Here is a 72,089-nt window from a genome sequence, read left to right on the forward strand (position 1 = left end):
CGTGTTGTCATTGCTCACCTAGAGACACACACACTCACCCTTCTCATCCCTAACCCAGTGAGGGGACCTTCTAATTCCTCACAAGCAGTCAGGGGATTCCAGGCCAACACAGAATCTTTTCTTTTTTTTTTCTTTTTTTTTTTTTTTTTGAGACACCTAGGCTGCAGTGCAGTGGTGTGCAATCTCAGCTTACTGCAACCTCTGCCTCCTGGGTTCAAGCGATTCTCCTGCATCAGCCTCCTGAGTAACTGGTATTACAAGCGCATGCCACTACAGCTGGCTAATTTTTGTACTTTTGGTAGAGATGGGGTTTCACCATATTGGCCAGGCTGGTCTTGAACTCCTGACCTCAAGTGATCCACCTGCTTCAGCCTCCCAAAGTGCTAGGATTACAGACGTGAGCCAATACACCTGGTCCAGCACATAATCTTAACTTGACTAATAAAAACATGACCTCTCATGTGTAGAATGCTTAGTATGAATGAGTCACTTTGAAATTCTACAAACATTTTAGTTTTCAATAATTTAAAAACTTTTATTAAAAGTAAGACTGAATGGAGCTTGTGATTATAATATAGTGTGGACTAGAGTACACTGCAACAATTACTCATTGAAATAACAAAGTAAATAATGGCGATTGTTATTAATTTGAAAGCTTTGTGTGAACACTTTCCAAAATAAAAAGCAAATGCTTTACAGATCACTTCCCAAAACTGTTGCTAAAGCTGATTCCATTTTTAGAAGCCCTTAGATGAGCATGGTGTGTGTGATTTAGACATTTTACTATCTGGAGGAATGCAAAACAATCCAAATCCTTTATAAAAAAGATTGTTTGTTCTTAAAATATAAAATGTATTAGAACGATATGTGCAGTAATAAAGATCACAAATATATAAGCTTTTCCTTATTCATTCTTTAAGGCTGCTTTAAATATTTCTGCTGTTGAATTTTCTTAAAGTTTAAAGCCACAGCAGCAATTGTTAACTTCAGCATACTAGTTGTTCTTCCCTTCTACCTTTCTATAATACGCAAACTTCTTTAGCAGACTTTCACCACCACCACCGGCCCCACCCCCCATTCCCCACCTCCTCTGCTGGCTCTTTCTTTACAGGAGAACAAGTGAGATTACCTGCCTTCCCTGGAGTCCCACGTGGAATGTTCTCTGTCCTGACACTCCTGTGAAATGAGAATATGATGAGACTGGAATCCAGCTGAGAATCTGGCACATGGGAGATAGGCAAGAAATCATCACTGCATAAATAAAACAGACAGCCCCCCTGGGACATCAGCGCACATCTCCTTTCTCCAATCTTGTAATGCTTTCCTTTCCTCCCTTCCTCCCTTCTTTTTCTTACTTTCTTTCTTTCTTTCTTTCTTTCTTTTTCTTTCTTTCTTTCTTTCTTTCTTTCTTTCTTTCTTTCTTTCTTCTTTCTTTCTTTCTTTTTCTTTCTTTCTTTCTTTTTTTCTTCCTTCCTTCCTTCCTCCCTCCCTTCTTTCATCTGTTCCTCCCTCCCTCCCTCTCTCCCTCCTTCCTTAGTTTCTTTCTTTTTCTCTTTCTTTCTTTTTCTTTCTTTTCTTTCTTCTTTCTTTCTTTCTCTCTCTCTTTCTTTCTTTCTCTCTCTTTCTTTCTTTCTCTTTCTTTCTTTCTTTTTTCTTTCTTTCTTTCTCCCCTCCCCTCCCCCCCCCCCTCCCCTCCCCTTCCCTTCCTTCTTTTGAGATAGGATCTTGCTTTTTCACCCAGGCTGGACTAAAGTGCAGTGGTGTTATCTAGCTCACTGCAGCCTCTACACCTGGCCTCACCCTCCCAAGTAGTTGGGACCACAGGTGCCACCAAACCTGGCTAGTTTCTTTTTTGTATTTTTTACAGAGATGACGTTTCTCTATGTTGCCCAGGCTGGTCTCATCTCAAACTCCTCAGCTACAGTGATCCTCCCACCTCCACCTCCCAGCATACTGGGATTATAAGTGTGAGACACGTGATGGCCCATATTATTCTATTTTTGAATGTGTTTCTTAGGCCATCTGTGTTCATTTTCAAAGCTATGGTGACACTGCAGAATGACAGAAGAAAATATACGTTATTATCAGGTAAGCATAAACACAATATACATTTTATATGAATGGAGATAAATTGAAAAAAATATCATTTTTAAGATTGCATTTATCTCTAATGGAAGTCATGAATGAATTATGACCTAAAAAAAAAAAGGACATTTTAATTTAAAATTAGCAGCTGTCTGTAATTATTAACATTTAAGGATGTGAAAGAAAACTACCTACAAAACTTGATAATCTTTCTGAACTCCAACTTTTCCTACAATGTTTGAACTTGATTGCTTATGTATATTTAACTTCTAACCCTTCCTGATTTGAAATAACCTCACTATTTTACATGATTTTTGTTTCCAGAATCACTCACTTGCTCTCTCAGGTCATTGTGCTTTTTTCACACCAAAATTACCACCATAGCTTAACAGAAGCAGCTTGTTCCCAGACTTTGGGCAGAGAGACAGTGGCAGTTTTGCCCATAGGCAGTGTAAAGAAATGTTACTCTCTGCACCAGAAACAAAGCCCCAGAAGCCCTCATTGAAGAATGAGATTCCTAGCCCTCAACTCAGGACTGTGGGTGTGGGATTTCTGGAGAGGGAGCCCTGCTATCTGCACTTTCTCAAACTCCCCACATGAGTCTTAGACACATCAAATTGTGAGAATTTAAAGGCTGCAGATTTGCCACATTAAATTGCTGCTTGTTTGGACAGCAAACAAGGTGCTTATGGAGTTTTACACTGTTGTAATACACTTCTAGCCTTTCTCACTGCCTTACCATGTTTTAACTATTTAACATTAGAGAAGTCATTATTGCTATTTGAAGAAATATGAGGTATGCTTCACCCAAATGTTATGAATAATTAGAATGATTAGCTGGAGAGTGATTTGACTCTCTGAAATTGAACATGTTCTAGAATTTTGAAAAAGGAAAGCATATGGAATAGTGTTTAAAAAATGTTTCCAGAAAGAAAATACTTGTTCATTGATTTGGAATTAATAGGCCAGTTACAGATTTGTTAAACTTTTAAGTATGTGTAAGAGCAATTAATTCACCTCCACAGATCCCCAGTTTCTTATTCCAGTCCTACACTGCTCCGTTAAATGAGGCCTACCTCGCTTTCAATTCAAAACCTTACTTCTGTGGAGTCCAGAATTCAGGACCAATTGAGATCTTACATTCACCATCAAACAGACTCAAATATGCTCCTAACTCAGGGACTGCCATGAACACCTGTCAAACATATCAAGGTAAAAGGATGTCTTTTGTACAATAGAGAGAACAGTCTTCTTCCAGAATATTAAGCTGTATCAGCGGTAACAGAAAATAAGTGGATATGTGAAATCCATCTAAGATAAAAAAGAACAAAGTAAAATGATGAGTTTATGAGTTTTATCTGTCTTCCTTTTTCATGGTGAAATTTAGCTTGAAATCTGAAGATAAGCAGCTCTCTAAATATGCTTCTTAAGATTGAACAAATATTTTCAAAGGTAGTTTATTTGCAAATAAAATGTTAGTCATTCTTCCCTGAAAAAGAATTTTAAAACACTAACCTTTGTAGTGTATTGACATACAAATCATAGTTCCAATAACTTCGTTCATTAATTCAAAAACCTCTGCTAAGCATGAGAAAAGGATAAAATATTCATTAAGCTTAAATTTCAGTTGGCTGTTAATCAAATAATTACTAGAATACAAAGGATTTAATATATTTGGGGTTTATAATTTGGAGGCAAACAAACTCCAATACACCTAACTAAAAATAATTAAGCAAAACTTGTATGGTCTAACCCTCTTAGATAAAACTATAACAGAAATATGTTTTTTTCTGAATAAATGAAATAGATATTTGGTTATAATGAATTTAATTAAAAGGTATTTAAAAGTTGAGTAAAAGTTGTTTGAAGATGTATTAGAAACACATCATAAGCTTTTTTCTTAGCCTTTTGAGAACCAAGTGATTTGACTATAATGGAGAAAACTCTTCAGACCCCAGAACTGAAATACATTCTTTCTACATTATTGTGTAAGGGAGGTGATAGTGTAGCTCTCCCTTTTTCCTAGTCCTTTGATATAAAATTTTTCTAGAAATATAGTTTGTCAAAAAGAAACTAGAGACAAATCTTTAATAGCAATGCACTTACCCACTTGGTGTGAGGGGTAGAAAGGAAATGATAGGGTAGAACTTACCTTGTTAGTTTAGAGAATTATTTCAAGGACTGGAGACACCTGAGGGCATGCCCCACTGGACTTGGATTACTCTGTATGCATGCTACTGTACAGTGTTACTGGGGACAATTTATAGATCACCCTGAGGGACTTGAAGAAGAAAGGGCATAGTCCCCATACCCTGCCATTTCTCAGTGTGGGTGTAGTTGGAAACAAAAGCTGTTGACAATTTGACCTCCACATGGAAAATGCAAAATTCTTCCGAAGCCAAATTGACAGCAGTGTAACGAGAGACTATATACACAATGCAGAGCGCAGCAAGCCCCACTGGCTATTTTCTCTGCCCAGAGTACTTCTCACAAAACTGGTCACTTCTCCTCCTTCAGGACTCCACCCCAAAGCCAGCTTCTCACTGAGTCCTTTCCTAACTTCACCAATCAAAGTTGCCCTCCCTCTACCTCCACCCTATCTCATCACTCTCCCACAAAACACTTCATTTCCTTTACAGCACGTACCACTATTAGAAAACATTTTCTTCATTTCTTTATTGATTTAGTGTTTCCTCCTTCCCACTGAAAAGTAATGCTTCTTGAGGTTGTGACCAGTCCTGGCTAAAGAACTATTACCATTCCTTTGCAAATATTTATTGCATGTCAGAGGCTGGGTACACAATGTTCAGGAAAGCAGACATGACCCTTGATCTTACCTTCTTGTAGTTTATAGTGTAATGGATGAAACCTATATTAATCAAATAACTACACAAACAATTGTAAAATTATATCTGTGATCAGTGCTGGGAAGGAGAGAGACATGCACTAACTGAGTGGGTAATGGAAAATCTAATTGAGTCAGGGAGGTCGGAAAGTTTCTCAGTGGAAGTGACTTTAGAGCTAAAGTTTCAAAGATAAGTAGGCATTAAGTGAGGAGATTTTAAGCTGAGGGAAATGGAAAGACCCTGAGGCAACAGGGAAAATGATGTACATAAGGGACTGCAGGAAGGCAGATGCAGCTGAAACACAGGAAGCTGTGGGGAGCAGGCTGCAGGGATGGATCATAGGTGTCACCAGGGGCTGGACCAGAGCTAGGATTGATGAGCTGTGAATTTACCCCTAATTTATTAGGAGCGATTGAGTCTTCTATTATGCAAATGTGGGAGGGTGTGTGTGTGTGTGTGTGTGTGTGTGAATGTTCACAGGGGAGTATAATCAGGTTGTAAATTCTAAAGATGGTTATGGTTATTCTGTAGAGGACAGTTGGCTGGAGAGAGATAAAAATAGTGTAAGTGGACCACTTAGGAGGTCATCGCCCTACCCCAGGGACAAATGATGGACATTTGAATTCAGGTAGTGCACTTGGGAAAGAAAGTAAGTAGGTAGACCCCAGAAACATTAAAGATATGAAATTGAAAGGACTTGATGTTAGATTGGATAGGAAAGAAAACAGGACAACTTGCTACTTACTTGAGTTGATTAATGCTGCCATCATTATCTGAAAGCAAAGCTACTACAAGGAGATATGGTGGGGTATAGAGATCATGAACTTGGCTTTGACGTGTTAGGTTAGAAGATTTTATAGGGAGCTTGAATAAATTATGACTTGCTACACTTCTTGAATTTCTATGAGTTAGAGTTTTAGCCCTATTCAATTCAACCTGGCCACTTTCAACTTTCACTCTTTAAAATAATTTTGTTTATCATCCTTCTTTAATAGCCAAATGGAAGCCTGCAGTTTTGTTTTCTACAACTTTAAATTCTACATACTGTGTGAAGCACCAAGAAGGCCTAAACACCAACTCAAGAACTTTTACGGCAGTGAGAATTGAGGGATGGGCTGTTGGTGGTTTTATCTGTAAAGAATATAAAATTAGTAACTTGAAACCTGAGATCAAAACCATACATCAAAAAAAACATAGCGGAATACCAATACACAGTTTTATAGAACCTGAGCCTAAATTATCAAAATCTTACTGTGTTTAATACAGACATCCAAGTCCAGTCAAATGACATTTCATAATATCAGATTAGAATGTTCACAGCACATTGCAAGTCATCTGGAATGATGTCACCTCCCCAACACACTTGGCCTTCACTATTGATTGTCTACCCAACAAGCAACACAGCCAGACAGGAGATATTTTATCTAAAATAAAGCACAATTATGCTGAGATCTATTTGTGACGTAGTTTTTAAAGGCAGTGCAAAAATATCTTCTGATACATTGAGAAAGATTATCTAGAATTAACCAGAAGATATTTTGTTCCTTTTATTTCTATTATTTTAATTTTGTAGAAACTCTGGGATAGTATGCAGAAATTCTTTCCATTTTTAAATCATTTTGTGAGTTCAATTTAATGTTACTTTCTGGAAAGGTTTCTTCTATTTTTTTAACATATCTATCTGTTTCATCTATCTATCTTCACATATGTGTGTGTAACCACTCTAAAATATTTAATTGCTATATATGTTCATAGTTTTGTTTGACTTAAAATTTCATGTAAAATTCCATTACTTTAAATAGTAATAACTTTCAGAAAGAGCAACACTAGTCTAAACTAATATAAAAGCTGTAATTTTTACAAATGCATAAGCCCTCCCAAATAAGATAATTTAACAAATGGTATTTTTCTGAGTAAACAAAATAAATGCCAACTTGCTAGTCTATTTTGCAAAATTCATCAAGTAACCTAAACAAGCAATCTGTTCATACATATATAAGTAGTTAAGAAAAAAAATTATTTGCTGATGATACTAAAGTAGAAACAGAACCTTTCCACAGTTTACCATTTTGTTTCATAATATTTTTCTCTCACTTAAAAAACTCCATTTTTAATTACTGTGATTTAATTTGGACCAAAATCAAGTAAATATATATATACTCCTAAAATTTAATCCACTTCTAGAAATAGAGAAAATGTGTTCAGGCTGGCAGCCACCAGGAAAACCATCACATGTAGACAGTGGTGTGGATCAAAGGGATGTTTGAGTCCTTCCATTAACAGCTATGTGATAAGGGGACACAAGCTTGAAGAAATGCCTTTCCCATTCGGAACAGGTAGATGATCTGTCTGCAATGTCTGTCACTGCCAGTGACCAGCCTGGATGCTCTGTCATGGTTATGTAGTTGGGTAGGAAGACCATCCTACCAAGGGTTATGTGTGCTCCACTGGATTTTTAAGTCAGCATTGGCCCCATGACTGTAGTGATGTCTACCTCTAAGTGAGTGAGCATCCCTGATATCTAAGTGTTACATCTTACACTGAAAACTACTTGCAAGCAATATACAGAAACTTATCAATTGTAACTTATTAAGTATTATTTATGCAATATTCAAAGAAGAGAGAGCTATTCTACTCAATATAGGGAATACACTTATGCAGAAACTTTCAGTGCCTTTTTATATTAATATTTATTATTTTCTAATTATACACAATACTTGTCATATTAGAAAAATTTGCAGATACGGAAAAATGTATTAAAAAGAGAATGAAAAACGCCCATAATCCAATCTCCAGAAATAGCTCTGTCAGCATTTGGGTATAGTTCCTTCCAGTCTATCTTTATGCATATGTGACTTTTTAATACAACTACGATTGTACCATATATGGTGTATTATGCAAATTTTTAATGCCATAATATACTTTTCCATGTTATTAAATATTATTTAAAGTCATGAATTTTAAAGTCTATACAATGACCAATTGATTAGCTCTATGGTAATCTATTTAACAGGTAATGTACTTAATGATACATATGCTATTTCCAACCTTCATTATTTAAAAAAAATTGAATTCTTACAATTCTTTTCTAAAATTCCGAATTCAATGCCCTTTAAACCATTATGTGAAACATTGACACATCAGTTTTAAGGCATAATAAATAAATCACTCAACAGACATATAAACAGTCTAACTTAAGTTTTTTTAATAAAAATTATATAAGTAATGAAAGAGCTACTTTATCTAAATCACAACATTTGAAGACATATTACTTTAAAAGGGTGTCTTGTTTCTAAAGGCACACTTTTCAAAGATGCACCAGGTAGCAAGTGCCACTTGCAGTGATAGTCTGTGTTGAGAAAAATGCCTAAACTTTTGTTATATCAGTGGCTGCTGCTATCTTGTCTCATAAATGAGATCTCAGACACATTTTTGTCTTCTTACAATGGAGAAGAGTCCTGGAGTAGCTGGGGCGCTGAAGGGAAGCCGTTCATGTATGGACCACTGCAGCAGGCAGAGGATCTTGATTGTCAGAATCAACTGTTCATGCTACATAAGGCAGGCAACCGTTACCAACATGTTCATCAAATGGCAGTGCAAAGATGATCAGCTACAAAGTGCTCATCTGTAATCCGGGTTGACTTTATAGTAGTCAGAGAGGAGGGGATAAATAAATGAAACACTCTCCAGATAATTCAAATGAATAAACTTGATAAAGAGTGTCAAGAAAATATCTTTCCAACAATTCGCCTTGCATTGGCTTTTTAAAATATTTTAAATAATGATTCTAAATTTGTCTTAGATGGAAAATTCATCAAAATCACTATATTTCAACATTGGCATCTATGAATCCCTTTATTATAGATTATTTCTATTCCATTTACTTACTAGGTATTCAAATATCTAAAATCCAAAATAAGTAGTTTAAATATATTAAATAACAACTGTGCTAGTCAGTGTGTTTGAGCTCAAAATGTCTGAAAACAACTGCACACAAACTCCCAATTCAACCTGTCTAGTAATTTGCACCACACAGAAGCTAATCAAAATCAGCAGTGTTATCCTAAGGTTATCTAAGACAACAACTAGACAATGGTTATTCTTTTCCTGAAGGTATGAGCAAAACAAATTTAGACCCTTTCCTCTGATTCTCAGTCCATCCCCCGCCAAACAATGACACAGTTTGGCATATGACTTCTCCACCATTCTTGAGTGATTGAACTGGAAAGGATGCTATGATCTTCCTGACAGCGACCTGCAAGGAGGGAGCTGTGTTAGTGAAACCCTCATCCCTCAGGTGCGCTTCATAAGCAAGGCTCACTGCTCTCAAGAGACAACTGTGTACCCTAAGTGAGTAGCATAACACATACCATATGCATTATTTCATTCACTAAGTAAGAACTGCCCTTACCAGAGAAGGCTAAAACTCACCCAGTAGCAGACAGATCTTTTATTCTCATATTTGAAAGCACAGGTTCAGAATGGAAAAAGGATTTAAACCACCAGGTGGATTCTGCCACTTCAGGCAACCCTATCAAATAAAATTCATGTTACTCCTTATCAAACAAATTTGAGATTAAAAATAAAAAGAAATAAGAAGGATGACACTGAAAGAAATAACTAAGTACCTTGCTGTGGTTTGTCATCATCTATGAAGTTAACAGAATCAGAGCCAGTTAAAGAACTAACTGAAGAAACACTGGACTCTGTAGGAAACAAATGATATTAAACAAATAAATAACTGGCAACCAGACAAGCAAATTCGCATCATTTATATACAAACTGTCAAGTAGCATGGTTTGAAATCATTTATTCCTGGCTTGTGAATTCATGAATTGAAAAACTGATCAAATTACCCATCAACAGAAAGCTGCTATATTAAGAAATACTATGTTCTACTGATAAGATATACTCATTTCCAAGGCAGGAAACTCACTCTCTCCTTGGATATGAATGTTGAATTTAAAATGTATTATAAATGTTTTCAGATTCAAAAACTAAGAAAGAACAAGACCAATAATAAATATTGTTGTACTACATTAGAAATATTACATATGTATATATTTAAAGTTCTATAAAAGTCATCAAATCTAGAAATTGAGGAATTATTTTGAAAGAACAAACATTTTGTCTTATTAGGCTTGTATTTAAAACCTATGTCTCTTATAAGATCAGGATATGAAAGTAACTCCTGTGGATAAATAACACCAAGTAAATGAGCATAAACTTTTGTAAAATGAATAAATCAGTAGTTGTCTCTAACACTTATACTACGAACAACCCTTGGAAGAAGAGTTTTCTATGTGTTGTTGCCATAGATACTTTTAATAACTACTAATTTGGTTCTGAAATGCTTATTTTAAGAAATTTCTCAGTCTTCTCTAAGACGCTACAATTTTCTATTTGGCTATGAACATGAACAGATGGATAGATTAATAAAAATAAAACTGGCCAGATAGAAGTTGGCCTATTATCCATAGCAGAAGATGGAAATTAGAAAATGTTTTAAGCAAAGTCATGCTATCTTTTCTTTTATAAGGAGTTGAATAATACTTTATTTATGTAAAATTATCAGCTTTTAGTGAATCTTACAGAATGCAAGGTACATGAAATTAAAATGTAATAATGAAACATAAGCCGATGTTCACTGATTTTTAAGTGTCAATGGCTTCACTGATACAGCGTAGCTAGAACAAGAAGTGCCTGTCAGCACTGGATCAGAGAAGTCCCTGAGGCCTCCTGCTTTCTTCATTGTCACCAATAGTTAGTTTTCTCCCTTAAGTTAACATGATACCTGTGTTAACAATATCCCACAAACATCACCTCAAATCATATTAGCTAAGGATGTCTATATGATGATGCAACTTACTTCGATAATACTGATTTCTGGCCAGAAGGCAACCAATGGAAGGTACCGATGCCATGGCTTTACCCGTGAGAAAGCACCCAAGAAGCTGTGAGCATCAGTCTGAATCAGCGACAGAGAAAAGAGACATTGATATGAATAACAGGGAGTTTCCTTTTCTTTTTTTCCACGTGACTGTTACAAAGTATTATCATTTACCGTGTAGTAAATAGATTATAAAAGGAATTTAAATGTTTCCACGAAAGTTCAACCAAATATACTGCAATAAAAAGGTCAGAGAAGTGTTAACTCAGCCATGAGGTAGTCACTCACCTATTTGTTTTCTCCAGTTAGTTCTTTTAAAATAAACGTGGTTCTAAAGTTTCTTCAGAAAATACATGCTTTGAAAGAACCAGTTCTTAGTGATTGAAGATAGGCTGCACCACCCAGGCAGGGCCCGAGGTAGGTCTGTGATGGGGGACCCCTGAGCACACCTTATATTTAGAAGCCCTAGGCTGGCTGGAACCTGAGCTGTGGGTGACTCGGAGTGAGGTGGGCACACAGCCAGTCAGAGGCAGCAAGCAAGCACTCTCTGCACGTCTGCCCTCCAGCCGGCCAAAGGCCCTCAGAACGCAGCAGCCTGCCAAGTTCGGCTGCAGTCAGCAGGGAAGGACTTGGCCCAATGCTCTTTTGGACTCAGCCTCTTTAATATCACAACCGCTGGTGACTGCAGAGAGGGAGGCGATACACAAGTGTCTCCTCAGCCTTAGATACAATCACACACTCCACCTGCAGCTCCACGCTGGGCACGTGTGGGATGCACAAGCAGCCTGCTATCCGGCTGGGGAGACTGAACATACCTGCCCACAGTTTCAGCGAGGCAAGGCAGAGTCCCACGGTCAAAGCAGAGCAAGAAAGCACTCTAGGGGACATTGAAGTCTTCCTGGAAGTGGGAGGGAGTCAGTAGAACTTGATGGACAGTGAGTTAGAAATTCTAGCAGGAATGACAAGAGACAAATGGAAATCATGGGTAATAGGATATTTATGATGTATCAATATCATTTACTGATACAAAAGTTAAATTTTATTCTGATTGTAGTAACATTTCTCATATAGGTTGCTTTGTCCTTTTTTTTTTTTTTTTTTGAGACGGAGCGAGACTCACTCTGTCCCCCAGGCTGGAGTGCAGTGGCGCAATCTCGGCTCACTGCAAGCTCCGCCTCCCAGGTTCACGCCATTCTCCTGCCTCAGCCTCCCGAGTAGCTGGGACTACAGGCACGCGCTACCACGCCCAGCTAATTTCTGTATTTTTAGTAGAGATACGGTTTCACCGTGTTAGCCAGGATGGTCTCGATCTCCTGACCTCATGATCCACCCGCCTCGGCCTCCCAAAGTGCTGGGATTACAGGCGTGAGCCACTGCGCTTGGCCTGCTTTGCCCTTTCACAGACTCAGTTGATTTATGCATCAAATTGTGGCCCCCTTTACACTGAGGGGTGATTGTGTCCATTGCTGATTCAATTTGTTTGGTGGCTACTGGTTCTGCGTTCCTAACATAATTTTTGTAGTGTATACATTACTATAAAATTATTCATGTCAGCTAGGTTTTCAAATGTATTCAAAACATTTACTGTAGTATGCTATCATGGTTCCTCTCAAATATTACTCCAGACACAGGACGAAAAGACAGCTACATGATCCCACTTACATGTGGAATCTAAAAAAGTGAAACAGACAACAGAAGAGTGATTACCTGAGGCAGGGAGATGGGGGAGTCGGGAGATGTTGGCTAAGGGTACAAAAACTGCAGTTATGTGAGATGAATACATCTAGAGATCTAATGTACAGCAGGATTGTAGCTAATACTATTCCACTGCATACTGGAAATTTTCCAAGAGAGTAGATTTCAGGTGCTCTTAACACATACACGCACAAACATGCACACACACAAAATAAAAGAACCATATGATATGGGTATGTTAATTTGCCTGAGTGTAGTAATCATTTTAGCATGTATAGGTATTTCTAAATGTCGTGTCATGTTGTACATCTTAAATATACACGATTAAATAAAAACAAAATAAACAAACAATAAATATCTACTTCACCTGGCTGTCCTTCCTTTTCGTTGTTAATATCATTTATTTAGGCCTCTTCTCCCTCTTTGCTTTAATAATTAGTTTTGCTACAGCTTTCTCTACTAAAGCCAATTTTTTCAAAGAAATATTTAATCCTCTCTTGTCTCTTGGTTTTGTATTTCTTTATTTTCTGTTATGCTTTAATTCTTCTTCCTTTTAGTTACTCTGAAATTACACTTCTTGTCATTTATTTCAAAATATTTTATAACTACAATTATCAAATTTCTTGAGTGTTTAGGAATGCTTTCTGTTTTCCAAAAGTGTAAGATTTTCTTTAACTTTTAAGTTCAAGGGTACATGTGCAGGTTTGTTACACAGGTAATGTGTTGTGGCGTTTGCTGTACAGACTCTTTCATTACCCAGGTATTAAGCCTAGTACCCATTAGTTATTATCCTGATCCTCTCCCTCCTCCCACCCTTCACCCTCCAATAGACCCCAGTGTCTGTTGTGCCCCTCAGTGTGTCCATGTGTTCTCATCATTTAACTCCCACTTTTACGTGAGAACATGTGGTATTTGGTTTTCTGTTTCTGTGTCAGTTTGCTAAGGATAATGGCCTCCAGCCCCATTAGTGTTCCTGCAAAGGACATGATCTCATTCTTTCTTAGGGCTGCATAGTATTCCATGGTGTCTATGTACCACATTTTCTTTATCCAGTCTACCATTGATGGGCATGTAGGTTGATTCCATGTCACTGCTATTGTGAATAGTGCTGCAATGAACATACATGTGCACTAAGACGGAGTCTCGCTCTGTTACCCAGGCTGGAGTGCAGTGGTGCAATCTCGGCTCACTGCAAGCTCCACCTCCCGGGTTCATGTCATTCTCCTGCCTCAGCCTCCCGAGTAGCTGGGACTATAGGCAGACTCCACCATGCCTGGCTAATTTTTGTATTTTTAGTAGAGATGGGGTTTCACCATGTTAGCCAGGATGGTCTCGATCTCCTGACCTTGTGATCTGTCTGCCTCGGCCTCCCAAAGTGCTGGGATTACAGGCGTCTTTATGATACAATTTATATTCCTTTGGGCATATATCCAGTAACGGGGTTGCTTAGTCAAATGATAGTTCTGTTTTTAGGTCTTTAAGGAATTGCCACAGTTTTCCACAATGGTTGAACTAATTTACACTCCCACCAACTGCGTATAAGCGTTCCTTTTTCTCTGCAACCTCGCCAGCAGCTATTATTTTCTGACTAAGTACTATCTTTTAATTGATGATTTCTAAATCTTCTGCCTTGTCATGAGATAATTTCTGATTTTTACTCATTGTAGTAGTCTATAGAAGTAGCTTTCTATGCACTTGAGAATAATAAACATTATTTATTTGCTGTATACTGCCATTATTTTACATGTGTCTGCTAGATTGCATTACTTAACGTTTTAAGTAAATAATTCTTATACTTACCAATGTGTTACTGCTTGATATACCAGTTTCCTGTATATCATGCAATTATATCGATTTTTGTTTTATGAATTTTGAAGTTTTGGGATGGGGCACACAATAATCACAATTATAATATTGTCTGAGTGGATATTTGTCTTTTTCTTCTTTTATCATTACTAACATTTTACATTTGTGCAGTTTGTTTAATTAGTCTAATATTAATATTGTAGTACCAGCTTTTTCTCTGAGTAATCATAAAGTATATCTTTTTGTATCCCTTTTCAACTTGCTGTTCTCTCTGTTTCAACAATCACTTATAAGTATCCTTTACTGTATTTTTTCCTAATGATATCTGCTTTTTGAAATATTTTAGTTTAGCCCACTAATATGTATTGGAATTATTCACAATTTGAACTTTAGAGGTTGAGATCTTCCTACATAATTTTTTTTTTTTTTTTTTTTGAGACAGAGTCTTGCTGTTGCCTAGGCTGGAGTGCAGTGGCGAGATCTAGGCTCACTGCAGGCTCCGCCCCCCGGGGTTCACGCCATTCTCCTGCCTCAGCCTCCCGAGTAGCTGGGACTACAGGTGCCCGCCACCTCGCCCGGCTAATTTTTTGTACTTTTAGTAGAGACGGGGTTTCACTGTGTTATCCAGGAAGGTCTCGATCTCCTGACCTCGTGATCCACCCGCCTCAGCCTCCCAAAGTGCTGGGATTACAGGCGTGAGCCACTGCGCCCGGCCTTCCTACATAATTTTTATGTCTCAGCCACATATATGCATGTGTATACTTTAAAACCTTAATATAAATGTAAATTTAATTTATCCTTTATTGTCTGTACTGCATTTTGAGTGAGTACCACAGTGTTTCTTCCAATTTACTACTTCTCTTTTTAACTATGTCCTACCTAAAATTTAGCTTGTGTGTATGTATACACACACACAAACACATACCTATGTATGTATATGTATTTACCTATTTAAATTTTGTTGCTTTATTTCTGTCCTGTTTTTCATAATTCTTTCATTTGTTTCTCTGACCGTCTTTAACATGGTTACTATGAAGTCTTGGTTGAAACCCTTTATGAAATTAGCATCATTCCATGTGCATTCTATCACAGTTGTGATTCTGTTGGCTGGCTTTCTTAGCAGGAGATTTCTTCATAAGTTTTGGCTGTCAGTTTCAGGCTCATTTCAAGTGTTCTGTCTGTCTTCTGTATTCTCCTACCCACTAAGCCATCCCACCTCTCCTGGCTAGTGGCATCACGGTGTTCAGGTACCACTCTCACCTGACCCTAGTTTTTGTGTCTTTGAATCACAACACTACTCACATTTTATTAAGTTATTTACTTCTCTCACATATTAAATTGTGAGCAGGTCAAAGATGGAGGTACCTCTATTCATTTCAGCTTCAGCAACGCCCAGCACAAAACCTGACAGATATGGTAGTTTAGGTTCTAAAAATGTAATAAAACCAATGCATCCCTTCTTTGCCTGGTAATAAGGATTACATCCTTGGGCAATAATTAAAATGTCACAACAGGGCTTAGATTTAAATGCTATAACTGACATAATCAGAGTAATTTTTACCTGATTGCTGATTCAAGTTTTCTTTTTAAATACCCAAGTACTAAAATTAATCACAATCACATGCTCAGCAAGTCTTTTGTCCTAGAGCTGAGGGTGCTAACATTTTTATTTGATAATGACAAGAAGAGAGTGACTGTCTAATTCCAATGACATGCTGAAAACCAGCAGGGAAAATGGAGCTGTCCTCTGCACACTCCTGTTCAGACAACTTGTAAGATGTGCCCTACTGAGATGTCAGCCTCTTAAATGGTTGAGAAAGGATTCAGAAAGACTAAGTTCTAATCAGTCAACTGCAACCCTTCTGAGAGATGATCTGTTTTTCACATGTAAGATACTATTACCCTTTCTAAATTTATTGACATTGGATGCAGTAGTAAATAGATATCGGATTGCTGTTTTCTGGAGCATGGAAATCCACGGCAAAAACAATGACTAAACTTGCTGATAATTCACCATGACCCTGTGTTGTCACAGACCACTGGCCATGTGTGCAGTATGAGAGGATCAATATCTGACTGTCTTGGAAGACTTAGTGTCTGGATCTTATTCCAATCTGTGGTTATAAAATATCTGATTGTCCATATAAGATGTCAAGAATTTTAAGTGCGTCATGATATTCAGGCCAACAAATGTGCTATATTAAGCATAGCATAGTCACTCCTAATAACTAATGCTGCAAATGAATATGTATAGCACGTACTCTATAAACACATGGTAATCTGCATTAAAACACTGTTTCATTTCATAATTGTTGTGGAAAAGGTTGCCAAAAACTAGTTATTGACTATCTCTGGGACTCCACAAGTGATATATGAAAAAGGAAATAATAATATTGAACTTTATTTGAAATTCATTTCAGTTTCAATATATACAATTCAATTGTTTGTTTAAATTTTATATTTCCCTGAATTGTCTGTAGTCTATCCATTAATTGTCATGATTTTACACAACAGAAACCAATTTCATCTAGAATCGGGAAACAATGTAATGGGAGAATGGTGGTCAGTTCATACAATCATTAGGAAGCATAGAGCAGTGTGCTCTCATGAGCAGGATTCTCCAGAAGAGATCCTGGGAGCTTACATGGGGTCATCTGGTACATGAATTGCCAGAGCCGGGACACGGGAGGAGGTGCACCCAAACCACTTCCCATGGCACTGGAGCTAAAACTGCCACAGCCACACATCTCAAGGGCCAGGCTGCTGGATCTTCTAGACAGCCTCTAAAAAGTAGCATCCTAAATCCAGTGGGCACCCCAAATCTGCCTCCTTACACCCTGGCTGTTTAGTGATCCGCTGAGAAAGTTGTTCTTATCTAGAAGAAGGCAGCACAAAACAATATAATATTACAGTACGTTCTCCAGAAAACTATTGCCCTCCTTCTTCTTGGGGGATTAGAGACTGGGGCTCATCAGAATGCCCTCTCTTACTGACCCCTGGCTCATATGCTTTCCCGATAAATCCTGTTTTTCAACCCATACTACGTGATATTGTAAACTCTGTCCTGAGAGCTATTGGACTTCTGGGAGTCACTCAGGAAAAAACCAGGCTTAGAAAATGACAAGAACCAAGTACATTTAATCAGAGAAGCACTTGCCCAAGTCACACCACAGGCAGAAAATGGCAAGGGTCCTGTGGAAGCCGCCAACCCAGAGCCCCCAGCCAGCTGAACTTAGTGGCTAACCCTAGGCCAGGCGATTGCCTCTAGCTTCATGGATATGGAGAAGAAATGTATCCTTGTAGCAAAAACTGCTGTCTTTCAGTATCTATTCTCTTCTTTCATTTTTAACATTTATTGGGCATCATCCACCCAACTAGGCAACCCATTTCTCAGCCTCCCTTGCAACAGGGAATATGTTGGGGGCCAATGAACTGGGCCAGTGAACTGTGAGAAGTGTGTTGTTTATCTTCAACATCATCTCCTTAGAGACCAAGCCACTTGGCGTGGACTTCTTTTTGGCTTACTGGCTGGAAAATGTTACTAACGGAAACCATCTTGGAAGAAGCCACATTGTGAGAATAGCTTTCCCACCTCAGGGCTAGTACCAGAGAATGAAATAAAATTCTCTTTCTAGGCCGTATCATGTTCTTATTGTTATAAGAGATTAGCTTGCACTCTGACCATTAAAATCAACTCGGACGTCAATAGAGAGTGGCACAGAGTGTTAGGTTCCCCCAAAATAGAATAAGTCTTCAGATGCTGGGCTGCCAAGGAGCAAAGGCTGATGTCACCAGAATGTTTTATTGTCCCTGATCCTAACACAAATCTTTTGCTCTGCTAAGCAGTCCCAGTCATTTCCTTCCACTTGAATGTGGCAGCCTCATTCCCACCACATGCCCTAACTTACATTGTTTATGCAACTTACAAGCATTTCTCTTTTGCCCTTTTTCCTGAGCCCCTTAAAGCATAAGAAAATTAAGTTAAATGATTTCCTGATTCAGATCTTATTACTTTTGGATGGAATAATGAGTCAGTTGCCCATCATGCAAATATGCGAACACTAAAAATTAAATTAATCTGAGTTTTCATCTTCTCTCCTCTGCCCTGCATCCTCCCTGCCTGGCTGCCAAATAGTAATCGTACTATAAAAACACTTTTTGATCAATTATTACCAAGCACTGGTCTGGATTCTTGAGGTTTCCTCCATAGGCATCCTTGACGCCATCTAGAAAACCACAGAGCAGCTGAGTGATGTCTCTGGTAGTTAAAGCTACTAGTAGCAATGAGATCTTTCCACCTCAGCCTCAATGTTAACTCATACACTGGGGGGAGGTGAGTTCCCCTTCCTGATGCAAAGACCTTTCCTCAGTATGTTCTCCCTTTAGGATTCTCTGAGCTGCACTTGTTTTTTGTTTTTTGGTTTTTTTCAATACTGTCACACTTCTTCCTTCCTGTGGTAAAGTATCTAAATGAACATAACTGGCTCAAGCCACGTCTGTGTTTCTGGCTTGCAAATCCTACACCCAGTGAGTTGGATAATTACTCTGAGTAACGGTCAATATACTGATAATTTGGAAGCCTATGAAACAGTTTGGGAACATGAACACACTTTATTGTCTAGCAGACATTCCATAGTATCAGTAAGAGCAAAGAATTATCAAATTCTTTTTGTTTAAATTTTGATTGCTTTTCATGTCAGATCGAAATTTAAACACCATTTTCCCCCACTCTATATTACTCCCATTTCCCCACAAATCCTCATTCTCAATATGAGGAAGCTGCTTATTTTGATATGCCTCAGATCCTCGTCTATGAAATGCAGAGTGTATCTGATTATCTGACTGTAGGAATTTCAGGCTCTGCTCCCCGGAAGACAGACAAATTTGCCCACAGTTTTATTAAAGACTTTTCTTGGGAAAATGCTGAAAGAGAGTAAGGAAAGCAGGGCTGAGCGGTGAGAGATGCTGGACTGCAGTGAGTGGGCCTGGGTGGGCTTGTCCTGGAGGGGAACCTGGGCAGCACTGCCAGGCCCCACATCCTGCCTTTGCATTGCTTGAATCCACTGGCTTTGGATAGTAAGTTCATCCCTGAGGAGCATCTCCTCAGGGGCTCAGATCAGTTCTTTTTCTGGAACACTTATACAAGGAAGGTAAGCAGGATAAAGTTTAGTTCCTGCCACTGCAGAGGACTTGAGGTCACAGTGACTCCCACCCTCTCCGGCCTGTGTTTCCTGACCAGCACCTCTTCTGAGACAAATGGTTTACCCAGAAGACTGACCCATATCTTCATCTTTGAACTTTCTGTACCACTGGTCACACATCCTTTGTAAGCTGTGGGTGCATGTGTGGGAAAGGTGCAGTTCCAAGAAAGTCCTGTTCATATGGCTAGCCCTTGGCTGCACTTGGGAATGAGCCTCTGGAATGTTTTTTTTTTTCATTCCTGAGGTGTTGAGCCACATGGTACCAATTGTCTGGATAGTTTAGAGCAACGTGTGTTCTATGGAGATCTGGCGCTTCAGTAACAGAAGAAAGTCAGGCAAGTGCTCTATGCCTGCATGACCAACCCTCCATAAAAACCTTGGGCTCTGAGGCTCAGGTGCACTTTCCTAATGGGTAGCATTTTGTATATGTCACACATCTTCACTGGAAGAATTCAGTGTGTCCTATGTAACACCACTGGGAAGGAAAACCTAGAAGCTTGTGGTACCTGATTTTCTCCGGACTTCCCCCCAATCAGGGAATCTTTGGAAGTCTACCATTATCTACTGGATCCAGCTGGTTTTTATAGGGGCCTGGTAGTTAAATTAAATGGCAGCCAACACTCATGCATTTTTTATATATACTTTTTTTTTCAGGGTCTCACTCTGACACCCAGGCTGGAGTGCAGTGGTGCCATTTCTGCTCACTGCAACCTCCACCTCCTGGGCTCAAGTGATCTTCTTGCCTCAGCCCCACAAGTAAGGGACTACAGGTGCACACCACCATGCCTAGCTAATTTTTTGTATTTTTGGTAGAGACAGGGTTTTATCATGTTTCCCAGGCTGGTCTCGAACTCCTAGGCTCAGGAGATCCACCTGCCACAGCCTCCCAAAGTGCTGGGACTACAGGCATGAGACACCATGCCCAGCTCATTCTTTATATCTTTAAAAGTAGCATCAATATCAGCCATTTCTCCCAGGATGCAATTTTTAAAACATTTACTATCTTGGCTATGACATGGGGCAGGTGGAAGGACAGGGAGAAGTTCTGGAAGCTGGCACCAAGCCTTGCCTATTACATCACTCCTGCACCACAGGGCAGTGACCAAAATGATTGTTCTGCCAGCCATGGATTGTGCCCATGTGAATTTTACATTTGCAGACCAGGGAACTGGCCATTAGGACCAGTGGATAGAGTAAGAGTAAACCAGACCTGGGTCAGGGCTCCTATACATACCGCCCTAACAAGCATGTCATGATGACATTTCTGACCCCTGAGAATCTATTTCAACATAGTTCTTTTGTTTGAGAAGTACTCAAAATGTCATGTACTTCAATTCCACAGTGCATGAACATCCCTTAGATCCCTTCGTGGAAGAACTAGGGTAATGGTTCTCAGATGCACTTCCCATGGTGTTACAGGATCCCTACTCGTGGGAACCCAGACCTCCTTCACTCCATAAGTTCTGGGTCTGAGAAGTGTCTAATAAGATCCAGAAACCAGGCTAGATAGAGATCATGAATATTTTTTGATCCAGCTTCCCTCAAAATCCTTGGTTGTATTTTTATTGTACAAATGAAGCAATGCTCTTGAGACCACTGGTCCGTCTTGGCCCTAGGAACACCATGTCTCTAAGCCATCTCCCTGTGTGCAGGGCATCCTGTGCTGCTATTCTGACCTTACCACTCATGACAATTGCACTCACCAGTTTCTGATGATTAAGTGCCACCTCCTGGCCCTTCTTGGAGGATCTTGTCATTCCCGTTGTAAGTAGGGGTTCCTACTCTATAACAGCACCTTAGTCCTGAAAAATAGAAAATAAGCCTCACTGATTTTCTCAGTGAAACTGGTGCTCCTCTCTCCAATGTGCTCCTTTTCATTTTAGGAAAACAGTGTTCCCTGTGAAACGCAGCCAGCTTAAGTAGGACACCCACTCCAGCATGCACATTACTCTGAGGTTTTGGTTTTTTACCCTTTCTTCAACCACCTTCTGTAGTAATTCAGGAATTTCTATTTCATTTTGTATGGGCCATTGTTACTTCCAAGAATTATCCTCACAACATATTGGTTTCACATGGTGCCCTTGCCAGGGTGTTAGATGCTATATGATGGAAAAATCACCCTTATCAAAAAATTCTCCCTTAACCAACTTTATGTCTGGCACTCCTTGAGCCAGCTCCATCAGGAACCAGTTCTGTTTGCATTTGCCCATGTGCATGTTAGCTGAGCCCTGCTGCTCCTTTAGGGTAGAGGCCCTTTCCTACCTTAGCAGGCCAGCAATCCTTAGTTAGCTAATGTTGTAACTCATGCAGGTTATTTGTCCAATGGTCAGGTTAGAACATAGGTGTACATCCAGCAAGGACATACGGTGCATCATTTTAAGCAAGGAAAGAGCCCTGATTTTAAAACAAAGGAGTTGGCCATTTCTGTAGTTGTAGAAGGTTTGGGACAATCCTGTGATTCAAAAAATTTTAGTGCATTGACTGAAATGTCCCCATCACAAATCTCAATGTCTGGTTTCTTCCCGGAGGGGCCCTCCCCTTGGAGAAGCAGACTCTGAGCTTCTCATAATTAAGCAGACTCTGAGCTTCTCATAATTAAGCTCACCCCTCAGCTTTTTTACTATTTAGCCACAAGTCCCTTTACCTGCTGCCAAGGAGCCATCTGACTTTCTCCTTAAACCAATATTCCCCACTCTTCTCTGGAAGATTTTCTCCAATGAATTGGCAACACCCAGCACCAGTCAGCTGGTCCCACAGCCCTCTAATTGCTGTTTCCTCAGACCCTCTTTCCCCAGACCCTCTCAAACACCAGAGATGGTGCAACCACTAAAGCAGCCCCTTCCACCATTGCACCATTCCAGTTGCCATTTGTGGGCGTTTGGACAATTGCCCCGTGTGTTCATCTGCTAAGGCCACTGTAATAAAATACGGCCAACTGCGGGGGACTTAAACAAGAGACATTTATTTCCCACAGTTCTGGAAGGAGAAGTCCTAGATGAAGGTGTCCACAGGGTTGGTTTCTTCTACAGTCTCTCCACGTGGCTCATAGTCTTCTCTCTGTAGGTCTCTGTGTCCAAATTCCCTCTTCTTATGAGTACCCCAGTTGTATTGAATTAGGGCCCACCCTAATAAGCTCATTTTAATGTAATTACCTCTTTAAAACCCTATCTTCAAATCCAGTCCTATTATAAGGTTAAGACATCAACATCTGAGTTTTGAGGGACACAGTATAGCCCATGCCATCCTGCTTGAGCTTGCCAAAGACTATGGGTCCCCACCCTGTCACACATGACAGGGTCCACACTGCCAGCCGACTGAAAGGGATCAGCTCCAACAGCCCAGACCTACTGCTAGGAGAGTTTCTGCCTCTCGCTGGGCTCCCTGAGGTCTATGTAGGGGGAGTTTACTGAGGCATGAGGGAGACAGTCCTCGAGCATCACCTGTTCAAATCACCTTTCTTCATCAATTACATCATGATATCACTTAGACAATTTACCAGTTATAAGTAAGATTTCAAACATAAAATGTATGCTAAGGGAAAAAAAGTTCATTTTTGAACATGAATTACCCATTTTATAAAATATCTTCCATTACATCAATTTTGATTCATTTTATTTACCCATGAATGGATGCATTGCAATTTTTGAAGGTAATATCCATATTTTCTGATATAAAATTTCACACAGTCATTTTTTTCTGCAGATCCTTTAGCTAAACTTATACAAAACAATTTCCTAGTCAGAATTAAAAACAGAGATGGGCTGGGCGCAGTGGCTCATAGCTGTAATCCCAGCACTTTGGGAGGCCGAGGTGGGGAGATCACCTGAGGTCAGGAGTTCGAGACCAGCCTGACCAACATGGAGAAACCCTGTCTCTACTAAAAATACAAAATTAGCCAGGTGTGGTGCTGCATGCCTGTAATCCCAGCTACTCAGGAGGCTGAGGCAGGAAAATCACTTAAACCCAGGAGGCAGAGGTTGAGGTGAGCCGAGATTGCGCCATTACACTCCAGCCTGGGCAACAAGACAGAAACTCTGTCTCAAAAATAAACAAACAAACAAACAAACAAAAAACAGAGATGCAATAAGCTTCAGAGGTAGAGACAGGAGATGCATTTTTAATAACTTAGGGATAATTATCAAAGAGCCCAAATCCACCTAACATTTTGAAAGCATTAAATTATATATTTATTTAAAATAAAATTCTGAAATCTGAGACCTACACACAAAAAAAAGAATAGTTTTAGCAGTAGTATTTATTTTACTGTACTCTTCACTCTATGCCTAACTGAAGATATAACGTTCAACTACAGTGTTCTTTCATTTCCCTTCTATTTCTTCCCTCTTATGGAAATAAACACTGCTAAACTTTCAGTTGAAGTGCAGTATTAACTTTTAACAGATGGTCCAAAGCCCAAAATGGATTTTGAACTTCACTCCAGGGAGGGCAATATATCTATATAAGTTTCATCATATGAAAGAAATAAAAGACAACAAAATAAAACGTTACCTTAGCTAAATTTTCTCAAGCTGTTGCCAGAAACTACAGAAAACTCTCTGGTATTGCAAATACATTATAATATAGTAAGATAGTTTTATGTAACAAGATCAGTAGTTGAAGGTAATTTCTATATAGTTAAGTACAGGAAGACACAAGCAATTAATGTTATGGTAATCATAGACAATTTTCTAAAGTATTATTACTATATATATTCATGCATATACACTCAATCACAAAAACATGCAAAGAGGTATGGAATTTTAGGTAATTACAGAGTAAGTGTTTGCATAACAATAGTTTTGCTTGCCATCTAGAGAAAATATTGCTAAAATATTTGCCAAAGACAGAATTGCCTCAAAATAAGTCAGTCTTCTACTTTTGCACCTATAACACTGAACTGAAAGGTACGATTTAGAGTTCTTGCAAGAATCCACACTCATTTCTAATTATTGGTGAATGTGTGTAAGTATTTTGAGGTTTTAGTATTTCTAGACTAAGACTTACTCCCCTGGCTACCTCATTCCCTACCATGACCAAGATCACTCTAGTCTTATCCCTCCTTAATTTAAGGCCTTAAGGATTGTGCTTTACCTCTGTTACATGCTACCCTCCACACCCAACCCCACACCACACCACACCACACCACACCACACCACACCACACCACACCACATCACATTACACAGAATATATATGGACCTGGGGCTGGAAATAAGATAGCATTTAACATTACAGAGCAGGTGTTAGAATCAAAGAGCTGAGACAGAATATAAAGCCCCTGTGGTCTGCACTGTTTCCTTTCCAACTAAAGTGGGTGCCACAGACACTGTTCTCAGGGAACGTGTCCATTTCTAAGAAAGCCAGCCAGAACAGAGGCTGTTCAGTCAACAGTTACAGACCACTCTGACTGTGCAATATACTATTCCAATCACTAGTGGGGATGCATATATCCCTGCCATTAGGATATTTATAGTCCAGTTGGTGGAGATAATTTTATTAACAGGCAGCCAGAAAGAAGAACCTTATCATGGCATCAAAGTGGGTGGAGGTTGCGCTCAGCACTCTGAGGAGATGCAAAATGACAGCCAAGCATCAAGCAAATTAAGCAAATTTCTAGAAAATGGAGACTTTTGAGGTTAAGACTTCTTTAAGCCTCTTTATTAAATAAAGAAACCAGTTGTCTTTCTTACCTGCCTCCTTCTTTCTTGATGAAATTATAAAACTTTTAGCTGAAGTAACTTTTTAAATACTCCATTGCAAGCAATGTGTTAACTGTAAAATATTGAGCTAAGCAAAATAAAGTGCTTCAATCCTTGTCATATTAGCATTCAGAATGCATTTAAACTGTAATTAAAACACATTTTTCTTTGAATGCACATTTAATATGCAGAGCAAGATTGATTAAATACCTCCAGCAAGCTGATCTTTTAATTTTTGGTTTCCAAGATGGCACATGCATTGATTCAGTTTCCCGCTTGGGATTCTTTCACTGTCTTCATCCCTCACATATTCCAACAGAGGGCCCTCCAGTAGCAGCAGAATGCCTAAACACAGAAATGGAACCACAAATCCCAGAACTGCATGTTGTAATTTATGGTGCATATTATACCATTTAATTATAAACTGTTAATCTTTTTAGTAAGACTTTTATTTCATAGAATGGGGAAGAAATGTAACCTCAAGATTAGGATTGAAAGTTGGGAATCGGAGGTTATAGGTCTAACTTTGCTTTGAGCTACTCACATAAACCAAGACAAATTTCCTTGTGCTTAATTCTACAATGGATAATTCTCACTTACATTTGTTAATGAGGGCTAAGAAAATGCAGGAGGTGTTCCTTCAAGTCTGGATTTTGTCTAAATGTGCTGGGGTAAGGAAAACAGCATTTGTCTCCCCTATGCCTTTATTTTTTCTTATAATAATAGTGCTACTAAAATTTAAGTGTTCTTCAAAATGTTATATGTAGTAAGCTTTATTGTATGCATTATACCACTTGTTACAAATTTAACCCAGTTACTATTCTCCTTTTACTTTTCAGTTAATCTCTGATTGTACATTAGACATCTGTGAAAGATAAGGAACTATGTTCAGCCATTTTTAGCAAAACCCTATGGAGACATGTCTGTTGGAGTTGAGTCATCAGAGTATATAATCATGTTAGGGGACTTGAAGGGCTTCCTTCAGCGAACTTCATTAAAACTAACTTCCCTTGATCATTAAAATACAGTTTGACTTTGTAGCAGCATTTTTTGGTGAGTGTAGGCCTTTTGTAAAGTATCATTGAAGTTATCACTAAAATATCTTTGACCTGAGATTTTATGTAGAATTGCTCATGGAAATTGCACACCCTTTTTGCAGTGCTTTATGCTATCAGTGCATATAGAGGCTGCAAACTCACTCATATTATTTTGTAAAATATAATCTTTAATTCATTTAAAGTAAATATAAAAAATTTCGCTCCTTCATATCTAATGGGAATATACTGAAATAGTTTGTTTTAACTTTTAATTAATTGAATTTTTCATACGAGAGATAAAGTGCTCATGGTTTATTAGGAGGAAGAGAAAGGGTTAGCTCATTGTCCAAAATTCACGACCCTCCATTCAGACTAATAAAAATGTTGATAAATATTTCATCAAAAACTGAAATCATAAAATGAAACACTTTGTAATTGCTTCAAGAGCCACAGTAATGTGCATTCGCTAAAACAATGCATATATTGGCAAGCCTTTTTTAGCGTGTCATTTTAGGGTACAGTACTAAGGGCTCCATAACTTGCATGTATGTCACAAGCTTTCAAAAAATTAAGGAAAGAACACAAAGTTTGAATACCAAGTTTGCAATAATAATCACCAAGTGATTTCAAGTCCAGCAACAATACTGGGGAGTTTATTTTCTAATCTAGAAATGGGGTATCTGTGCATCATCAAATGACACACTAGGGTGAAAAATTTTGCAAGGTATGGTTCAAAGTAATAGCTATTTATATGAGTGGTTACTGTATGTGACACACTACTGCTATTTTTATTTCCAAGAATTTTGTGGACTTAAAAAATACCAAAGGATAACTGATTGTCGTATTTCTATCTATCACAAAATGGAAAGATAGGGATTGAAATGATTAGTGCCTTTTTGAATATATATCTGGTGTTTATCATTTACAGATATTAGTTTTTATGGATATTGCTCTATCATCAGGGTGAAAGCCAATATACTCTGTAAATTCTCAATGCCCATTGGATATCTGGCAGGCTCGCTGCACAGATAGTAGTAACTCATCAATCCATTGATTCATTCAAAGACTTTTTGTGTGTGTATACTACATACCAGGGCTTATTATGATGTGAATACAGAAGGTTAACAAGACAAAGTTTTTTATCTAATTGAACTCAAGTAAACTAATAAATTATAATATAACTTCCAGTAAAGAAATATGCTACAAAAATTATAAACCAAGGAGAAAGAGTGTTGGGGGACTGCTAATTTAGATACAGTCCTAAGAAACAGCATCTCTGAGGAGGGCCCATTTGGGCAGAGCCTGCAAGAAGGACCAAATTCAAACATAATATCAATGTGAGGAAAGTTCCAAACAACAAGAACAGCAAGGAAGGGTGCTCTAAATGCTTGGAAACAGAAGAAAATGCCATGAATTCAGCTGAGCAAGTGAGACAGGGAGAGGGAGGAGGCTGATAGAAAATGTACTCAGAGAGGTGAGTAGAGAACAACTCCTACTTGTAGAGGCAGTAGGGATATGGATTGGGTTTTATTTTGAACATGAGGGGAAGCTATGTATGAGTTTTCAACAGAATCATGACAATCTGGTTTTCATGGTTAAAAGATGTTTCTAGCTGTTCTGTGGAATAAGGACTCTGAAGTTATCAAAAGTGCAAGCAAGTAGAATTTGGAAGTTATTGCAGTTCTCCATGAGAGCAATAACAAAAGATTGAACAAATGTAGTGGTAGGGATCAAATTTTGTAACTTGACTATAGAACTGACAAAATACCATTTTTAGCATTGGGAGGAAAGTATGTTTAAAAAACAAGAGTGGCTACTAGATTTTCCACCTAGTCAACTGGTAAAGGAGAGACTGACAACAAATTGAATCTAGTGTCTTTCTTGTATGCCATGGGATCCAGACCAAGGGTTTTACTTTGGACAGTCAAATCTGAAATGCCTTATTAAACAATCAAATGGAGATGAAACAGTCACCTGAGGCTCAGTACAGAGGCCAGAGCTGTAGATGGAGATGCGAGACCTGGCATTTATTATTCACAGATATTACTTCATTATTCATAGATATAAGTCCTAGAAATTAACAATGTAATATCATATTTAAAACCAAAAGTCTAAAAGGGATTACCTGATGGTATAGTACTGAGAGACCAGCAAAGAACACAGAAGGCTGAGACCAGGGCATATCAACCTAACATTAGAAGTCAGGCAGAAGAACGAGAGCCAGCACAGGAAATGGGGTCTGAGCAGCTAGTGCAGCAGCAGAAATTATTATAAGTGTGGTGTCCAAGGTGCAAAGTGAGACAAAGCGGGCAAGAAGGAGGACCTTGCGACTGCCTCAGTGCAGAAACCTTTGATATACACTAGGGAAGCCACTGTTGTTGACTCTGATGGGGAGTCTAGGAAAGGCATGGTGATGGCTTTCAATAAGACTGTAGCAAGGGAGAGAAGCAGGAGGAAAATATAAAATGAACACTACTTAACAAAGTAAAATCATAGAGCCCAGAAACCAACTGATCCACAGCCAAGGATGAAACAATAGTGCCATTCTGTAAGTAGAAACTACAAAGAAATGTGCACATTTTAGGAAAACTCTATGAGTTCAGTTTCAAACATATTGAGCTTGAGGTTTCTGAAGCATCATGGAACTCAATAGCGACTGGAGACTGGCATTCTCTCCCAGGCCCACCAAATTCTGAGGCCTCCTCAGACATGTGGAACTGTAAGTCCAATTAAATCTCTTTTTGGTCCCAGTGTCGGGTTTGTCTTTATCGCAGCATGAAAATGAACTAATACAGTCTTCTTCCAGTCTCTCCTGAGGGTATTTTAGAGACCTCCTATTTCAGTAAAACCTGAGCTCAAGAATATACCAATTGTGTTTTCAACATTTTTCATAGTTTAATAGATATACTCGGGAAAAGCTGAAATAATGCATATCAATAGTTTTTGTTGTTTAGAAATGTCATTACTTTTTATTGAGTTAAAATTTATATACAGTGAAATGCACAGAACTTACATGTATAGTTGGATGAGTTTTTATAAATATATATATACCTGTGTAACCACCATTCCAATCAAGATATAGAGTATTTTCATCACACCAACAAGTTCCCTCATATATCCTGATAATGGCGAGCATCTTTTCATGTGCTTATTGCCCATTCCCATATTTTATGAATTGTCTATTCATGCTTTTTGCTCATTTCTTACTAGGTTGTTTGTCTTTATTGATTTGTAGGAGGCTTTATTTTTGAATATATGTCCTCTCTACCATATGAATAAATTTCTTCCATCTGTGCATAGTCTTTTCATTTTCTTAATGATGTTTCTGATGAGCTGAGATTTTTAATTTTTATAGAGGCCAATTAACAATCTTATTTAAATTTTAAATATAGCACTTTTGTATTCTTGCTAAGAAATCATTGCATACTTCACAGTTGCAAAGACATTTTCTTCCCTTTTCATCTAAAGATTTTAAGGCTTTAGATTCATGTTTAGATGTATAATCCATCAAAAATTATTTTTATCATAAACATTAATTTTTAACAATGTACTTTTATGTATTATGATGTATTATAGAATTTTTTCAGTGGCTACACTTTCAAATGTTTTATCACGTGATGAGATCAGGTTTATGATGAAGCATTCAAATGTTAGGTTTGTAATATAATCTTCCTTTTGAGCAAACACATTTCTAATCCTACCTCATTGATTAGTTGCCTTGTAAGCTAGCCGAAGTATGATTCAGCTAAAAAATATTGCACTTTCTGGAATAAAAACAGAAATCAATACCAAGAGGAACTATCAAAGCCACACAACTACATGAAAATTAAACTATTTGCTCCAGAAAGATGTTTGGATGAATAATAAAATTTAGGAAGAAATAAAAACTCTTAGAAACATACAAACTGAGACACAACATACCAAAATCTATAGAATGCAGCAAAAGCAATGTTAAAACAAAAGTTCAGCACTAAATTCCTACATCAAGAAGATAGAATGATCTCGAATAAACAATCTAACATCCACCTAAAGGAACTAGAAAAACAAAAACAAACTAATCCCAAAGCTATCAGAAGAAAAGAAATAACTAAAATCAGAGCCATGCTAAATGAATTGAGACCCCCAAAACATACAAAGGATCAGTGAAACAAAAAGTTGCTTCCTTGAAATAATAAACAAGATTGCTGAACCACTAGATAGATTAACAAAGAAAAAAGAGAGATGATCCAAATAAGCACAATGAAGAAGATAAAGGTGACATTACAGTAGATCCCACAGAAATATAGAAGAACTTCAGAGGCTTTTATGAACATCTCTGTGTGCACAAACTAGAAAATCTAGAGGAAATGGATAAATTCCTAGAAACATACAACCTCCCAAGATTGAACCATAAAGAAACAGAAACTCTAAATGGACCAATAACAAATAAGGAAATTGAATCAGTAATTTAAAAACCTACCAATAACCAAAAAGATGCCCAAGGCCAGATGGATGCATAACCAAATTATACTAGACATACAAAGGAAGAGCTGGTACCAATCCTGCTAAAACTATTCTAAAAAATCGACAAGGAGAGATTCCTCCCTACCTCATTCTGTGAAAGCAGTATCATCCTGATACAAAACTCTGGCAAAGACACATGATAACAACAGAGCAATATCTCTGAGAAACATAGACAAAAATATCCTCAACAAAATACTAGCAAACCAAATTCAGGAGCACATAAAAGTTAATTCACCACGCTCAAGTAGTCTTTATTCTTGGGATGCAAAGTTTGTTCAGCCTACACAAATCAATAAATGTGATTCACTACACTAACAAAATTAAAAACAAAAACAAAATGATCATCTCAATACATGCCAAAAAAGGCTTTTGATAAAACCCAAACAAATCTTCACTATAAAAACCCTCAACAAACTAGACATTGAAGGAACATACTTCAAAATAATAAGAGCCATGTATGATGAACCCACAGCCGGCATCATACTGAATGGGCAAATGCTTGAAGCATTCCTTCCAAAAACAGGAGCAAGACAAGGATGTCCACTCTCACCACTCCTATTCAATATAGTATTAGAAGCCCTGGCCAGAGGAATCAGAAAAATGGAAGAAGTAAAAAAGATCCAAATTAGAAAAGAGGAAGTCAAATTATCCCTCTTTATTAATGTGTGATTTTATACCTAGAAAACCCTAAAGATTCTGCCAAAAGGCTCCCAGAACTGATGAACAACTTCAGTGAAGTTTCGGGATATAAAATCAATGTACAACAATCAGTGTCATTTCTATTCACCAAAAACTTTCAAACAGAGAGGCAAATCAAGGAAGTAACCTCATTTATAATGGCAACAAAAAATAAAATACATAGGAATACATCTAACCAAAGAGGTGAAGGATCTCTACAAGGAGAACTGCAAAACACTACTGAAAGAAATCATAGTGACACAAAGAAGTGGAAACGCAGTCCATGCTCATGGATTAGAAAAATCAATATCATTAAAATGTCCATACTGCCCAAAGCAATCTGCAGGTTCAATGCTATTTCTGTTAAACTACCAACATCATTTTTCACAGAATCAGAAAAAACTAAACTTCATATAGAATCAAAAAAGAGCCTGAATAGCCAAAGCAATCCTAAGCAAAAAGAATAAAGCTGAAGGTATCATATTATCTGATTTCAAACTATACTAAAAGGCTATACTAACAAAAACAACATGGTACTGGTAACAAAAGCAGAAATATAGAACCATTGAACAGAATAGAGAACTCAGAAATAAACCCATACACCTGCAACCAACTGATCTTTAACACAGTTGACAAAAGTAAACAATGGAGAAACAACTCCCAAATCAATAAATGGTGCTGAGAAAACTGGCTAATCATATGCAGAAAAATGAAACTGGACCCTTATCTCTCACCCAGATACAAAAATTTACTCAAGATGTATTAACAGTGTAAATGCAAGACCTCAAACTATACAAATCCTGGAAGAAAATCCAGGAAATATCATTCTGGACATTGGTCTTGAGGAAGAATTTATGACTAAGTCCTAAAAAGCAATTGCATCGAAAACAAAAATTGACAACTGGGGTCTAATTAAACTAAAGAGCTTCTGCACAGCAAAAAAAAAATATCGACAGACTAAACAAAATCTACAGAATAGGACAAAATATTTGCAAACTATGCATCCAACAAAGGACTAATATCTGGAGTCTATAGTAAACCTAAACAAATCAACAAGAGAAAAATAACCCCATTAAAAAGTGGGCAAAGGACATGAACATACACTTCTCAAAAGAAGTCAAACAACTATCCAACAAACATATGAAAAAGTGCCCAACATCACTCATCATCAGAGAAATGCAAATCAAAACCACAATGAGATACCATCTCATACCAATCAGAATGGCTTTTATTAACAAGACAATAATAATAGCTGTTGGCAAGGCTATGTTGAAGGGATTGCTTACACACTGTTAGTGAGAATATAAATTAGTTCAACCACTGTGGAAAGCAATTTGGAGATTCCTCAAGAACTAAAAATAGAACTCCAGTAGACCCAGCGATCTCATTACTGAGTATATACCCAAAGGAAAAGAAATCATTCTACCAACAAGAAACCCACATTCATATCTTATCACAGAACTATTCACAGTAGCAAAGACATGGAATCAATCTAAATACCAATCAATGGTAGATTGGGTAGAGAAAATGTGGTACACATACACCATGGAATACCATGCAGCCATAAAAAAAATGAAATCAGGTCCTTTGGAGCAACATGGATGCAGCTGCAGCCCATTATCCTAAGTTAATTAACAAAGGAACAGAAAATGAAATACCACATGTTCTCATTTACAAGTGGGAGCTAAATATAGGGTACACATAGACACAAAGATGGGAACAATAGACACTGGGGACCACCAGAAGTGGGAGGGAAAAAGGGGGCAAGGGCTGGAAACTTATCTATTGGGTTCTATGTTCACTATCTGCATGATGGAAAGAAGCCCAAACCTCAGCATCACGCAATATGCCCTTGTAACAAACCTGCATATGTACCTCCTGAATCTAAAATTAAGATTAAAATTAAAATAGATATGCTGCACTTTGTATTCCTAAAGTTAAAAAAGAAAGAGACGTGTGTTTCACATTAATATGCCTTAAAAACCTTTAGCAACATCAAAAATTATAACAATATTAAAAAGTGTGAATTTTTTAGATCTACATAAATATTGTCAGTGATTAGTAATTAGTAAATGTGTTTTTAAGAGTTACCCCTTTAGAATCCACTTACAATGTCTGAGGAAATAGAGATTCAACCACAGATTTCAGGGGAAACATAACTTTATAATCTGAATTAAATAAAGTAATTCGCAAACCATTTCTCGTTATTTTGTGCCATGGTGAAAACACATCAAGGACCTCAGATTATTTCTATACTATCCTTTCAGAAGATAATGATTTCTAAAGTTGAAAAGTGAGAGGAAGTCCATTTCATCACTCCATAATAAAAAAATACTATTTCTGTAAATTAAAGTAAGAAAATGACCAATTTAAGTGGTCTGATATTTGTCATTTGCATTATGCTTCCTGAAGTTATAGTTTATAAAATGTGTCAATTTTATAATTAAGCAAACAAGTACCAATTTTATATCAGTCTTCACATACACTACTAAACCAATGGCTCTTCCCTGCTGTCTACCTGATCTTATGTATTCTAACTTGGTGCTGATGATCTGTAAATATCCCCTCTGCACCTTCTTGCCATTCACATGCAGACCTGGATCCAGAGTTAAACCCTCTGTTTGCTGTTGCTTGCCATCAATGCTGCACCCATACTGGGGAACTGAGGACAGCTGTGAGGATATGGGGGTGCTGGGCCCCCAAACCAGCCCCATGGCCTGTGGGTAAAATAAGACCCAATTCAGCTGGCACTGGCTGATGCTGCTGGAAATCCACATCCTCTCAAATTCTTCCTAAATATTCTGGAGTCCCCAGGAGTGCTGCACTTGCTTCTCTGGACTTTACCAACCCTGCCAAATGTCTGTTTTTCCTAATTTGGTGGACTGAGGTGGCAGCTCCTGTTGCTACTGATACAAAAGAAAATCTGTCCTGTCCAGGCCTCCTCTCTCTCCCTGCCAAGCGGTGTGCAGGAGCGGTGCACACGGCGGATCCTAGCGTCGGACACCCAGGACACTGCCTCTGTCTACCGCTGCCAAGCCACGATCACCTGTGCTGCTGATGGCCAGACACCTCGAACAATTGCAGCAAAACCACAGTTTGAGCTTTTAGGTACTTTTTAAAATATGGCTTTCCCATCCTGAAGCGCAGCCTGGTTCTGTAGGCACTTGTCTTGGGGAGACTCAAGCAGAAACGCATGCTGTGCTCCGAGCCAGCACTTAGCTCTGCTCTTATCACTGCCCTAACCCGTATCGGCAGGTTCCTTCTTTTGTTTTCCTTAGACTCAGTTGTGCTAGAAATCACTTTGTTAACACATGTGGAAGGGTCACCAAAGGAGTAATGTCACCAGCACCCCAGGTACTTGAGGCATGATGGTCGCATTAGTATGTCCTGGGAGCTTGGAGAAAAACAGGCTGGCACCATACACTCCTCTGGGAACATGGAAACGTCAAAGTCCCTCATCCGTACACCTGCCACTCAACCCTCTTTCCTCTGGCTTTCTTCCCCGATTCTAATCCCCAGCTGCTAACAGCAGTCTCTCTGAAGCTTTTCCAGTTCCAGAGGACATGCTCTTTTGGCTCTGGCTGTGGGCGGTTCTCTCAGCCACCGGTTCCACATTCTCCACACTCTGCAGCCTTCCGAAAGAGTCTGCCAAAAGCTTCGACTCTAGCATACACCACCCTTGGGGAACCACATTTACCCAGGAGGCAGGCAGTTCTGTGCACCTGAAACTCCTGTCAGGAGGAGCCCCGCCTAGGGGCTTCCTTGCGGAGGAGACCTCTCCAGGCCTCAGCGACTGTTCCAGACAGTCCCTCCCTCAATGCTTCAATTCTGGGAAGAAGCACAGTCCTAGAAATACTGCCCCATCTCCACCCACAGAAGCCTCATTTGTGGTGGAAAAGAGGGGTAAAAGCATGACAGCTTTGCAGGGAAAAAAGATCTGCAGGAGGAACTCCTCTAACCTTAGCTTTTTAATGAGGAAGACTACACCCCACAGAGAAGGTGCTATTGCGAAATCACTTTATGTGCAACTCAAAGGATTTGTTGTTTTACTTTGAATAGAAAATGGCCAGTAAAATTATGGTTCGAGAAACACTGTGAGTTTGAAATAATTATGCTTCGCCTTTTAAAAGATCTCAACTGCTCTCTTCAAGTAATTCCTTAAAACTGGGAGATGAGCTCATCGGTTGGCACAGTCAAATAACGTGGAACTCACCCGAGCTGAAATGAGCCGCTCACCTCTGCTGGGACTCTGCTGGCGGCACCTGTGGGGCTCCGGCCTTAGGACTCCATGCGCGGCAACACAAAATAGAGGGAGATCGCCTTTGAATGAAGGATTGTCCGCTTCTCAGTTTAGATAATGCCAGCATAAATCATATACAAGAGCCGTGAATACAGTACAGCGACTCCTGGTGGAACTTCCGTTCCTCCTCTGTAATCAGCCCCACCCAGTGTATCTGATGGAAGGTTCCTGCCTGGCCGGAGAGTCGCTGGCGTCTGGGGAGGGGCTGCTGCAGCCCCTCCCAGCTCGTACGCTCTTATTGGGACACCATTCTTCCTTCCAGCCCTTCGATCCTCGCTGGGCTTCCCAGTCTCTCACACCTAAATGTTACCTTTCGTTTCGGTATACCTATAATACCAACGAGGGATGCAGCCTTCTTCAAACCTTCTTCTGAAAAGGGGCTGTTTTCTGCCAGGATCCACGCTCTCGGCCATGTGTCCACAGTGTGGCGTGTGTGTGGACTTTCTAATGGATGCCTCCTTGTGCTGACACCTGGTCTCCCTACCCACTCTTGCCTCCAGCGTGGTTCTGGTGACCCACTCTAACAAATGCATTCCCAGGAGTCTCCACCTGAGCACTACAGCTGTGACGTGGGGAGGCCCTGCCCATTGTAAGACGTTCAGTAGCAGCCCTGGCCTCCGTGCCCTAGAGGCCACTAGCACCCCTTCCTCAGGCCAAGAGCTGACTGACAGCGCTCCACCTCAGCTCCAGCATGCATCTCTCACTGTGAGGGGTGGTAGTGGAGCCCACTCTAGCCCATGCACAGGCTGAGAGAACCAAGGGCTGCCAGGGTAGTGTATGTTTGTATGGTAGGGGGCTGTCCATGACCAACAACACAGGAGCCTGTGGGCCAACACCTCCATCCCTTTCTCGATTTTGACCACCTCTTGCATAGGGTCCAGTTTGAAAATGTTTGCCTTGGTGCTTATCATCTAGCGTAACTGCAGTTCTCCCAAAGGCAGTAGCTTGGGGTAACATGGTTACACATTTTACAACCACTGTCAGGTGGACCACATTCTATTAAAGGAAGTCATTTAAAAATCCCAATTCATGGAATGATGCACCCACTGGTTGATAGGCTTCACTTCAAATACATGACTAGAAGACATGAAGCTGATCATTTCTGAATATTATGTTACACGAAGATTCTAGGATATTAATGTTTTTCTCTGTTTCTTACTTGTGCCTGTGCCTTGCTGATCATTCTAAATGTTTGCATGATGTTGCTTGGTCGCTAAGCCATTGAATGCTTTAGTTAGGCAGTTTTACACTTCATTAAAATGAATTAAATGCAACTTGACAACTTTCCAGAAAATGAAGTGTAGTTAGTGATCAAGCTGCAACTTCATTTAACACCAACTGTTTATTGGTTTTCTGCTGCGTGGTCATTTTACTATCTGAAAGACATTACAAAGATGTATATAACAAAAATATTGTAGAGAGAAAGGTATTGTTTTCTTAATATTCCTGTTACTTAAGACACATGCATGCGCGCGCACACACACACACACACACACGTAGACACAGAGAACCCCAGAGAGCTCTCTGCATTCAGTCACGTTGCATTTCCAGATGGCTTTATCTCAGCCAAGGGAGGATGATCGCTGTAATCATGCTTTTCCCTTGACCATGATTCAAATTTAGCCAGACACTGAGACAGATGAATGGCTCATCCATCATGATCAAATTGGAAAACATAGTGGAAAGGTGGCCTTTTTATCCCCAAATGTCTAGTTCTCTTTCCAAGTAGCCTCACTTATTCATACCCATGCAAATGAGATGGACGTGGAGATGTATTTGGAAATTCACAGTATAGTTCCAAATTCAGAGATGTTGGGAGACCAAGGAAGGATTCCAACCAGAAATGGTTCTTAAAATATCAAGAAACTTTTAGTTAAAAATATTTGTATTCCCCAGGGCAATAAAATCTACCTAATAGTGAAACTATGTTTCAGCATACTAAAGAAGATAAACCTGAAAATAAAAAGATATAATTATTAACACAGACATGGAAGCATAGAAAAGAAATGTTCCAAGTAAGTTCAACCTTAAAATACTGTGTAGGCACAGATCTCTGGTGTCAGCTATGCGCCTGCGGGCCCAAAAAATACTCTCTGCCCATGGCTGGAAGCTGCTCTCATCTCTGTACCCACTGCACTGCATCCCTCTCCCATGCCCTGCAGAGAGAGCTGCGTGGCAGGAGGGCACCCATTCTCATTGTCCTGGCTGCCTTAGATTCCCCTTCAGGACTTCCTTTTGAGTGCGGAAGGAAGGATAGAGTTGGTTTTATTTGCCTTTTAATCTAGGAAATACAGTGGTCAGTAGAGATGACTGTCAAATGCAAAGGTCTTTTGTGCAGAGTGACAGTGATGGTTTTGAAGGCTGGCTTTCAATGGGCAGCCAGCTCTTCCCACTGGTCAGCCTTGAGCCTTTCACCTGGGTTTTCCTAGGCCTGCTCCTTCAGGGAGTGTGAGGGAGTCACTCCCCTCTGAGTGCAAGCAGGGATCTCACATAAGAGGGTGACATCTGTTCCATCAGTCTCAGAAGGAAGACAGGCTTAACCTGTCAAAAGGACATGGTTGGCTGGTGATTCTGAATGAAACCCACCTCCTCCCCACAAACATCCCCCAGAAGAGGTCCCCATCATAGCACAGCTACTGGAAGAGCTGTTGACAAATCATACTTCCCATCAGTAACATCAGTGGCCTTTGTTGTATCCAGACGCACTAAGAATACTTCATCAGATTTGAAAAATTAATAAGCTAAGAAAAGCTTTTGACAATGCAGTTTTCAGAGCTCAAATATCCCCTTTTCTTTCCATCTGGGCCAGCACAGTGTTCATTAACTTGACTATGCATCTTATCCTAATGTTTACCACGCACTAACTGTAAAAAGATGGCACATTTTGCAATACATTTACACTCAAGATATTGCGTGCACATGACAAGTATCAAATATCATTGTGCAGGTGCGACTGGAAGCAGTTCCAAGGAAAGTTTGAATCACATGACCAACAAACATTTCATAAGCATCTTCTGCACAGCAGTCGTTGCACCAGAGGCAGCATGGGATAGAGAGCCAGCAGCCGCTCTGGAGCCAGGCAGACCTGGATTTGAATCCGGACTCTATCACCTGGGATGTTAGGCACAGTTCCCCCATCTCTGAATCCAAGTTCTCTAAGATCATAACATTACCCACTCCCAAGGATCTATAGAAGGACTTAAACAGAGAGCAATGTTTGTAGACTGTATAGCTGGCGCTAGCACTAAATTGCCATTTACTTCATTTCCCTTCTCCTTCTGTAGGAGCTGGGGGTGCAAGGAAATATAACAGTCCCCAAGTTCTCGGGAAGTTGCAGCTCTTTGGGAGAGATAACACATGAATCGAGTTCACAAAATACAAAGCAATCAGTCGTGGGGGCAGTTACTATGTAAAAGCTGGAAATTAAAATTATTCAAATATCAATGGCAATCTAAAGCCATAATCATACCTCCAACAAGGTCTGAGATCTGTTAGCCTCCTGTGAGAAGCCCTCCTCCTCAGGCTTACAGTTCCTTTGTGTAGACAGGTTATGCAATGCCTACTGCATGAGTTCACCAGCATCTGCTCTTGACATTGGATGAGTTCCCAACCATTGTTTAATGGGGTTTTCCCTTTCCTCTTCCTACTATTGCCACACGTGGCCCACACCTGTGACAAGGGAAGAAAGACTCACTGCTATTGTAGCTCAACAAGGAACAAAAGCCTGTCCCTTGCAGAGGAGGAGTCACCCCACATCTTTAGTCACAGGCTGTGGGGGACAGAGGAGTTAGCTTCTGTGGAGGCCAAGGACCCTGAGGCACATCTTGAGCTCAGACCATGGGAAAGGGACAATAAGACGTTTGCTTGCTCCTATTCTGTCCTCTGTCCGGATATTACTATGCTGATGATTAGGTCCAAATATGCAAAACTGATGATTTTTGACCTACAAAAAATGGCCCATCACATGATCCTGCCTGATCACTCCTGCCTAGCTACTGAAGCTCATCTCCCCCAGGCAGGCACCTCCCTGACTGGCCCACTGGGTTAAAAGCCCCCCGGGAATCCCCAGCACAGCCTGAAAGCTGAGCACTGCACTGACTTCACTGTGTTCAAGCGATGAGTGCTTCTGATGCCTCGTTCTCAAATCCTTTAACAGAACACAGGGGCTCCTGAAAGGGCTACTACTCCCTGTTTCCAAATCAGTGATGAGTGATTTTAAAACTACCTAAGACTGGTTCAACATTAGTTCTCAACAAGACTGAGTATTTAAAATGACACAAATAATCTATCCACTTAGGTTATTTCATACACACACACACCCACACACACACATTTTTAAAGTAATTTTGTGATTAAAATTTTAATATGCCAATGCTTTAAGACCAGCTCTAACCATCAGCTTCATTTAAAAATTTATTTATTAAATTTACCAAAATTCTATATATTTATGGTGTACAGCATGATATTTTGAAACATGTCTACATTGTGGAATGGCTAAATCAGGCTAATTAACATACTTATCCTTTTTTGTGATGAGAACACAAAATCTACTTGCTTAGCAATTTTCAAGTATACAATACATCATGATTATTGTCACCATGTTGTACAATACATCCGAAATTATTCCTCCTGTCCAGCTGAAATTTTGTATCCTTTGACCAACATCTCCCCATTCCCCCACCCCCTGGCTTCTGGCAACCACCATTCTACTCTCTGCTACTATGAGCTTGATATTTTTAGATTTTAGATTTTTTGGAGATCATGAGGTGCTTGTCTTTTGTGCTTATCGGCTTCCTTAGTTGGGAAGAGTGGAGAGGGACTTAAGTGTGAGCTTGGGCCTAATTACAGTGTTTCTGGAACCTAACAACTTATTCCACAAGATTTAGGCTAGAATAACTTCCCTTTACTAATCTACTTAAAACAAACAAGTGCTCTTCCCTTGATTGAACATATAAACAAGCTCACCCCTCTGAAGTCCTTGCATTAATAGAGTATTCGGTTTCTGCAAACAACCTCTGGTTTTAGCCACTTAGCTGATGATCCAAAATAGAAGGCACTAGGCCCGTTTTCCACAGCAACCGACTTCCAGGAAGAATGTGCTTAGAAGTAGTAAACAGCAGACACAGGGGCGGCCCAATGACACATCTATTTTGAGAGCAGTTGACCTAGATATTCTAACACTGCAAGTAGGACAGACATTGGCCTGCACTGGGCTCCCTCAGACTCTGTGTAGATGGGCTGGGGTACATGCTATTGGCCAACAGCAGTTTAGGGCCAAGGTCCTCTGGGGTGGTCTCGGGCTCTGAGATGAGACTCTGGCTTCAAGAGTGAGGGCAGCCAAAAACTGAGTCTCTGCAGTCAGACTCTGGGTTTGAATCCTGGGTCTGCCACTTAGCTGTTTAATATTAGGCAAGTTATTAACCTTCTGCACTTCAGTTCTCAGATCACCAAGCTAGAGAGATCAATAAGAAGGACAATAATGTGCTTCATGTAAAGAGTCTGACCTGCTTCCTGGCTCACAGTGAGAGTACAATTACAGTGTCCCCCTTATCCAAGCAGGATATGTCCCAAGATCCCCGGTGATGCCTGAAATCAAGAATAGTACTGAGCCCTCTCTATACAGCACTATGCATGAATTTCTTTTTCCTTCTTCACAATTTTATAGATTGAAAATTCATTCTTACCCTGGATCTTAGCATCCTCAATATACTTTAAAAAACAAATTCTTATGTCAAGACCTTTCACCTTTTCACTAAATGGAAGCACTTTATGGCTTCTCTTTGGCATATTCAAATTGCTATGCTTGAGCTACTCAAATTGCTACTGAAATCACTACCCTTGAGCATTGGGGCCATTGAGTAAAAAAGGGTGACTTGAACACAAGCACTGTGATTCCGCAATAGTTGATCTGATAACCAAGACCACTATGAAGTGAGTCACAGTGGGTGTCACAGACAGTGTGGAGACACTGAACAAGGGGAGGATTCACGTCCAGGTGATGGAGTAAGATGGCTCGAGTTTTCTTTGCACTAGTCAGAATGGCTCACAATTTAAAACTTATAAATTGTTTATTTCTGGAAGTTCCTATTTTTTTTTTTGGGACACAGTTGGCCACAGATAACTAAAACCTTGGAAAGTGAAACCTCAGATAAGGAGAACTACTGTGGTGATAGCCACATGCAATGAAGAAAAATCACTTATGAAGGTGGGATAGAATTGGAAAACTGGCCCACTCCCTTGATGCTACTGTTGCCATAGAAATGTAAACACCATTAAAAGCTTTCTCTTCTACAAAGAAATGTAATACCTTCAAGGTATTACATTTCATGCATAGTGCTGTATAGAGAGGGCTCAGTACTATTCTTTTATTCATATAATAATAAAAACATGCACTTTCCTAATTAGTTTAGAAGTAACCTTAGCTGAAGTTTTATATGCCCCCTGGACTTGTGATTTCTTCACTGATGTCTTTACCCACCTAAGTAAGTGATTCTCCAGGGATAACAGGACTAATATGAATATTCACTGACTGCTACTATATAAGCACAGCTCACATATTTTTAATGCTCACTAGTTATGAGCTTTAAAGCTAGGAGGTAGGTGCCTTCTAGCTGTCACCATTTTATGGGACCCAGAGGCAGGAAGTGGTGAGTCCCTCAGCCATGCAACCTGTAGATGACCTGAACTCCAATGTGCCTGCTTTGTGTGATCACACGCCACACCCACACTGGGCTCCCGCCATAGTGAACACGCACATTCTTCATTGTCTGCCTTGTGTTGTGTGACTTCTTCATCTGCCTGTATGAGGTGCAGAATAAGAGGGAGAACTCACAAAGTACCATCCTGCAAATCAGGGGGCTCTATTGTGTGACCACATGGTGAAACATGGTTTGGCCAGGAAACTCCAGTGCTGGGATTTCACTCCACTATGCCTAACTGGATTTCAATTTGTCATCCCTAAAATACACTGTGAGCCTTGATGACACCCAGCTGTGCTCCAAGGAGAAAACAAACAAACAAGTTTTTGTACAGGACACTTTAAGTTCTAGACTCTTCAGTCCCTTTCTACTTGTCCTGAGATAACATGTGTTGGCTATTTCACATTTTTTTCTTTCATCCAGAACGTTAAGCTTTTTAATATTTTTGGCAACTTCCCCACCTTATGGTCTCCTTGGGATATAGCAACTTTTCCTCATCCGGAAGCCCAAAGGGCCAGAGAATCATTTTCCCCACTCCCCTTGCACCTGGGGCATAGACAAACAGCCTATTTAGCAAAAGGACATCACCAGGGCAAAACCAGTGAAGCATCCATTCCAACGGGTTGTGGCATCAGGGGGGCAGTAATATCCTGTTTCATGAGTGGCACTTGCCATTGACCCACAGCATCAGTAGAGGTAGGTGGCTGCAGCATCCAGGGGTCAGCAGCAGTGATGATGGCATTAGACTAATTCTGTCGTGTGCTTTTAGTTGTAATTTTGGCTACTCAACCACCTTATATCCTGGCAAATCTCTAATTCATTCTCTAAACTACTGAGTCATGTTGTGACCTACCTTTCCTTTGCTTAGCCCATGTGATCGATTATTCACCTCAGTGTGTGTATGTCCTTGCTATGTGAACATGTAGCTTTTCCCAGCATGAAGTGGAATCTATTTCCCTATCCCTTAAATCTTATCCTTCTGATTTGCTTAGACAAAAGAAAGTGTCAGGAATTTAGTAATTTCTACTCCCAAAACAAGAGTCACAAGAAGACTTACAAGCTCTCCACTAAGTATCTTGGAAATCTTTTCAGCCACAATATGAACAAGCCTTGGCAACTCTGTTGGACAGTGAACAATCTTGTCGTCCAGAGGTAAGAAATCCCAGCCAAGGCATTCTACATATGATAGCTGACTGCTGTCTCACAGATTAAAAACAACAATAAAATGAGTCCAGCACAAATTTCCAGCCCACTGAGTCATGAACTACATCACTGGTTCTTGTTTTCTGGCACTATCTTTTGGAGTGGTTTGCTACACAATAAAAGCTAATTGTTAAAGTCAACCTTAGTTGGTTTCTGTTATTTGCATCTAAGAACCTTGACTACCCTCTTAAAGTGCTGGGATTACAGGTGTGAGCCACCACACCCAGCCTCATCCAGGATTTTTATAGTTTGAGATCTTATGTTCAAATCTTTAATCCATCTTGAGTGAATTTTTGTATATGGAGATACATAAGGGTCCAGTTTCATTTTTCTGAATATGGCTAGCCAGTTTTTCCAGCACCATTTATTAAATAGAGTATCCTTTTCCTATAGTTTGTTTTTTTCAGTTTTGTTGAAAATCAGTTGAGTGTAGGTGTGCGGCATTATTTCAAGGATTTCTATCCTGTTCCATTGGTCTATGTGTCTATTTTTGTATCAGTACCATGCTGTTTTGGTTACTGTAGCCTTGTAATATAGTTTGAAGTAGGGTAATGCAATGCCTCTGATTTTTTTCTTTTTGCTTAGGATTGTCTTGGCTGTTGTGGCTATTCTTTGGTTCCATATAAATTTTAGAATACATTTTTCTAATTCTGTGCAAAATGACATTGATAATTTTATAGGAATATCATTGAATCTAGAGATTTATTTGCACAGTATAGACATTTTAATGATATTGATTCTTCCAATCATCTATAATTTCTTTCAGCAATTTTGTAGTTCTCCTTATGGAGATCTTTCACCACCTGAGATTTGGCAGAACCTTTAGGGTTTCTAGGTATAAAATCATATCTTCAGTGAAGAGAGATAATTTGACTTCCTCTTTTCCAATTTGGATGTCTATTTCTTTCTTTGATTGTTCTGGCTAAGACTTCCAGTGCTATGTTGAATAGGCATGGTGTGAGTGAATATTCTTGTCTTCTTTCAGTTCTTAGGAGGAATGCTTCCAGCTTTAACCCATTCAGTATGATGTTTGCTGTGGGATTGTCATAGCTGCCTCTTATTTTGAGTTATCTTCCTTCAGTGCCTAGTTTGTTGAGGTTTTTTCTCATAAAGGAATGTTGGTTTTTATGCTTTTCCTGTGTCTACTGAGATGATCATATCATTTCTGTTTGTTTTTAATTCTGTTTATGTAATCACTTTTATTGATTTGCATATGTTGAACCATCCTTCATCCCAGGAATAAAGCCCAAATGATTGTGGTGAATTCACTTTTTGATGTGCTGCTGGATTCAATTTACTAGCTCTTGTTGAGAATTATGTTGAGGATTTTTGCATCTATGTACATCAGAGATATTGGTCTGTAGATTTTTTCTTGTTGTGTCTTTGCCAGATTTTAGTATCAGGATGATACTGTACTCTTAGAATGAGTTAGGAAGGAGCCCCTCCTTGTCAATTTTTTGGAATTCTTTCAGTAGGATTGATACCAGCTCTTCTTTACATGTCTGGTACAATTCAGCTGTGAAACCATCTGATTCAGGGCTTTTCGGGGTTGTTGGCAGGCTTTTTATTACTGATTCAATTTCCTTGTTATTGATTTGTTCAAGATTTCTGTTCCTTTCTGATTCAATCCCAAGAGGCTGTGTGTTTCTAGGAATTTATCAGTTTTCTCTAGATATTCTAGTTTGTATGCATAGAGATATTCATAGCCTCTGAGGATCTTTGTTTCTGGGGAGTTGGTTGTAATGTCACCTTTGCCATGTTTTATTGTGCTTACTTGGATCTACTCTTGTTTATCCTTTCAAAGAACCAGCTTGATGTTTCATTAATCCTTTGTGTGGTTGTTTTGGTCTCAATTTCATTTAATTGTGCTCCCATTTTAGTTATTTCTTTTCTTCTGCTAGCTTTGGCTTTGGTTTGTTCTTGTTTTTCTAGTTCATTCAGGTACAGCATTAGGTTGTTAATTTTATATCTTTCTATTGTCTTGATGTAGGTGTTTAGCACTATAAGTTTTCCTCTTAACACTGCTTTTACCACATCCCAGAGATTTTGGTGTGTTATGTCTTTATTTTCACTTGTTCCAAATAATTTTTTATTTCTGCCTTAATTTTGTTATTTACTCAAAATTCATTCAGATGCAAGTTGTTTAGTTTCCATGTACTCGTGCGGTTTTGAGAGTTCCTCTTTTTTTTTTTTTTTTTTTGAGACGGAGTCTTGCTCTGTCGCCCAGGCTGGAGTGCAGTGGCGCAGTCTCGGCTCACTGCAAGCTCTGCCTCCCGGGTTCACGCTATTCTCCCGCCTCAGCCTCTCCGAGTAGCTGGGACTACAGGCGCCCACCACCACGCCCGGCTAATTTTTTTGTATTTTTAGTAGAGACGGGGTTTCACCGTGGTCTCAATCTCCTGACCTCGTGATCCGCCCGCCTCGGCCTCCCAAAGTGCTGGGATTACAAGCGTGAGCCACCACCCCCGGCAAGAGTTCCTCTTGTTAATGCTTTCTATTTTCATTCCACTGGGATCTGAGAAGATGCTTGGTATAATTTGCATTTTTTTTGTATTTTAAGACCTGTTTTAAGACAAAGCAGGTGGTCAATCTTAGAGTATGTTTCACATGCAGATGAGAAGAAAGTATATCTTGTAGTTGTTGAGGAGAGTATTCTGTAGATGTCTGTTAGCTCCAATTAATCAAGTGTCAAATTCAAGTCCAGAATTGCTTAGTTCATTCTCTGTCTCAATGATCTGTCTATTGCTGTCAGTGGAATATTGAAGTTTGTTATTCATGAATGAACTTGTTCACTAAAATTTATTTGTAACCCCCCAGTCAATAGTCGCAGTGGTTAGTGAAAGTGTCCTGTCTATAACCTAATAAGCGCCAGGCTTTAGATTGTTTTTTGTTGTTGCTTTTGCATTTTTGTTTTTTATTTTGCTAATTTTCCTGTTTAAAATGACACCAACCATAGTGCTGAAGTGCTGGCTAGTGTTCTTAAATACAAGAAGGAGGTGATGTGACTTATGGGAAAAATATGTATGCTAGATAGGCTTCATTCAGACATGAGTTATAGTGCTGCTGGCTGTTAGTTCAATGTCAATGAATTAACAATATATATTAAATACAGCATCTTTCAACCAAAACACAAATAAAACAATTTTATGTATTGATCAGTCGATGAAATTATGACCAGAGGCTGAGAGGAGCCTGACCCTCTGAAACAATGATTTAGAGGGTATTTCCCCTAGAAATGATGATTCACTATTCAGTAATTCAGTATTTTTGGTGACTTAACAGATCATAGCTAACATACGTAATAAGAACAAACTGTGTATTATATGCTATTAGTAAATTGTCATTTATCAATGTCTAAATAACTAACAAGTGACTTCAGGTCCATTTTAAGGCAGGCTGAAAAGTTGTATATTAAATTAGATTCTGGAACCCAGAAATATAATCATAGATTAAAAGATCTAAATGAATTCTCCTATTGTTTTAATTTCTTATTTACAGATGAGAATACCAAGGCCCAGAGAAGTAACATGCCCAGGGTGACACAAGCAGAGGTCCAGTTACTGTCTATCTGCTGCTTCTTAACTATACTACACCTCATGTAAAATCTTCTAAATGATCCTGGAGCATTTTGACTGGTGAATTTTAGAAGCATGCTCTCTTAAGAATGTACCTTAGGGTTCCATATTATGACAGACTGTATCAATCCATTTTCATGCTGCTGGTAAAGACATACCATATCTAAGACTGGGAAAAAAAAGAGGTTTAATGGACTTACAGTTCCATATGGCTAGGGAGACCTCACAATCACGGTGGAAGGCAAGGAGGAGCAAGTCACATCTTACACAGATGGCGGCAGGCAAAAAAAGAGAGAGCGAGCTTGTGCAGGGAAACACCTGTTTTTAAAACTATCAGATCTTGTGAGACTCATTTACTAGCACAAGAACAGTGCAGGAAAGGCCCATCCCCATAATTCAATCACCTCCTACTGGGTTCCTCCCACAACATGTGGGAATTGTAGGAGTTAAAATTCAAGATGAGATTTGGATGGGGACAGAGCCAAACCATATCAGAGACCAATGGCCAGATTTATTAAAGTTCCTAGAAACATTATTCTCCAGTGCCTTCTTCTGACTTAAGGTCAGTTCCTCTTTGATTAAGATACTTTACTAGAGCAAAATGGCAAAGTATGCAACTTCAAATTCACATCCATCATAGAAACTTTTTTTTAAAAGCAGAAATTGCCAAAACAATTTTGTCAGAGCTCTGGATAATAGTCAAACTTTAATGGCAACTAAAAAATAGTGTAATAAAAAAGGAACTCAAGAATAAAAATTTTTGTCAAAACACTAGCTAAAAGCAAGCTAAGAAACAGAGACTTTATGTAACCACACATGACAAGGAATACAGTTTTTGAAAAAATAATTTGGAGAAAGTGATTAAACAAATAGACAACTGCAGAAATCTACAATAAAAAAACAGAAACTCTGGAGAAAAGGGAAAATATAATTATCAGTTACTACATTATAATATTCAAATCTCTGGATATCAACAAAAGATCAGAAGGCATTCAAGAAACAGGAAATTTTGGCCAATTTCCAATAAATAAATAAATTGATGGAAACTATCACTGAGGAAGCACAGATATCAGACTTACTAGGCAAAGACTACAAATTGATTTCCTTAAATATTCTCAAATAGCTAAAGGGAATCAAGAAAATAATTTATGGACAAAAGAAGTCTATCAGTAAAGAGGCAGAAATTAGTAAAGGGAACCTGGAGCTGAAGTATGCAATAACTAAAATTTTAAAATTACTAGAGGGCTTCAACCACAGAATTGAGCAAACAGAAGAAAGAATAAGCAATTGAATATAGAACAATTGAAATTATCCAGTGTACAGAGCATAAAGAATAAAGAAAAGTGAATGCAGCCTAAGTGATCTGAGGGACATTATCAAGCAAATTGACATATGCATTATTGGAGTCTTAGAAGAATAAGAAAGAGAGAAAAGAACAGAAAAAAGATTTGAGGAAATAATAAACAGTTCCTCACAAATTTCATGAAAAACATAAGCTCAACAAACTCCAACTATTATAAACCCAGGAGAGTCACACTATAATATATTCACAATATATAATTCACAAAATAAAGTTAAGACACATTGTAATCAAGCTGTAAAGAGCCAAAGACAAAAAGAATTTTGAAAGCAGCAAGAGAAAAGCAGTCCTTCACGTACAAAATATTCCCAGTAAGATCAACAACCAATTTCTCAACACAAACCATGGCAGCTAGAAGGTAGTAAGATGACATGTTAAGAGGGCCAAAAGAAGAAACTGTCAATCATGAATTCTTTATCTGACGAAACTATCCTTCAAAAATAGAGGTAAAATTAAGACAACCCCAGATAAACAAAAGCTGAGTGATTTATTTGCCAATAGACCTTCCCTACAAGAAATGCTAAAGTGAGTCCTTCAGAAATATAAAAACAATTGACAGTGACCCAAAGAACAAAGATATAAAGATTTCTGGTAAAAGGAACTACATAAGTAAACATAAAAGGCAGCATTATTGCAGTTTTTGGTTTGTAAACATACTTTTTCTCACATGATTAAAAAGTATAAGCACATAAAAAATAATCATAAATCAATGTTATTTGGCAGACAATATATTCTCAATCCAAAAGAGTCACATGTGCATACAATGTTTAGGTAAAAAGGGTAAAGGCCTTTTATAGTTAACTGCTTAAAAAAAAAACTACCATTGAGTACTTTGCCTTTAGTGTTCATAAAAATCCATGGAACTTTAGGAAAAGCTATTCAGGGCTGAGTTTCCTTTGATAGTTTTTATTCCAAATCAACTTTGTCAATGTTTTAGTAATTTATTTTCCAGGCATAAAATGTTCCTTTGAAGTCAGTTACAGAGTTATATTTTATTGAACTCACTAAACAGTACAGAAAAAATCCAGTGTTGTTTCAGTGTATTTCAACCAACTTCAACTGAGTTGAGACCTTTATAATATCATTTTAAAAGTAAGGGTTTAACTGCAAGGAAGGGGGAATTAAAGTGATGTTGAGAATGAGGTTTTTAAATGTATTAATTGTACCTAGGTTTTCATAGGCTGCCTTCATCTCGAACCTTCCTTATACTTCCTTTCTGTTTACCACCCTGCTCTATGTCATACTTAAAGAGATACAGTTATCACTAAAATGGACAGAGTTGGTTAATTTTCAGAAGACCTTAGGACATTAAACTAAAATTGTGCAACAGTATAATCAATGACTGCATCTGATCCCACAGTTTTGCTTCTTTCTTTAACATAGGCTGTCATTTAGGGTTTATTTTTTCTTTGATATTTCTCCTCAATTTTCATAATTAAGAAACAACTCTCTATCAAAGATTTTAAACATAAAATATACTTTTATTTACAATTGAGAATGTTGGACATGAATTTACACATATCCATCATTATATATGGAAATTTGGCATTGTAATGCTCTTTAGAATGAACAAAAACATGTAACTGAATTCTTGTTCCTTATCATTAATATTTATTCCTGATTGGTTCAGTTACATACATAGCAGGATAGAAACACGTCACAAAATACTAACATCCTCAATATATAGCAGTTTAGTTAGAAAACGAACAAGAATTCAGTGGAAATAATTTTTTTTTTAAAAAAAGGGAGATGAAAACAGAGTTCAGAAAGCAGGAAACGCAAATGTGTCTTAAACAAAAGAAGTCTCAATCTCAACTAGTATATTTCTAGCTAATGCCACACTGAAATACTGTCTCTCATCCACCAAATTTGCAGTCTAAAGTCTGATGATGTCCTCTGTTGGTAAGGCGCATCTTTGATCATCATTGGTGGGCCAGATATTTTTGCAACCCTTGTGGAAGGAAATCTGGCAATATATATTCTAATTGCAAACGAATATTCCTTTTGCCCCAGTAATCCTACTTCTGGGTATTTAACCCACATACACCTTTTGATTATTCATCACAAATATGAATTAATATATGTCCAAATGTCTTCACTTCAGCACTTCAAATAAGTAGCAAATTGAAATCTACTTGTGTTCATCAATACAGCACTGTTTAAATAAATTATGATCAAGCCAGAGAATACTGAAAATACTGTGTAACTGTAAATAAATAAAGATAAGACAAGAAAGGAACATATGTTGGCACTCACGTGGAACAATAGAATGGCAGGCAAAATATATTAAGTAGATAAAAACCAAGATCTTGTAGAGTGTGTGTAATACGCCATCATCTGTTGAAACAATCGAAGGAAAATATGTTAGTATTTTAGTATTAGTATACGCCCCAAACTATTCCAAGAAAGACACCTGAGACACCGACCACAGTGCAGTGGCCCTTCCGTAGTGGCTGGTGAGGCTGACCTTCAGCAGGGCCCTCCACAAGGAGCCCAGGGATTTATAACCAGGGACCATTCTGATTGGCCAATACCTGTGCCACAAGAGTTGCCAACTATTTTGAATATTATTCCCAAGCTTGGGGAGACGTGCTGACGATAAAAAGAAACTGGGTAATCACCTTACCCTAACGTTGCCTTTTCCAGAAAGGGGAGCTGAGCTCAAAGACCCAGAGTGATATGTGTCCTCTGAACCATCTCTTCCCAGCTCCGCCATTAATGTTGTCCTGTGAGAAGCCTGAAGCCATCCCTGGTGGGCGTATGTACACCACAGAACCAGCAAACATTACTCCTTAGATAAAAGGAATATGTATTTGCAATTGTGATATATATTGCCAGATTACCTCCCACTAGGGTTGCACAAATATCCAGCTCAACAATGTTGCTCAAAGGTGCCTTTTAGCAACAGTGCATCATTTTCTGAAAGCTGGTCACACTGCAAGGACCTATCACAACAAATAACAGACATCAGCATAGTATAGATGAGACTTAAATGAATACCTCATAACTGCAATCTCTCCAGGCTCTCTGCTGAACCAGGCTGCCTATTGCTGCAGAAATCCGACTTAAACTATGAAAGGGATTCTACATACACTCTTAACAAGGTAAGGATGCTTTGCCAGAGCATGATCGAGAGAGATCTTCATCCATGTACAAATCACAAAACAGGAAGGAAAGAAGCTAGAGAAGGCTCCCCGTGTATGCAAAACGGGGAGCTCTGGAGCTGACAGAACGCCCTTAAGGATGGAATGAAAGGGAATTCGTGTCATTCTGGTTTAAAAGTCATTGTTCGACAAATAGCTGGTTGCTGACATCTGATCAAGCAGCAGTTGTTTGTCTACCCTTAAATTTTATAGCATTGTGAGAGTTTCCTAGTTGCACAAGGTTTCCAAGAATATTGTCATTTCTGTGGCTGCTTTATATTTTTAGATTCCTTCATGAAAGGAGAGCAGGTTGATAACACTGCCATTGATAATTTCTAAATCAGAAACCCAAGTTATCACCAATAACCCCTGGAGATGACTGTACCCAAGTTACAAAGCTGCCATGCAGAGATATTCAGGTTCCATTGAAAAGGAGGTACAGTATCTTTAAAATTTTTGCTGTTTGGATCCAGTAGTTATAACATTGCACTAAAACTTCAAATAAAATTGAAGTTACCCAGAGGTAATACAGTGAGTGATCTTACTTCTTCAACCCCAGGATGAAACAGAATTCAATGTTTACTGCTTTTATTTAGACTGTGTATGCAAAATGAGCTGTTACTGTAAGGTAATTATCCAGTTACTTTCAATCTAAATCTCCAATAATTTAAGCTGGGATCACACTAAAATTAATCTTTAGTGATCTCTAAAGTGAACTCTGAAAATGTGTTGAGTGCACACTCCAAATATATATCAAATTCTTCATAAATGTACTTGCTCAAGTCTGTTGTGTGCATTATTAAATGTATGCAAAACCAAAACCTTAAAATAATAATGTAAAAATGGACACAAATGTAGAAACCTATCCTTCCTTTCTGCATGCAGTGGGCCACTTTGCAGGTGCCCTCCATGTGAATGTGATGTTCCGGAGAGCATGAATCTGAAACGCTGGCTCTCAAACCCTAACGTGCTTCACAGCAAGTGTGTGCTTATGCAAAATGCACCCTCTCCACCTCTATGGTAAGATTCTGGGTGTGTATTGAAAAGAAGCTGTGTCATCATCACTGGCCATCAGAGAAATGCAAATCAAAACCACAGTGAGATACCATCTCACACCAGTTAGAATGGCCATCATTAAAAAAGCAGGAAACAACAGGTGCTGGAGAGGATGTGGAGAAATAGGAACACTTTTACACTGTTGGTGGGACTGTAAACTACTTCAACCATTGTGGAAGTCAGTGTGGCGATTCCTCAGGGATCTAGAACTAGAAATACCATTTGACCCAGCCATCCCATTACTGGGTATATACCCAAAGGACTATAAATCATGCTGCTATAAAGACACATGCACACGTGTGTTTATTGCGGCACTATTCACAATAGCAAAGACTTGGAACCAACCCAAATGTCCAACAACGATAGACTGGATTAAGAAAATGTGGCACATATACACCATGGAATACTATGCAGCCATAAAAAATGATGAGTTCGTGTCCTTTGTAGGGACACGGATGAAACTGGAAAACATCATTCTCAGTAAACTATCGCAAGGACAAAAAACCAAACACCGCATGTTCTCACTCATAGGTGGGAATTGAACAATGAGAACTCATGGATACAGGAAGGGGAACATCACACTCCGGGGACTGCTGTGGGGTGGGGGGAGGGGGGAGGGACAGCATTAGGAGATATACCTAATGCTAAATGACAAGTTAATGGGTGCAGGAAATCAACATGGCACATGGATACATATGTAACAAACCTGCACATTGTGCACATGTACCCTAAAACCTAAATTATAATTTAAAAAAAAGGAAAAAAAAAAAAAAAACTCTGAAAGGGCAGAGTTAGAAGTCCAAAAAAAAAAAAAAAAAAGAAAATGTATTTTAACACCCAGTGGGGTGGGGGATGTGGGGGGGATACTGACTTACGCTGTGAGAAGTAGTTTAAAGCCTAGGTTATTTATTACCCACAATGTTTGGCTGAGTCTCCACTCACTTTTCGTTGGTAGTCATAACCATTTGTCTGAAGAATTAAATAACTCAAATTTCTTGCTGTGTCTGGAATTGGTTCCTTCTGGTGGATTCTTGGTCTCACTGACTTTGAGAATGAAGCCACGGACACTCGCAGTGAGTGTTGCAGTTCTTAAAGATGGTGTGTGCAGAGTTGTTTATTCCTCTATGTGGGTTCGTGGTCTCGCTGATTTCAGGAATGAAATTGCAGACCCTCGCAGTGAGTGTTACAGCTCTTAAAGGTGGCATGCGTCCAGTTGCCTATTCCTCCCAGTGGGTTTGTGATCTCGCTGACTTCAGGAGTGAAGCTGCAGACCCTCGCAGTGAGTGTTACAGCTCATAAAGGCAGTGCAGACCCAAAGAGTGAGAAGCAGCAAGATTTATCATAAACAGCAAAAAACAAATCTGCACAGCATGGAAAGGGACTGAACTGGGTTCCCGCTGTGGGCTCAAGCTTTTATTTCCTTACTTGGCCCCGCCCACATCCTGCTGATTGGTCCATTTTACAGAGCACTGATTGGTCCACTTTACAAAGTACTGACTGGTGCATTTTTACAGCATGCTGATTGGTGCGTTTACAAACCTTTAGCTAGACACAGGGTGCTGATTGGTGTGTTTACAATCCTTTAGCTAGATAGAAAAGTTTTCCAAGTCCCAACCCGACCCAGAGGCCCAGCCGCTTCACCTCTCATTGCTACAAGAAGAAAAAAATGTAAAAGAATTTCCTCCCCCAAAATACTTCAAACATTAGGTACCTATAATCTTTTTGTTAGAATAAGTAAATAAATACACAAAACCTCAGTGGAACGTCTAAACAAAAAAATAGTTCTATGATAGCTTTTGTAACTAACAATAAAAACATTTATTTTTCTTGGTTTTATTTCCTGAAAACTGAAAGTGATTTATTAAACAAAGCTTATATCTAAATTTAAAAAAAAACTTTCAAATGAAAAGCATTTATCTGACACAGAAGAGACAAAAAGCTATTCAAATCTTAAGTAAAAAGATTTAATGCTCCCTGGGAGATATTATATATACTTAAATCATCCTAAAGGGACTCTGTATGTGTTTAAACAAGCTTATGTTAAATTATGGCATTCCCAGTGAATTGTGAAATGAATGATTACTTGATTTTAGCAATTTGTGGCATATTATAATATGTTGAATTTCATTATAAGCTATTTAATTTGAATAGCACACATTTTATAAAATATGTTTAAGTCTCTATGTTCCATTGCCAACATTTAAACTTTCCAGATATATTCTTTGAAATGCTCAATTAAAAACAAGTCACTACTTGAAGATTTTATTAAATTGAGGAGAAATGAGTGTGAGAAAATAAAGATGAAAATGAATAGCCTTTTCTTTTTCATTATCCTTATCATTTTCTTATCCTTATTGATAAGAATATTATCAATAAAAATATGTTTTTTGTGTCTATGCTTAGCAAAGATAAATATGAAGGAAGGAAGGAGGGAGAATAGGAGAGAGGAGATGGGAGGGGTGAGTATTAGATCACACAGTGGTAAAAAAATATTTAAAGAGACTAAGACCTTCATAATAATTAAATATTTCATCAAACTTTTGAGAAGGTGAACAATTTGGGAGGTTTTTTTGTACTTAATTAACTAGTTTTCTATAGCTAGGCTGCTAATGTTAATTCAAATTTATATTTTAAAAGAATTAAATACTTTATTGGGTGGAAACTTTTAGTAACTTGGGTAATTTAAATATTAATGCATATAGGCTATAACACCAAATATTTATTATATTAAATAATTTAAATATAAGCATTGATTATATTGTAGTCTTTTCTAAGAAAAGCATAAAATCCAGAGGTCATAAAATAAAATTTTGATAAATTGAACACAACTGTAAAAATAAATTTCTGTATCACATAAAGAATACCCATTACAAATAATTTTAGCTTACTATGTGTTTATATTTATAATATTTATGACTTATTATATTCTATATGCTAAGGAAATATCAGTTCATTCAATCGTTATTAACAAAAGGATAGCAGTGTTTAAAAATAAAATAAGCTCATTTCTCATTAAAAACATTGAGATTTTTTAAATCATTTTTTAAAATCCATATTAGCAAAACTCTAAAAGTTTGATGTTACAGAATATTAACAACAAGGTAGACAGAATACATTATCTCATGCACATTCCCTTAGAAGGGTAGCATGATAACCACAGAATACTTAAATGCATATCCTCTTTTCTACAGCAGTTCTAAGTCCAGAGAATTACAGGACTAATGTAATCACATGCATGCAGCAAAATAAATCAATAAATAGTGAAAACAACAGAAAACTGAATTCTCTGCAGCTATGAAAAAGGGAAGTTCTGTGGGTACTATATCTACTGCTATGAACATATTTCCAAAAATTGTAGACAGATCAGTCTCAAAGTGCAGAACCAGGTATCCCTCTGTATACAGTGCATGGTGTGAGCACAGGAACCAGGGCCTGGGCTCTGTCTTCCTAAGTGGACCGAGGGCCAGGCATGGAAGGGACTCACATCAAATGCAGTGTTTGAATTTTACTATCAAGCATGTGTGGCTGTGATGCACACACACCAATATGGGTTCCTAGGGTGTGGTGGTGCATGCAGTCTGGGAGAAGGGCCTGCCTCCCCCATCGTGATGCACTCCTTGAATCCACTCTTGCTGCTAAAGCTAATGGCCAAGATGAACACCTGATTACCCATGGCCCAACTCAATTCTGTCTCCAACAAATGTATAATTGAGAGTAAAAGGAAGCAACTGGGGTGCGTTAAATTGTTACTTAACCCAAGATGCAGAGTGCAATTGGTTGAAATCAGCTCAGGGAGAGAGAGAAATGTGGTAGGGAGTGCATGGGGTGGAACTGACATGAATTGAGAGGAGCAGGAGGCAGGAGCCAGGCAGTACACGCAGCTGGACAGGGGCATTCTGGTTTCTAAATCCACAGTCTTTAGTGCCACTCCACTGATTTCCTTTCCAAAAGCTTTGATGGCCTTTCTTTTCTATTGGGCATCCTTCGGTCCTTTAACAAATTTCTTTTCCACCCAGACTAGCTCAGGTGCATTTCCATTCTTTGCAACCCACAGATCCCTGACTAAGCTGGTAGTATCACTTTTTCATTTTTGACACTTTGCTGTAAATTGCCAACTACAGCCTGATTTTCCCCATGTGTATTTTTATTACAAAGCTTACACTCCATCCTTTGAGTATTACTATCTTAAATACAGTATTTAGCTAGGAAATTAAATCAATTTTAACTAAAATCAACATATTTGTATTTCTTCTCAAAAAATATTCTCCTTCTACAATCCCCCAGCTCCTGAAGGAAAGTCGTCATCTTCCCCCAGCTTAAATCTCAGCCATCTTTGGGATCTTGCATTGCCTCATTTTCTTGGCACCTGGAGGAGCAAGGTACAGTTGATTCTACTTTTTCAAATATGTGTCCCCTCCCTTTTATCATTTCTTCCACATAAGTTGGACATGAGCCTTAATAAGTTTTCATCTAGAACACTGAAAAGCCTTCTGGTTGTCCTGTAATTCAGTTCTCTCTCCCCTTGATAAAGCTTCCTAAGATGAGAGGACCATTGCTCAAAAACCTGTCTTCTATGATTAGTACTGATTCATTGATTATCAAGCCTTACATCAATTGTTAGGAATAAAACAGAAGACAAAATGGCAATAATCCTTCTCTCTCAAAGAGAAAGACTGATACCAAGATAAGCTGAGGGGAAATTAAGAAGCAGAAGTCATGTCCTTGAAGGGCCAAGGAAGTTCTTAGGGAGAGGCACACAACCAAAGAGATCAGAAGGCAAAGACTCTTCTGTGTGGACCAGCTGTGTGCACATGGGAGGGGAAGAAATTCCTAGACATTCCCAGAAGGAATAGCTTATGCAAAAGCCCTGAGGCTAGAGGAACAGCAGGTCAGTGAGTGGAGCAGAGTGTGCAGAGAGGAAGGACAGGCAAGTGTGGGGAGCCTTGGAGAACAGGTTTGGGCACACGGCAGGGGGTCTTGCAGCTCACAGAAGGACATGGGTGTTTGTGATGGTTAATATGGAGTGTCAACTTGATTCGTTTGAAGGATGCAAAGTACTGTTCCTGGGTATGTCTGTAAGGGTGTTGCCAAAGGAGATTCACATTTGAGTCAGTGGACTGGGAAAAAGACAGACTGCCCCCCTTAATCTGTGTGGGCACAATCTAATCAGCTGCCAGTGCAGCAAGAATAAAAAGCAGGCAGAAGAAAGTGAAAAGACTAGACTGGCTTAGCCTCCCAGCCTACATCTTTCTCCTGTTCTGGATGCTTCCTGCCCTCAAACATCAGACTCCAAGTTCTTCAGGTTTGGGACTTGGACTGGCTTCCTTGCTCCTCAGCTTGTAGATGGCCTATTGTGGGACCTTGTGATCATGTGAGTTAATACCCTAAATATATATATACACACACACACATACACATATATGTATATATGTGTATATATGTGTATATGTGTGTGTGTGTGTGTGTGTATATATATATATCCTATTAGTTCTGTCCTTTTAGAGAACCCTGACTAATATAGTGTTTCTTTGAGCAAGCAGAAGCCGATGTGTGATTTTCATCTGACTATCATTTTACTAGGACTACTCTGGCTGGAGGAAGCAAGGTCAGTTAGAGGACCGTTACAATAATCCCAATCAAAACAGATAGTTGCTTGAATTGGGATGGAGAAGAGAGTGGGACAGGGAGGCCTGAGGAACAGTGTCAGGTAGTCAGGGGAGGGGGAGGCTTGCGGAGCATTGTCAGGTAATCAGGTGTGGACAGGCCAGTTAAGTTCTCAATGTCTGAAGGATATTCAATGCAAATATCAATAACACAACTGTATAAAGCAATCCAGAAATCAGGGGAGAGCTTCAGGGTGGAGATAAAAATGTAAGGTAGGGGCATTTCAAGCAATGACACTGGATGTGTCTCTTTTGGAGTAGGTATAGATGCAATACAGGGGAGAACCAAGCAAAGACAAAGCGCAAAGGCAATGCAAAGCTTGGGGATTAAGAAGGGGGGGAGGAGTCATGGAAGGAGATCAGCCAGTGCGGCGGAGAGACAATTTGTGTAGAGGCAGGAGGGGCAGCTGTCTTCAAGCCAATGAGTGAGGCCCCCGAGGAAAGATGTCCTGCCAGCACCTTGGTCTTGGACTTCCTGCCTCCAGAACAGTGAGAAAATATTTTGTTGTTGTTTAAGTCACCTAATCTGTGGTATTCTGTTATGGCATCCTGATAATGGCTTAGATATTTGTTCCCTCCAAATGTCATGTTGAAGTGTGATCCCCAGTGTTGGAGGTGGAGCCTGGGGGAGGTGATTGGATTGTGGGGGCAGATCCCTCATGGCTTGGTGCTGTCTTTGCCATAGTGAGTTCTCCAAGATCTGGTTGTTTTAAAGTGTGCGGCACCTCCCTGCCCCTTGCCCCCCCTCTCGCTACATGAGATGCCAGCTCCTCTTGCACCTTCCTCCATTACTGTAAGCTCCCTGAGGCCTCACCAGAAGCAGATGCTGATACCACACTTCCTGTGTAGCCTGCAGAACCATGAGCCAATTAAAACTGTTTTCTTTATAAGTTATCCAGCTTCAGGTATTTCTTTACAGCAATACAAGAACAGCCTAACACACAGCCTGAGCAGACTAATGGCACAAATGAATTAGATAATACCTATAATTTTTTGTAGAGATAAGTTTCTAATGAATGCTCTACACATGTGAACAGAATCTTTAAGGAAAGAAGCTGATTATAATCCCAAAAGACAAAATCTCCAATGCCATAATCCTGAGTGTTGAAATCCCAAAAATATAATTCTGGAAAAAATAATTTTAAAAATTCTATAAAAATATTTAATCACATTTGTAAAAGGGGATTTGCTTGAGAAACATAAAAATATGAGAGAACACTTCATAGGCCACTGTACACAAAAAATAGGCAATAATATACATATTTTTGCAAACATAAACACTCAAGAATACTAATGACACTTACATGGGTGTAACAGTTATAAGCAGATGACCTGTGGTCATAAATAAATCAGTCAAAAGTGAAATGTATAAACACATATCACTATAGTGGGTAATCATGTGCACTCAGCTGTATAACTGAAGTCATTAGAAATACCTTAATGGACAACCTAAGTCTTTTGACAAAATCAATCAAAAACAGAGATGGGGGTGGGGCCAAGATGGCCAACTAAAATAAGTGGTAATCAGAGGCTCCCATCGAAAAGAACCATAACAGCATGTGACTCCTGCACCAGCAACCTAGGAATACAGGTTCTGTCATCAGAACTGACTAGGCAGCTGGCATGACCCACAGAGAGAAAGGAAGAGCAGTGTGGTGCTGGGGACCACCTGAGAACCACACGGGGCAGGCAAGTGCCCACCCCCAGCCAAGAGAGGTGGTGAGTAAGCATGCTACCCAGCCTTGGTAAACATGATTTTTCCACGAAATTGCAATCCACGGATCAGAAGATCCAAATGGTGAGCCTATGCCACCAGGGCCTAGGGTCCCAACCCCGGAGCTGCACAGATTCTCAACAGCCACTAAGCTAGAATCTGCTTAAGCCTGCCCAGCTCCCAGAAGGAGGGGTGACCAGCACCACAGCTGCAGCTGCCTGTAGTCTAAGTTGTTTGAGCTCCTTAGGGGAAGGGCAACAGCTGACAGTGGGACTGATAGTCGAGTAACACACTAAGCTCCCAGGGCAGGGGAAGAGTGGCAGCCATCTCTATAGCTCCAGGCTGTGCTTTTCCCCTGCTGGAGCCGGGCAGGCTGGACGGCTTGATCCCAAGAGGTATTCCCCACAGCTCAACACACTGGCTGTGTCAGACTGCAGACAGAGTGCCTCTTCAGGCCTAACCTTGGCCCCATCCCTCCTCACTGGGCGGGGCCTCCCTGCAGGAACTCCAAGAACTCCAGTCAGGGGCTCAGGGACAGAACTCTGATCTCCCTGGACCTGAGCCCTTAGGGAGAGGGATGGCCACAGTCTCTATGAATCAGCACACTTAGTCTTTACTCCTGCTAGGTCTGAGGAATCTGGGCAGTGCAGACAAGTGTGTTTCCCTCCAGCAAAGCACACCCGCCTCCACCAAGGGACAAAGTGCTTTGTTAAACAGGTCCTGCTCCCTGTGCCACCCAACTGGGTGAAACCCTCCAACAGGGGTTGTCAGACACCCTATACAGGACCGTTCCTGCTGGCATCAGGTCAGTGCCCCTCAAGGTCAGAGATCCCAGAGGAAGGAGCAGGCACCCTATTTGCTGTTTTCCAGCATCCTCAAATGACATCTTCAGGCACAGGACCTAACCAGATAAATAGGGCCTGAAATGAACCCCCAGCAAACTGCAGCAGCCCTACAGAAGAGGGATCTGACAATTGCAACAAAAACAAACAAACAGAAAGCAACAACAACAGCATCAACAAAAAAAGTCCCTACAAAAGCCCATCCAAGGATCAGAGTCCTCAAAGATCAATACTAGACAAACTCATGAAGATGAGAAAGAATGAACAACAACAACAACAAAAAAAAACGCTGAAAACCTAAAAGGCCAGAGTGCCTCTTCTCCACCAAATGATTTCTACACTTCTCCAGCAAGGGCACAAAAGTGGATGGAGGATGAAATGGATGAATTGACAGAGGTAGGCTTCAGAAGGTGGGTAATAACAAACTCTGCTGAGTTAAAGCAGCATGTTCTAACCCAATGCAAAGAAGCTAAGAACCTTGATAAAAGGTTATAAGAGGTGCTAACTAGAATAACCAGGTTAGAGAGGAAAATAAATAACCTGATGGAGCTGGGAAACACAGCACGAGAACATCGTGAAGCACACAGAAGTATCAATAGCCACATAGACCAAGCAGAAGAAAGGATATCAGAGTTTGAAGGCCATCTTGCTGAAATAAGGTATTCAGGCAAAATTAGAGAAAAAAAGAATAAAAAGGAATGAACAAAACCTCTGAGAAATATGGGAATATGTAAAAAGACTAAACATATGATTTATTGGAGTACCAGGTGAATGGAACCAAGTTGGAAAACATACTTTAGGATATTATCCAAGACAACGTCACCAATCTAGCAAGATAGGCCAACATTCAAATTTAGGAAATACAGAGAACACCACTAACATATTCCACAAGAAGACAACCCCAAGACACATAATCATCAGATTCTCCAAGGTCAAAATGAAGGAAAAAATATTAAGGGCAGCCAGAAAAAAGGCCAGGTTACTTACAGAGGGAAGCCCGTCACACTAACAGTCTATCTCTCAGCAGAAACCCTACAAGCAAGAAGAGAATGGGGACCGATATTCAATATTCTTACAGAAAAGAATTTTCAACCTAGAATTTCATATCCAGGCAAACTAAGAATCAGAAGCAAAGGGAAATAAAATAGTTTCCAGACAAGCAAATGCTGAGAGATTTCATCACCACCAGGCCTCCCTTGCAAGAGCTCCTGAAGGAAGCACCAAATATGGAAAGGAAAAACCAGTATCAGCCACTGCAAAAATACACAAAAATATAAAGACCAAAAACATTGTGAAGAAACTATTCAACAATTGTGCAAAATAACCAGCTAACATCATGAAGACAGGATCAAATTCACATACCTTAAATGTAAATGGGCTAAATGTCACAATCAAAAGATGTAGACTGCCTCCAGCCTAAGCAACAAGAGCAAGACTCTGTTTCAAAAAAAAAAAAGACACAGACTGGCAAACTGGATAGAGTCAAGACCCATCAGTGTGCTGTATTCAGGAGACACATCTCACATGCAAAGACACACATAGGCTCAAAACAAAGGGATGGAGGAAATTTAACAAGCAAATGGAAAGCAAAAAAAAAACAAACAAAAAAAAAAACAGAGGTTGTAATACTAGTCTCTGAGAAAACAGACTTTAAACCAACAAAGATCAAAGAAGGGCATTACATAATGGTAAAGGGATTAATTCAACAAGAAGAGTTAACTATCCTAAATATATATGCACCCAATACAGGAGCACCCAGATTCATAAAACAAGTTCTCAGAGACCTACAAAGAGACTTAGACTTACACACAATAATACTGGGAGACTTTAACACCCCATTGCCTATATTAGAAAGATTAATGAGACAGAAAATTAACAAGAATATTCAGAACTTAAACTCAGCTCTGGATCAGGTGGACCTAATTGACATTTACAGAACTCTCCACCCCAAATCAACAGAATATATATTCTTCTCAGTGCCACATGGCACTTATTCTAAAGTACACCACATAATTGGAAGTAAAACACTCCTCAGCAAGTACAAAAGAACTGAAGTCATAACAAACAGTCTCTCAGACCACAGTGCAATCAAATTACAACTCAGTATTAGGAAACTCACTGAAAAACTGCACAACTCCGTGGAAATTGAACAACCTACTCCTGAATGATTCCTGGGTAAATAATGAAATTAAGGCAGAAATCAAGAACTTATTTGAAACCAATGAGAACAAAGAGACAATGTACCAGAATCTCTGGGACACAGCTAAAGCAGTGTCAAGAGGGAAATGTATAGCACTAAATGCCCACATCAGAAAGCTAGAAAGATCTCAAACTGACGCCCTAACATCACAATTAAAAGAGTGAGAGAAGCAAAAGTGAACTAATCCAAAACTTAGCAGAAGATGAGAAATAACTAAGATTAGAGCAGAATTGATGGAGATAGAGACATGGAAAACCCTCCAAAATAATTAATGAATCCAGGAGCTGTTTTTTTTTTTTTTAAGAAAATTAACAAAATAGATAGACCACTAGCTAGACTAATAAAGAAGAAAAGAGAGAAGAATCAAATAGACACAATAAAAAATGATAAAGGGGATATCACCACTGACTCCACAGAAATACAAACTACCATCAGAAAATACTGTAAAGACTTCTACACAAATAAACTAGAAAATTTAGAAGAAATGGATAAATTCCTGGACACATACACCCTCCCAAGACTAAACCAGGTAGAAGTCAAATCCCTGAATAGACCAATAAGTTCTGAAATTGAGGCAGTAATTAATGGCCTACCAACCAAAAAAAAGCCCAGGACCAGATGGATTCATAGCTGAATTATACCAGAGATACAAAGAGGAGCTTGTACAATTCCTTCTGAAACTATTCCAAGTAATTGAAAAGGAGAGACTCCTCCCTAACTTGTTTTATGAAGCTAGCATCATCCTGATACCAAAACCTGGCAGAGACACAACAAAAAAAGAAAATTTCAGACCATGAACCCTGATGAACATCCATGCAAAAATCCTCAATAAAATACTGGCAAACCAAATCCAGCAGCACATCAAAAACTCACCCACCATGATGAAGTAGGCTTCATCCCTGGGATGCAAGCCTGGTTCAACATATGTGAATCAATAAACATCATCCATCACATAAAAAGAACAAATGACAAAAGCCACATGATCAGCTCAATTGATGCAGAAAGGCCTTCGATAAAATTCAACATATCATCATGTTAAAAAACTCTCAATAAACTAGATATTGATGGAACATATCTCAAAAGAATAGGAGCCATTTATGACAAACCTGCAGCCAATATCATACTGAATGGGCAACAGCTAGAAACATTCCCTTTAAAAACCAGCACAAGACAAGGATGCCATCTCTCACCTCTCCTATTCAACATAGTATTGGAAGTTCTGGCCAGGGAGTTCAGGCAAGAGAAAGAAATAAAGGATATTCAAACAGGAAGAGAGGAAGTCAAATTGTCTCTGTTGGCAGATGACATTATTCTGTATTTAGAAAACCCCATTGTCTCAGCCCAAAAATTCCTTAAGGTGATAAGCAACTTTAGCAAAGTCTCAAGATACAGAATCAATGTGCAAAAATCACAAGCATTCCTATACACCAACAATAGACAAGCAGAGAGCCAAATCATGAATGAACTCCCATTCACAATTGCTACAAAGACAATAAATACCTAGAAATACAGCAAACAAGGGATGTGAAGGACCTCTTCAAGGGGAACTACAAACCACTGCTCAAGGGAATCAGAGAGGACACAAACAAAGGGAAAAACATTCCATGCTCATGGATAGGAAGAATCAATATCATGAAATGGCCATACTGCCCAATGTAATTTAAAGATTCAGCGCTATTCCCATCAAAGTGCCATTGATATTCTTCACAGAATTAGAAAAAAAACTACTTTAAATTTCATATGGAGCCAAAAAAGAGTCCATATAGGCAAGACAATCCTAAGCAAAAAGAACATGGCTGCAGGTATCACACTGCCTGATTTCAAGCTATACTACAAGTCTGCAGTGACCAAAACAGCATGGTACTGGTATCAAAATAGACATATAGACCAATGGAACAGAACAGAGGCCTCAGAAGTAACGCCACATGTCTACATCCATCTGATCTTCAACAAACCTGACAAAAGCAAGCAACAGGGAAAGGATTCCCTATTTAATAAATAGTGCTGGGAAAACTGACTAACCATATTCAGAAAACTGAAACTGGACCCCTTCCTTACACCTTATACAAAAATTAACTCAAGATATATTAAAGACTTAAATGTAAAACCCAAAACCATAAAAACCCTAGAAGAAAACCTAAGCAATACCATTCAGTATGCAGGCATGGGCAAAGACTTCATGATGAAAATGCCAAAAGCAATGGCAACAAAAGCCAAAATTGACTGAAGGGATCTGATTAAACCAAAGAGTTTCTGCACAGCAAAAGAAACTACCATCAGAGTGAACAGGCAACCTACAGAATGGGAGAAAATTTTTGCAATCTACCCATCTGCCAAAGGTCTAATATCCAGAATCTACAAGGAACTTAAAACAAATTTACAAGAAAAAAACAAACAACCCTATCAAAAAGTGGGCAAAGGATATGAACAGACACTTCTCAAAAGAAGACATTTATGCAGCCAACGATCACATGAAAAAAGGCTCAACATCATTGATTATTAGAGAACTGCAAATCAAAACCACAATGAGATGCCAATTCATACCAATCAGAATGGTGATTATTAAAAAGTTAAGAAACAATGGATGCTGATGAGTCTGTGGAGAAATAGGAATGCTTTTACACTCTTGGTGTGAATGTAAATTAGTTCAACCATTGTGGAAGACAGTGTGGCAATTCCTCAAAGATCTAGAACTAGAAATACCATTTGACCTAGCAATCCCATTACTGGGTATATACCCAAAGGACTATAAATCATTCTACTATAAAGACACATGCACATGTAAGTTTATTGCAGCACTATTTACAATAGAAAAGACATAGAACCAACTCACATGCCCATCAGTGATAGACTGGATAAAGGAAATGTGGCACATATACACCATGGAATACTATGCAGCCATAAAACAGAATGAGATCATGTCCTTTGCAGGAACATGGATGAATCTGGAAGCCATCATTCTCAGTAAACTAACATAGGAACAGAAAACCAAACACCACATGTTCTCATAAGTGGGAGTTGAACACATGGACACAGGGAGGGGAACAACACACACTGGGGCCAGTTAGGGGGTGAGGGGCAAGGGGAGAAAGAGCATTAGGACAGATAGCTAATGCACATGGGATTGAAAACCTAGATGATGGGTTGATAAGTGCAGGGAACCACCATCATGAAGATGTATGTAATTAATAAATGTTGGCTCTCATCCTACAGATGAGTAGTCTATCCAAGACTCCAGAGGTGATACACTTTGCCCCAGATCACTTTGGAGCAGGTAGGGAGCTCTCCATGGCAGGTAACATGGTGGCAAGCATGTCCTGGGTGCCTACCACAGACAGGCCCTGGGCAATTTCACCCCATGCTGCCCACCCACTGTGCCACCCAAGGTCCAGTCACAGCTGCAGGATCTCCCACTCCAGCCCTACCCTACACCTGCTGAATCAGATTCTCCATTTTACAAGACCCTCCAATAATTCACATGGCCTTTAATATTTGAGAAGCACCCAATTCATGCTTCAGTATTTCATTTTCAATCCTATGAAGTAGACATTGGCATCTCCATCTTATATATTAAAAACTGAGGCTTGGTGATAACTGAGGCATTTTGTCCAAGATGGCAATGAGGTTAGAATTCAAATCCATATATGTCTACCTTGTAAACCATAAATATATACAATTATAATTTGTCAATAAAATAAGTAAAACAAAACAAAAAGAAAAACAAACAACAACAACAAAAAAACGGAGATAGGTTACCACCACATATGAAGTTTGTCCCCCTAAAGAGCTGAGATCTCAAGAAATTTTATCTTTCACAAATGCAGAGGGACAAAAAGGACATTCTTTACTGAAAAAGTCTCCACATTTTTATGTGCATGCACACAAAATGCTTACACACAAAAGCAACATTGTGATAATGCCCTTTCATGGAGTCCAGTTTGCAAAACAAAATCCATAAAACAAATTAGAACTCTCTAAGTCTTTATATAATTTGTACCTCCAGTGTTGGAAGTGATGTGAGGATGAAATACGTAGCATAGCAAATTGTAAAAAATAATTATGATAGTGAAAAACAATGAAAAAAAACTAAGAAACAGAAAAAAAACACTAAAAATACTTTAAATAAAAAGTTTCAACATGTGAAAAAGTGTATTACAAGGATAGATTATGGGCCATTGTACAAAGAGAGTCCATAAGAGTTGACTGACTTTTACAGTTATCAACTCTATGTTGAAGTCTTGCATCACAATGAGTAGCTGCTTTTTTTCTTTTAGGACATGGTTTTCCTTGGAGGATAGGTTCGCATTCACTATATACATGGTGCTGCTCTTTTTGAAATTCTTTGATTTGATATATGCAAATACGATTTCCTATTAAATTCTTCCTTCTTCTCTGCCATACTTCTATGTTGATTTGGGTACACAGAAATCCCTTTTGTGTGCATTCACATACAGACCATAGATTTGGTGGAAGCAAACTGGTGATCAAACAACAACACCGTTGCCTAAGTGTCTTGTTATCCTACTACTGAGTATATAATTATTTACAAGCCAGTCAGTAACATTCCTCACTGCTTTCTTCAGGCAGATGCAGCTTTAATTTATTAAAACTTTCTGGAATGTCATCAGCTAGAGGGAATGCCAATGCAGGCAAATGACGCTTTTTTTTTTTTAATCGAGACAAGGTCTCACTCTGTCACCCAGGCTACAGTGCAGTGGCATGATCATGGCTTACTGCAGCCTCAAATTCCTAGCCTCAAGCGATCCTCCCACCTTGGCCTTCTAAAGCGCTGGGATAATGGCATAACAGGCGTGAGCTACTGAGCCTGGCCAAAATTATGCATTTTAAACAGAAGTTTTTTAACATTGCCATATCATATAGCCAGCCTACTCATCTGAATTTTTTTGCCAAATGAATTGGGCTAAGTAGAAAAAAAATTTATTGATAACACCTTGAAATTCAATTTGGGAAGACTTGATCACACTTCATTCCAAATTTGTCATTATGGTTTGGAGATTCCACTGAAATCCATTTTCTTTTGCATAAAGACAATAACATGGTAATAGTTACACCTAACATGATGCAACTATCCTATTGTTATGATTTTTGAGATTTTAGACTTCATGTATTTAGACTAAGGATTTTGATATTTAGGGATATTAATCTTCTGGGATTTCAACACTCAGGATAGCATTCGGTATTTTGTTTATTCACATTATGACCTAAACCAGCTATCTCCCTAACATGTTTTGATCAATCATTATTAATCAATTATTTAAAGTAGCAATAAGTTATTTGAAAAGTTGAACACATTTAACCATAATTTTCTATGTATATACTTTCAGTGTGTGGCTTATTCATTTAACACGCCAGTCACCTGGCTTCAGCCTTGTGGAGCAGGGCCCAGAAACCAAGTGAGGAAAGGGGCAGGAGGCTGGAAAGGGGTGGAGACTTCACCCGAGGTGGAACCTTTCTCCAAGAAATGGAAGAGGAATTCACACTTCGCTAACTCCATCATTTCTGTTAGGGTAAGCTCTTTACAGAGAATATATTAGAAAGCAAAGTAAAAAGTAGCATTACAATTCAAAAGAGAAGAGCCATCAACTATATCAAAAACTGCCCAGAGGTGCAGGAGAATCAGGTCATGTCTCCCAGCCTGGTGTTCAGGTCTGAAACGACCACTGTTCTCCTCCAAAAGGCAAGCTTCCTCTCAAGCCCACTTTTCTTTCTCAATTACCATTCTGCCTTTCTCCTTCCCTCCAAGTTCACAAACTGAAAGAAAAAAATTACTTATAAATCCCTGATTCATTGCCACTAGAGGTAATTTAATATGCACTTGTTCCAATGGTTCTGGTGATAGGATAAAATAACATCTCCAAGAATGTGATCCTACAGATAACAAAGATGATGTAATCCTACAGATAATGAATATGTGACCCTAAAGATAATAACAATGTGATCCGAAAGGTAAAGATCTGATGCTACAGGTACAAAGACCTAATCCCACAGACAACACGGATGTGATCTTCAGATAACAGTAGCATTATCCTACAGATAGATTACAAGGTTGTGATCTCACAGATAGTGAGGATAGGATCCCACAGATAGTAAGGATGGGATCCCACAGATAACAAAGATGGTGTCCTACTGATAACAATTATGTGATTCTAATGGTAACACAGAGGTCTCCTGCAGATAATAAGGATGCAACTCACATCCTTTAGTGACCTAGACAGCCCCTTCCTTCTTCCTACCTAATGATAGGAAGGTGTTTGTCTTCGTTATGTCAAAGCTTGATAAGTGATTAATGCTATTTTTGATTTATAAGGTCTCCAGGTCACATGTCAATTTCTCAGTGCCTACAAATTCCCTGTGGGCCTATGCTGCCATACTGGAACATAAATATGTCACGCACATTAATTTTACTTTAAATTTCATATGTGAATGGCAGGGCAGTCAATTAAATGTGGCATAGCAATATAGTTGAGAAATGAGTGTCATGAAATTAGGCATCATTTGGAGAAACAAATTACCTAGAGATATCTGCCTGAGTGTGTATCAAATTGCTGGTGTCTGTATTTGTAGAAAATACTAGATATGAGATTTTCATTGAAGACTAAAGTTAAAAAATGCATAGCAAATATTATATGCTGAGGACATTGAAAATCAGAGTCTGTATCTGCTTTTCTTTGTCTCTGTTCCTCTGTCTCTGTTTCTTTCTCTATATCTGTCTCTCTCTCTGTCTCTCATTTTCTCTCTCTCTCTTGTTTTCTCTCTCTCTCTCCCTCTCTCTCTCTCTTACACACACACACACATACACATACACACACCCCTGCTATCATGAGACGTGAGGCCCTACCTAGTTGAGGAAGCACAGTATCCTGAATGTCGCCCTTGGATTTCCAACTCTGTTCTGTAGTGTACTAAAGGAGGCCACGTGGATTCTAAACCTAAGAGTGTGAGCCACAGCTCAGACCCAATTCAGCTGTGCGATCCCCACCAGACATTTTAGCCCACTGATCCTCAGTGTCTACAACCATCAAATGACAGCACCCACCTTGAAACATTGCTGCAAAAATCAAATGACATACAGTGTGTTTTAGGCCAGCCAATAATATATGAATGTGAAATCTAATCACAAATATGGCATTACCTGAGTACCAACAGACACTATCGTACACTCATTCTGTTGAATACTATTGAACAATATTAAAAGGACTGAATTCTGATACACTAAACCACTTGGACAAATCTCCAGGAAATTATCCAGAGTGAAAAAATCTAATCCCAAAACGTGTATACTCTACAATTCCACTTATATAATATTTTGAAATGATAAAATTATAGGGTATGGTTAGCTCTGGTGATTTGATGTTAATACCTTGGTATAACTGAATATTATTCAGTATTACTTGGCATTACCTTGACACTGAACAATAGTTTAGCATCTTGATTAGGGTGGCGATCACAGAAATTATATATGTGATAAAATTGTGTTGCTTCTACACACACATACAAACAAATATAAGTGAGAAATTTTAATAAAGTTGTTCAATTGTATCAATGTCAATATTCTCTTTGTGACATTATGCCATAGTTTTGTAACATGTTACCATTAGGGAAATTTGATAAATCTTCTTATTATTTCTTATAGCTGCATGTGAATCTACATTTATGTAAATAAAAACAGCAAGTTAAAATAAAATTTAATTCTCTTTTATGCTGATTTTCCAAGAATGTTCATGTTTCCAGAGGCCAGCAGCTCTGCTACATTACCAGAATGTATCTTTGTATATACCTTTTGCCACTTGATCTCCAGTCTGTCTAAAATGCTGAAAGAAATTGCAGAAATTTACTGAATCAGAGTTTTCCAATTTTACCATTTCTTTTACTGCCTACTGTGAAATTGGATGGGATGACGTCAAGCCTAGGGATTTCTTTTGTACTCCTGTTAGTTTTAATGTGTGCTTTGATTTCTAAGGTGAGAAGGGGGAGGAATGGAGACTCAAGGCACAAATGAGACCAAGTACATGTAATGGTATCAGTGCAATATTTCATCAAATGAGTGTTAAGAAAAAAAAATTCTTCAGGCCGGGCGTGGTGGCTCATGCCTGTAATCCCAGCACTTTGGGAAGCCTAGGCGGGTGTATCACTTGAAGTCAGAAGTTCAAGACCAACCTAACCAACATGATGAAACCCCGTCTCTACTAAAAACACAAAAATTAGCCGGGCACGGTGGAACACACCTGTAATCTCAGTTGCTCGGGGTGCTGAAGCAGGAGAATCACTTGAACCCGAGAGGTGGAGGTTACAGTGAAGCCGAGATCACACCACTGCACTCCAGCCTGGGAGACAGAGCGAGACTCCATCTCAAAAAAAAAAAAAAAAAAAAACTTCACCTGCTTGTTCTCAATACCTCCTGCAGGAAAGAAAAGGCAGCACTGCGTTCTAAAAGCTCTCTGAAACAGTTACACTAGACTCAGAATGTGAACTTCCTGTGTCTTGTTTACTGGTGTTTTTCTGGTTGTTGTATGACTCCCGTGTAGTAAATATTCTATTCAGCTTTGTTGAATATAAAAATGAATGATTCAAGGGGAAAGAGATGCTGGAAATGCTTCCGAGTGTGTAATATGAGAATAGGAAAGTTTGGAAAGATTATTACATATAGGGACAAGACAAAGGTTTCGAGGGTCTTTAGAGTAGTTGGCACCACCCCCTGACCCTTGTGCATTGCTCATCCCATGCAAACAGGACTATTCATAGGGTACATTAGAGATTCTATAAAAAAATATGTAGTGCTTTGATCACAGATCTGCTGGAAAAGACCACTGTGGCCAAATTGAGGAATTAGCTGAGTCTATCATCTGGAAAATAAACCTGAAGATTGAGTAGTAAG

General features: G+C 39.0%; 1 protein-coding gene across 7 annotated transcripts; it reads right to left on the bottom strand.

The window, feature by feature from the left end:
• Nucleotides 1–7,606: 7,606 nt before the first annotated feature.
• PPDPFL (pancreatic progenitor cell differentiation and proliferation factor like) lies at nt 7,607–35,836 on the bottom strand. Of its 7 annotated transcripts, none has more exons than XM_063643091.1 (8): nt 35,653–35,836; nt 25,432–25,566; nt 21,227–21,325; nt 11,637–11,770; nt 10,801–10,899; nt 9,560–9,637; nt 9,363–9,462; nt 8,217–8,480 (listed from the first exon to the last, which is right to left on the bottom strand). In XM_063643091.1, exons 5-8 carry the CDS (start codon nt 10,853–10,855, stop codon nt 8,468–8,470), a joined length of 246 nt encoding a protein of 81 aa, XP_063499161.1. In that variant the 5' UTR covers nt 10,856–10,899; nt 11,637–11,770; nt 21,227–21,325; nt 25,432–25,566; nt 35,653–35,836; the 3' UTR covers nt 8,217–8,467. The 7 variants fall into 7 exon arrangements, with proteins under 7 accessions (XP_055140796.1, XP_055140797.1, XP_063499161.1 ...); XM_055284819.2 differs by having other exon boundaries at nt 8,446–8,572; XM_063643090.1 differs by lacking the exon at nt 35,653–35,836 and adding an exon at nt 33,635–33,772 and having other exon boundaries at nt 8,446–8,572.
• Nucleotides 35,837–72,089: the final 36,253 nt, after the last annotated feature.

Source organism: Symphalangus syndactylus, chromosome 7 (assembly GCF_028878055.3).
Source record: "Symphalangus syndactylus isolate Jambi chromosome 7, NHGRI_mSymSyn1-v2.1_pri, whole genome shotgun sequence".
Lineage (NCBI taxonomy): Eukaryota > Metazoa > Chordata > Mammalia > Primates > Hylobatidae > Symphalangus > Symphalangus syndactylus.

Coding starts and splice junctions, on each gene's coding strand:
- PPDPFL (XM_063643089.1), bottom strand. CDS start 10,855: ATGGCATCGGTACCTTCCATTGGTTGCCTTCTGGCCAGAAATCAGTAT. Junction 9,638..10,800: donor CAGAAATCAGTATTATCGAA/GTAAGTTGCATC, acceptor TGTTTCCTACAG/AGTCCAGTGTTTCTTCAGTT. Junction 9,463..9,559: donor TGATGACAAACCACAGCAAG/GTACTTAGTTAT, acceptor TTTATTTGATAG/GGTTGCCTGAAGTGGCAGAA.